At 45.2% G+C, this 72089-nt stretch overlaps 1 protein-coding gene across 1 annotated transcript; it reads right to left on the bottom strand.

Moving 5' to 3' along the window:
• Positions 1–35568: 35568 nt before the first annotated feature.
• Positions 35569–43972, bottom strand: LOC123151578 (type II inositol polyphosphate 5-phosphatase 15). The gene is made up of 11 exons (XM_044571260.1): positions 42857–43972; positions 41577–41829; positions 40679–41483; positions 39178–39302; positions 38982–39066; positions 38196–38349; positions 38066–38103; positions 37700–37967; positions 37445–37568; positions 36969–37329; positions 35569–36257 (listed from the first exon to the last, which is right to left on the bottom strand). The coding sequence occupies exons 1-11, from the start codon at positions 43704–43706 to the stop codon at positions 35856–35858; spliced, it is 3465 nt and encodes a 1154-aa protein (XP_044427195.1). The 5' UTR covers positions 43707–43972; the 3' UTR covers positions 35569–35855.
• Positions 43973–72089: the final 28117 nt, after the last annotated feature.

The raw sequence follows: 72089 nt of genomic DNA, 5'->3' as shown, positions 1-72089 counted from the left end.
AAGAATTCGATCTGGGGTTCCTATTCTTCACAGGTGGCATCATGATGACATTCACCTGAAGATTGTCAAGACATCTTTTGGGAACCCAGATTTTCTTCATAGGGGAGCGGTTCCTGCAGTTAGTGCCAACATATCTAGCAAATACTTCACCATTCTGATTTTTGAATAGCTTATAGTTGGAGTCAATTGACTCATCATCAGAATGAGGAGATTCACATGCAAATCCAGATAAGTTAGATGGATCAACTGGAGGTCCCTTTGCAGCAACCCATGTAGTTTTGGGGTACTGCTTAGGCTTCCAATATGTACCATCAGCATTGAGTTTCCTCTCAAAGGCGATACCCTCTTTCCTAGGGTTCCTGTTGAGGATCTGCTTTTTAAGCACATCACAAAGAGCTTGATGCCCTTTGAGGCTTTTGTACATACCTGTCGTGTACAATTCCTTCAACCTTGCATCATCAGTGATACTAGCAATGTCCTCAGATGAGGAATTAGTGATAGCAGAGGCATGTGAAGAATTTAAAACATTAGCAGCATTTGAACATTTAGGTGAAGAATTAGCAGATTCACGTTCAATGCACTTCAAGCATGGTGGAACAAATTCTTTCTGAGAAGCGCTAATTTGTTGAGCAAGTAATGAATCGCGCTCCTTCTGAAGATCTTCATAACTCACTCTTAGCTTCTCAAGGTCTTGCTTTCTTTGAAGAAATTCATAAGAAAGCTTCTCATGATCCGATAAGAGAGTGTTATGATGACTTTGAAGTTTGTCAAGCTTGGACTGAAGTCTCTGAAGATTTTCAGTCAAAGTTTCAGTGCGATCCATTTCTTCACCCAACATATCATCACTTTTATTTAGCATGTTTTGAACCTTTTCTAAAGCCCTTTGTTGTTTTATAGCAATCTTAGCAAGTTTAGAATAGCTGGGTTTAAGGTTTTCATCAGATTCATTCTCACTTGATTCAGAGGAGGTATATTTGAGTACCTTGGCACCCTTTGCCATGAAGCAATAGGTGGGAGCGTAGTCATCATCGCCTTCATCAGCCTTGTTGGTGAGGTCATTTTCTTCAGTGTTGAAGATAGACTTGCTGACAAATGCAGTAGCGAGAGCAAGGCTCGCCACTCCGGATTCGGACTCCTCAGATGACTCCTCTTCCTCATTTTCTTCAGATTCAGCCTCAGAGTCCATTTCCTTGCCAATGAATGCCCTGGCCTTCTTGGAGATGCTCTTCTTGTGATATGAAGGCTTGGAGGATTTTGATGATGAGGATTTTGTGGATTTCTTCTTTTTCTTCACATCATCAGAACTATAATCCTTGTATTTCTTCTTCTTTGATTTCTTTTTCCACTGAGGACAATCTTGAATGAAATGTCCAGGTTTCTTGCATTTGTGACAGAGCCTCTTCTTGTAGTCACTGGATGAGAAATCATTGCTCCTTGAGGATCTTCCAAGGCGACCATGTCTTGAGAACTTTTGGAACTTCTTCACGAGTAGAGCCAGATCATGGCTCAGTTCTTCAGGATCACCAAGGCTGCTACCAGAGTCTTCATCTTCGGACTCAGATACTGCCTTGGCCTTCAGTGCACGTGTTCTGCCATAGCTTGAACCATAGAGATCTCTCTTTTCAGTAAGTTGGAACTCATGAGTATTTAGCCTCTCGAGAATATCAGCGGGATCAAGTGACTTGTAATCATCGCATTCTTGTATCATCAATGCCAGAGTGTCAAATGAGGAATCAAGCGATCTCAGCAATTTCTTCACCACCTCATGGTCAGTGATGTCAGTGGCACCAAGTGCTTGAAGCTCATTTGAGATGTCAGTGAGGCGTTGTTGAACATTTTCATTGTCGAGTCTTTTGAAGTGGTTGAAGAGATTGCAAAGAACATTAACTCGAGAGTCACGCTGAGTTGAGACTCCTTCATTCACTTTGGACAACCTGTCCCAGATAAGCTTCGCTGTTTCCAAAGCACTCACTCTGCCATACTGTCCTTTGCTCAGATGGCCACATATGATATTCTTCGCTTGAGAGTCGAGTTGCTTGAATCTCTTCATATCGGCAGCATTCAGAGAAGGTGTGATTGAGGGAATACCATTTTCCACAACATACCAGAGATCGTTATCAATTGCTTCAAGATGCATTCGCATCTTATTCTTCCAGTAGGGGTAGTCTGTCCCATCGAACGTAGGACACCCAGCAGAGACCTTGATCATACCTGCGGCCGACGTAACTAAAACTCCAGGCGGTTAAACCAAAATCACACAGAACAAGGGAGTACCTTGCTCTGATACCAATTGAAAGTGCGTTATATCGACTAGAGGGGGGTGAATAGGCGATTTTTATGAAATTCTTCACTGAGGAATTTGCCGGTGAGAAAATTCCTTAGCGAAGAACTACTAGCAGCGAAATAAGTACTCAAAAGTAAACATAACAGAATACAAGCATAGTCATCATGATGAAATGAAGACAGGCACAGAGTACAGGAAGCGTAATCACGGGATAACACAGGATGAAAACAAACAAACTAAAGAAATTAAACTGAGGAAATTGAGAAAGTCTTTAGTCAAAGTCTTCAAACACAAATATGAACAAGCACACAACACAGTTATGAGGAAATGAAAGAGTTGAGGAAATAGAACCAGTAAGCTTGGTGAAGACAATGATTTGGTAGACCAGTTCCAACTGCTGTCTCAGTTGTACGTCTGGTTGGAGCGGCTGAGTAATTAAACTCGAGGACACACAATCCCGGACACCCAGTCAAGGACACTTAGTCCAAGACACCCAGTCCTCACCGTATTCTCCTTGAACTAAGGTCACACAGACCTCGTCCAATCACTTGTGGTAAGTCTTCAGGCGACTTCCAAACCTTCACAAACTTGGTCACTCGGCGATCCACAATTCCTCTTGCATGCTCTAGACCATGACGCCTAACCGTCTGGAAGAAGCATAGTCTTCAAAGGTAACAAGCGTTGGATCCACTCAGGATCAATCTCTTCAGTGATGCTCGATCACTTGGGGTTTGTAGGTGTTTGGGTTTTGGGTTTTGATTTTTCCTCACTTGATGATTTTCTGTAACGCCCTTGATGCGGCTATAGCTCCTACGTGTCGAGGCACGACTTAGAGGCATAACCGCATTAAAAGCAATGTCACAAGTTAGGCAATCTTCACAACATCCCATGTAATATAGATAATAAAAGGGGAGATACATAGTTGGCTTACACTCGCCACGTCAATCAAAGTACATAAATAGCATTACAACATTCAAACACTCATGGCCCGACTACGGCGCCAAAATAAAAGATAACCCAACATGCGACACCGTCCCGATCACCCCAACTGGGCACCACTACTGATCATCAGGGAAAGACACGTAGTATCGGCGTGAGTCCTCGTCGAACTCCCACTTGAGCTCAAGCGCGTCATCTGGAACGGAATCATCAGGCCCTGCATCTGGTTTAATAGGAATTTGTGAGCCACAGGGACTCAGCAATCTCGCACCCTCGCGATCAAGACTATTTAAGCTTAATAAGTAAGGCAAGGAAAATATGTGGAGCTGCAGCAAGCGACTAGCATATATGGTGGCTATCATGTTCGCAAAAGAGAGCGAGAAGAGGAGGCAAAGCGCGAGCGAGTAACTAGAGGGCATCCTGCGGCAAGCATTACTCCAACACCGTGTTCACTTCCCGGACTCCGCCGAGAAGAGACCATCATGGTAACACACTTAGTTGATTCATTTTAATTAAGTTAAGGTTCAAGTTATCTACAACCGGACATTAAAAATTCCCATCTGCCCATAACCGCGGGCATGACTTTTGAAAGTTCGAAACCCTGCAGGGGAGTCCCAACTTAGCCCATGACAAGCTCTCACGGTCAACAAAGGAATAGACCTCCTCCCGAGACGATCCGATCAGACTCGGTATCCCGGTTCTTCAAGACACTTCGATAAGTTAAATCAAATCCAGCAACACCGCCCAAATGTGCCGACAAATCCCGATAGGAGCTGCACATATCTCGTTCTCAGGGCACACTCAGATAGGTCAAGCTACGAGTAAAACCAACCCTCAAGTTTCCCCGAGGTGGCCCCGTAGGCTGCCTGGTTCGGACCAACACTCAGAGGAGCACTGGCCCGGGGGGGGTTAAAATAAGATGACCCTCGGGCTCCGGAAACCCAAGGGAAAAGAGGCTAGGTGGAAAATGGTAAAACCAAGGTTGGGCATTGCTGGAAAAGCTTTAATCAAGACGAACTATCAAGGGGTTCCCATTATAACCCAACCGCGTAAGGAACGCAAAATCCGGAAACATAACACCGATATGACGGAAACTAGGGCGGCAAGAGTGGAACAAAACACTAGCCGAGAGGCCGAGCCTTCCGCCCTTTACCAAGTATATAGATGCATTAAGATAACATGGCAATATAATGATATCCCAACAAGTAAATAATGTTCCAACAAGGAACGGTCTCCAATCTTCATCTGCAACTAGCAACGCTACAAAAGGGGCTGAGCAAAGCGGTAACATAGCCAATCAACGGTTTGTTAGGACATGGTGGGTTAGAGGTTTGACATGGCAATTTGGGAGGCATGATAAGCAAGTGGTAGGCATCGTAGCATAGGCATAGCAAAAGAGCGAGCATCTAGCATAGCAAAATAGTAGTGATTTCGAGGGTATGATCATCTTGCCTTCAAAGTTGTCAGAGTTGACTGGATCCTCGAAAGCAAACTCAACGGGATCCACGTTAGCGAACTCGTCTCCCGGCTCTACCCAAACAAGACAAACAAGCAACAAGGACACAATCAACCACGTGCAAAGCTCAAACAATATGATGCAAAGATGGTATGCTATGCGGGATGCGATATGTGATGCATATGCAAGATTTGAAAAGGAATGAATGAACCTGGCCTCAACATGGAAATCCAAGTGTTCCACTGGAAAGATGAGATGAAATCGCTTGAAAACGATATAAAGATCACCCGATTCAGAGTTACAGTTTGGAAATGGCAAGCAATTCAAATATGGCCACGTTCTGCGATTAACAGCAAGTAGCCAACTAAATGCAACAAGATGAACATGCTACAGCACCCAAACATGACAACAAAATACATGGCAGGGATCCACTCATGATGCTTAACAAAAGATGAACACTGAGCTACGGCCAATTCATCCATTAACAGGTTCAAACAAGCATGGCAAAAATGCATTTGGTAAACAGAACTCAGACTTAGTGAAATTAACACTTGTCTGGAATTTCAGATCAGATAGCACTCTTTGGAGCATGAAAACAATATGCGACAGGACCTGAACATGGCAAAGTAAAGCATGGCATGGAGCTACTCAAAGAGCTTAACAAAAGTCCCTTAGTGACCTTGAGCCAAAAAAGATAAGAAAATACATTTGCAAGCATGTGAACATGGCAAAAACATAATCAGTTCTCACACTTAGTGAAAACTGGAGCATGCAAAATCAGATATCAAGTAGGCATGTTTACAAACTCGATGCACTCACTACAGAGCAAGTCATGACAATCTAAGCATACACCCATCAAGAATACACAAAATGCAAACTAGACATGGCAAGAACAATAACATAGCACGCACGGATCAACTACAACATCCTCGGCAAAATCGCTAACAAGTAGATAATCTGCCCAGATTCACGAAATGACAAAAGTAGAGCTCGATTGACTCAAGCTTAACAAAACATCCTTACTGATCATCCTCAAAAGAGGCACGGATCATTAGGAAACAACATGAACATATGGCATATTAAGATAAATAGATCAAGGACTTAGTGGAAATGCTAAGTCCCTGAAATCAGCATTAACAAATGCTCCACTTCACAAGCTTGTGCTAGTCACCATACACATCACAAAAATACATGGATTGCACCTCTGGATAGATGGCAAAACATATAACAAAACTCATGAAGAGCTCAGGGGCATATCATGCACACAATAATCATGGCAAAAATGACAAATATCTAATTGGAGCAGCAGATCTGACAATTATCTCAAATAGCATTCTTCTAATAGCATTTCGGGCCTCAAGATGAACTCAAATGAAAATGATGCAATGAGATGAAATGATGTGCTCTCTGAGACGAACATTTTGTTTTGCTATATGCCCAAAACGGAGCTACGAATGGAAAGTTACGACACGATGAACAGGGCAAAATATTTAGGGTTTCGGGCAAAAAAGTCAACCGAGCAATTTTTCCAGATCTGGATCCGGTTCAGCGCGCTTCCTGACGTTCACCGGCAACTATTCACCGGCGATGGGGCAGGGGCGGCCGGAGATGGAGGAGTGCTAGCCGGAGAGGTGGCCGGCCGGAGTGGCGCGGGAGGAGGACGGCGGTGGTGAGGGACGCCGGCGACGGGGCGTCGGGCGGCGGAGCGGTGGCCGCTTTGGGTGGCGGAGCCTCGCTGGCGCGGCGGCGCCGAGCAAAGGAGCCTGCCGGCTCGGGCGGGGACGAGGCAGGCTCGGCGGCGCGGAGGGAGTGGGCTCGGGGGCCTGCGGCGGGCTTCGCGGGCCGAGCGCGATTTGCAGCGAAGTGGGGCTCGAGGGAGCTGACGTGGCGGCGACGGCGCGGGTCGGACAATGTCCAGACCGGCGTATTTTGTCTGGCGGCGGCGGGTGGAGATGGATCTAGGGATTTCGGGGGGAAGGAGAAGGAGATTTTCGGGGGTGCCTTTATATAGGCATAGAGGGACCTAGGAGAGTCCAAATGAGGTGCGGTTTTCGGCCACGGGATCGTGATCGAACGCTCTAGATGATGGAGAGGGATTTGGTGGGTTTTGGACCAAAATGGAGGGGTGTTGGGCTGCAATACACACGAGGCCTTTTCGGTCCCTCGGTTAACCATTGGAGCATCAAACGAAGTCCAAAGGGTACGAAACTTGACAAGTGGTCTACCGGTAGTAAACCAAGGCCGCTTGGCAAGTCTCGGTCCAATCCGGAAATGTTTAATCCCCACACACGAAAGAAAGGTAGAAATGACCACCGGAGGAGAATGAAGCGCTGGAATGCAAAACGGACAATGGGGAAAATGCTCGAATGCAAGAGATGAACACGTATGCAAATGCAATGCGCATGATGACATGATATGAGATGCACGACAATGATAACAACACACGGAGACAAAAACCCGAACCCGAGAAAATAAAATAACTTAAGGCCGGAAACGGCAAGAGTTGGATTACATATTGGGTAAATCATATCCGGGGTGTTACAACACTCCACCACTACGAAAGGATCTCGTCCCGAGATCTAGGACTGAAAGAACGTCGGGTACTCAGAACGGAGGTGATCCTCGCGTTCCCAGGTAGCTTCACGGTCGGAATGGTGTGACCACTTGACTTTGAGGAATTTGATTGACTTGTTGCGAGTCTTGCGTTCAGTCTCTTCAAGAATAGCAACGGGGTGCTCGCGATATGAGAGATCTTCTTGGAGCTCAATGTCCTCGAAGTTGACGGTGCGGTCAGGAGTCTTGAAGCACTTTCGGAGCTGAGAGACATGGAACACGTCATGAACATTGCAAAGTTTGAAGGAAGCTCGAGTTGATAGGCGAGATCGCCTCTCTTGCTGACGATCTTGATAGGTCCCACGTATCTAGGGGCAAGCTTCCCTTTGATACCGAAGCGACGAGTACCTTTCATTGGAGAGACACGGAGGTAAACATGATCTCTGATCTCGAAAGCCAAATCACGGTGCTTACTATCATAGTAGCTCTTCTGGCGTGATTGGGCTGGTTTGAGGTTATCTCGAATGACTTTGCACATTTCCTCTGCCTCTGTGATTAAGTCATTACCCAAAAGCTGACGTTCACCGGTTTCAGACCAGTTGAGAGGGGTACGGCACTTCCTGCCATACAGAATTTCAAAGGGGGCCTTGCCCGAACTTGCTTGAAAACTGTTGTTGTAGGAGAATTCAGCACATGGAAGACAATCCTCCCACTTCATGCCGAAGGAGATCACACAAGCCCTGAGCATATCTTCAAGAATCTGGTAGACATGCTCGACTTGACCGCTAGTTTGAGGATGGAAAGCTGTGCTGAAGCGGATGTTGGTGCCCATGGCCTTCTGAAAAGAATCCCAAAACTTGGAGGTAAAGATGTTGCCACGGTCTGAAGAGATCACTTGTGGAATACCATGCAGAGAGACAATCCAGAGGTATAGAGTTCCGCCAATTGAGCTGCAGTGATTGACTCTTTGATAGGCAGAAAGTGAGCCACTTTAGTGAGTTTGTCGATGACAACGAATATAACATCATTGCCACATTTGGACTTTGGAAACCCAGTCACGAAGTCCATCTCAATGTGGTGAAACTTCCATTCTGGAATGGCAAGAGGTTGGAGGAGACCAGCTGGCCTTTGGTGTTCTGCCTTCACTCTTCTGCAGACATCACATTCCTTCACGAACTGAGCAATCTCGGGCTTCATTCGAGTCCACCAATAAGCCTGGTTGAGGTCCTGATACATCTTCGTGCTCCCAGGGTGGATGGAGAGGAGAGAATTGTGAGCCTCGTTCATGATAACCTTACGAAGATCACCTTTGGGCACAACAATACGATCCTCGAAGAAGAGAGTATCCTTGTGATCAAGGCGGTAGCACTTGTACTTGGGTTGACTCTTGGCAATCCCAATCTTCACCTTCTTCACCATAGCATCAAGAAGCTGAGCTTGGTGAATCTGGTCTTCCAAGGTAGGAGATACTTGAAGGTTGGCGAGGAAACCTTGAGGAACAACTTGCAGATTAAGTTTGCGGAAAGCTTCACAGAGCTCGGGTTGATAAGCCTTGAGAATAAGACTGTTGCAATAAGTCTTCCTGCTCAAAGCGTCAGCAATCATATTGGCCTTGCCTGGAGTATACTCAATACTCGGATTATACTCTTGAATCATTTCGACCCATCGAGTTTGCCTGAGGTTGAGATTAGGCTGAGTGAAGATGTACTTGAGACTCTTGTGGTCAGTGAAGATGTCCACTTTTCTTCCCAATAAGAGATGTCTCCAAGTCAAAAGAGCATGCACAACGGCCGCCAACTCGAGGTCATGAGTGGGGTAGTTCTTCTCATTGGGCTTCAACTGGCGAGAGGTATAAGCCAAAACTTTCTTCTCTTGCATCAACACTCGCCAAGACCTTGGAGAGAGGCATCGCAAAAGACCTCGTACGGCTTGGATTCATCAGGCGGAGTCAGAACTGGAGCGGTGACCAATTTCTCTTTCAAAGTGTTGAAAGCAATGTCACACTCCGGAGACCAAACGTACTTGACGTGCTTCTGGAGAAGATTTGAGAGAGGCTTCGCGATCTTAGAAAAGTTTTCAACGAATCTTCGATAGTAGCTTGCGAGAACGAGGAAGCTACGGAGTTGCTTCACGTTCTGAGGTGGTTCCCAATTCACAATTGCAGACACGTTCTCAGGATTCACCGCAATGCCCTTGGCAGAGATGATATGACCAAGATAAAGAACCTCATCGAGCCAAAATTCGCACTTGGAGAACTTGGCGTAGAACTGGTGTTCCCTGAGCTTATCGAGTACCAAACGCAAGTGCTTGGCATGATCTTCCTTGTTCTTCGAAAAGACCAGAATGTCGTCGAGATAGACCGAAACGAAGTCATTGGTGTAGGCGTTGAAGATGAAGTTCATCATGCGAGAGAAAGTCGGAGGAGCGTTGACGAGGCCAAAAGACATGACAGTATATTCATATAAACCATAGCTTGTCCTGAAAGCCGTCTTGGGAATATCTTGCTCACGGATTCGAATCTGATGATAACCCATATGGAGATCAAGCTTGGAGAATACTTGGGCACCTTTGAGTTGTTCGAACAGCTCGTTGATGTTGGGAAGTGGGTATTTTTTCTTGATGGTCTTCTTGTTCAATGGACGGTAATCAACACAAAGTCCGTCCGTTTCATCCTTCTTCTTCACAAAAAGAACACCACAACCCCACGGAGAAGAACTAGGCCGGATGAGACCCATTCTCTCTTGAATATCGAGTTGCTTCTTCAGCTCCTTCAACTCTTCGGGTCCGAGCTTGTAAGGACGCTTGCACACAGGTTCCGTGCCAGGCTCAAGATCAATGATGAATTCAACTGGCCGGTGCGGAGGCATTCCTGGAAGCTCTTCTGGAAAGACGTCTTGATATTCGCAAACGACTGGAATCTGCGAGATAGCATCCAGTTCACCCTTCTCATTGAGAGAAAACAGACGGATGGTATCATCACGAGCGGCAAAGACAATTACATCCTCAGACGAATGAGTCAATTGAATTTGCCTGGCTGCACAATCAAGATGCGCCTTGTGCTTGGAAAGCCAATCCATTTCGAGAATAAGATCAATATCCAAGTTACCAAGAACCATTGGGGAAGAAAGGAACTTGTAGTCACCCAAGGTGATAGTAACATCTGGCACCTCCAGACTTGCACTCAAACGTTTGCCAGGAGAAACGATATCCATTTGTTTACCCAAATGAGAAGAAACGAACTCATGCTTGGTAAAAAATGGCTTTGACATGAAACAATGCGATGCACCAGTGTCAAAAAGAACTCTTGCGGGAATATCGTTAACAGGAAGGTTACCCATGATGACATCTGACGAGTCCTCTGCCTGAGCTGCGTTCATCAAGTTGACCTTGGCGTGCTTGGGGTTATGCTTGACCACAGCTGTACTTGCCGATCTCACAGGAGGAGGAGGGAGACGCCTCTGGTTGAAGCACTTGTTGGCATAGTGACCCTTTTGTTGGCACTTGTTGCACGTGACCTCTGAAAGCGGACGGTGATACGGAGCACTCGATCTTGGAGCTTGAGACGAAGTCTTGTTCTGAAAGCCAGGGTTGGGTGGGTGGGAAGATCCACTGCCACCTTTGCTCTTCTGATACGGCTGACAAAACAGAGGAGGAGGAAGCCAATACTTCTGCTGCTTGGCCACTTGAGTAGAGGAAGAAGGAGTAGTGTCTCTGACTCGCTTCTTGGAAGCATCACACCTCAGTTGAGCAGCCTCTTGCTTCAATGCCATGTTGTAGAACTCATCGTACCTCAAGGGCTCAAAGAGAACAAGAGCTAGCTGGATTTCTTCTCTGAGACCACCCCTGAACTGGTATATCATGCTCTTCTCATCAGGGACGTCCTGCTTAGCTATGCGGGCGAGCTTCTGAAACAACTTGTAGTCATAGACAGACAAAGAGCCTTGCTTCAGGTTGCGGAATTCCTCACGCTTGCTTTCAACCACGCTCTGAGGAATATGATGAGCTTTGAAATATTGACGGAATTCATCCCAGGTAATCACACGGCCTCCTCTGGAATCCTTGTACTGCTGGAACCATTCTGCAGCTTGGTCTTTGAGTTGGAAGGAAGCGAACTTGACAAAGTCCTCAGGCCTGACGTTACTGCACTCGAAATGCTTGCATAAGTCCACGAGCCAATCGTCAGCATCAGTTGCCTCCACACAATTGCTGAAAGTCTTTGGCCCGTTATCAAGGAACTGGTTGAGTGTAGCAAAGTGATTCTGATTGTTGCCTTGGTTCCCTTGGTTGCCTTGGTTCGCTTGATTGCGCTCTTGAAGAATTTGCATGATCAACTGCGTGTTTGCATTGGTTGCGGCCATCACAGCTTGCCATGCCTCCGGAGGAGGTGGAGGTGGTGGCGGATCCTGATTCTGATTCTGATTGGTGCTCTTAGCGGGAGCCATCCTGAAGAGGGTGACAACAGTTAGCACATTGATAGACAAATATTGAAGCTGAATCCAACGGGATGAAAATTGCAACATATAGTCTTCACATCCGAACAAAATGAACGAATGCATTCCAATAGAAATGGTCACATATCCATAAATTGAGAAGCCACTTAGAATTTAGGTAAAGGAATAAATCAACAATGTACGGATCAAGAACGAATACTCGGTAAGAAATCCCAATGTCAAACCAAATATCCGTGGAAGAAGAACTAGAGCTACAAGAATTCCCACCTATGAAACTCCCGAACCTTTCCGGTTATGCAATCAGGTGTTGGGGATACAGGGGAAGCATAATATCTCACCCAAATCTAGCAAATCCTACAACCAGCTGTATCCATCCTTCAACACATAACCGAGAAAAAACTTTGGAAACCATCTACCTCAACCTTCGAAAAGCATCTGTTATACAAGTTATGGCGATACTCCCGAACTCCCGCCCCAGTACTGGGTGGCGTCGTGGTTATCTCACCAATGAACTGCATAAAAGAGATTTTTGATGTCGGCGTACTAAACTCAGGCATTCTAGAACTGCAACGATAAAATTGTGACGACAACACCTCGGAGCTCAACTCCACGGGACACTGCCACAACCCCTAAAGACAGGAGGCACCAAGAACAATGTTCTCGTCACAAAACCATCAGAACGATTCCAAGATACCCGCGTGACTCTCAAAAAATTTTAGTGAAATTTGAGAAGAGAATAGTCAAAACTCTACGTCAGGATGCCTTACCAGAGCGATGAGGAGACTGCGGAGTAAAAAGAATTCCTAAACTCTCCGATATATAATTCCTAAATGACTCAAAACATTTTTCTAGACTCAACAACGGTTGCTAAAAAATCATCAAGCAATGCGGCTCCTAAGGTCGGGCAAGGCTCTGATTACCAACTTGTAACGCCCTCGATGCGGCTATAGCTCCTACGTGTCGAGGCACGACTTAGAGGCATAACCGCATTGAAAGCAATGTCGCAAGTTAGGCAATCTTCACAACATCCCATGTAATATAGATAATAAAAGGGGAGATACATAGTTGGCTTACACTCGCCACGTCAATCAAAGTACATAAATAGCATTACAACATTCAAACACTCATGGCCCGACTACGGCGCCAAAATAAAAGATAACCCAACATGCGACACGGTCCCGATCACCCGAACTGGGCACCACTACTGATCATTAGGGAAAGACACGTAGTATCGGCGTGATTCCTTGTCGAACTCCCACTTGAGCTCAAGTGCGTCATCTGGAACGGAATCATCAGGCCCTGCATCTGGTTTAATAGTAATCTGTGAGCCACAGGGACTCAACAATCTCGCACCCTCGCGATCAAGACTATTTAAGCTTAATAGATAAGGCAAGGAAAATATGTGGAACTGCAGCAAGCGACTAGCATATATGGTGGCTATCATGTTCGCAAAAGAGAGCGAGAAGAGGAGGCAAAGTGCGAGCGAGTAACTAGAGGGCATCCTGCGGCAAGCATTAATCCAACACCGTGTTCACTTCCCGGACTCCGCCGAGAAGAGATCATCACGGTAACGCACTCAGTTGATTCATTTTAATTAAGTTAAGGTTCAAGTTATCTACAACCGGACATTAACAAATTCCCATCTGCCCATAACCGCGGGCACGGCTTTCGAAAGTTCAAAACCCTACAGGGGAGTCCCAACTTAGCCCATGACAAGCTCTCATGGTCAACAAAGGAATAGACCTCCTCCCGAGACGATCCGACCAGACTCGGTATCCCGGTTCTTCAAGACACTTCGACAAGTTAAAACAAATCCAGCAACACCGCCCGAATGTGTCGACAAATCCCGATAGGAGCTGCACATATCTCGTTCTCAGGGCACACTCAGATAGGTCAAGCTACGAGTAAAACCAACCCTCGAGTTTCCCCGAGGTGGCCCCGCAGGCTGCCTGGTTCGGACCAACACTCAGAGGAGCACTGGCCCGGGGTGGTTTAAAATAAGATGACCCTCGGGCTCCGGAAACCCAAGGGAAAAGAGGCTCAGTGGCAAATGGTAAAACCAAGGTTGGGCATTGCTGGAAAAGTTTTAATCAAGACGAACTATCAAGGGGTTCCCATTATAACCCAACCACGTAAGGAACGCAAAATCTGGAACATAACACCGATATGACGGAAACTAGGGCGGTAAGAGTGGAACAAAATACTAGGCGAGAGGCCGAGCCTTCCACCCTTTACCAAGTATATAGATGCATTAAGATAACATGGCAATATAATGATATCCCAACAAGTAAATAATGTTCCAACAAGGAACGGTCTCCAATTTTCACCTGCAACTAGCAACGCTACAAGAGGGGCTGAGCAAAGCGGTAACATAGCCAATCAATGGTTTGCTAGGACATGGTGGGTTAGAGGTTTGACATGGCAATTTGGGAGGCATGATAAGCAAGTGGTAGGCATCATAGCATAGGCATAGCAAAAGAGCGAGCATCTAGCATAGCAAAGATAGTAGTGATTTCGAGGGTATGATCATCTTGCCTTCAAAGTTGTCAGAGTTGACTGGATCCTCGAAAGCAAACTCAACGGGCTCCTCATTAGCGAACTCGTCTCCCGGCTCTACCCAAACAAGACAAACAAGAAACAAGGACACAATCAACCACGTGCAAAGCTCAAACAATATGATGCAAAGATGGTATGCTATGCGGGATGCGATATGTGATGCATATGCAAGATTGACAAGGAATGAATGAACCTGGCCTCAACTTGGAAATCCAAGTGTTCCACTGGAAAGATGAGATGAAATCGCTTGAAAACGATATAAAGATCACCGGATTCGGAGTTACGGTTTGGAAATGGCAAGTAATTCAAATCTGGCCACGTTCTGCGATTAACAGCAAGTAGCCAACTAAATATAACAAGATGAACATGCTACAACACCCAAACATGACAACAAAAGACATGGCAGGGATCCACTGATGATGCTTAACAAAAGATTAACACTGAGATACGGCCAATTCATCCATTAACAGGTTCAAACAAGCATGGCAAAAATGCATTTGGTAAATAGAACTCAGACTTAGTGAAATTAACACTTGTCTGGAATTTCAGATCAGATAGCACTCTTTGGAGCATGAAAACAATATGCTACAGGACCTGAACATGGCAAAGTAAAGCATGGCATGGCGCTACTCAAAGAGCTTAACAAAAGTCCCTTAGTGACCTTGAGACAAAAAGGATCAGAAAATAAATTTGCAAGCATATGAACATGGCAAAAACATAATCAGTTCTCAGACTTAGTGAAAACTGGAGCATGCAAAATCAGATATCAAGTAGGCATGTTTACGAGCTCGATGCACTCACTACAGAGCAAGTCATGACAATCTAAGCATACACCCATCAAGAATACACAAAATGCAAGCTAGACATGGCAAGAACAATAACATAGCACGCACGGATCAACTACAACATCCTCGGCAAAATCGCTAACAAGTAGACAATCTGCCCAGATTCACGAAATGACAAAAGTAGAGCTCGATTGACTCAAGCTAGGATGCTCCATAATTGCAAACAAAGACATGGATGGATAGAGCACTACAAGATTAACAAAACATCCTTACTGATCATCCTCAAAAGAGGCATGGATCACTAGGAAACAACATGAACATGTGGCATATTGAGATAAACAGATCAAGGAATTAGCGGAAATGCTAAGTCCCTGAAATCAGCATTAACAAATGCTCCACTTTACAAGCTTGTGCTAGTCACCATACACATCACAAAAATACATAGATTGCACCTCTGGATAGATGGCAAAACATATAACAAAACTCATGAAGAGCTCAGGGGCATATCATGCACACAATAATCATGGCAAAAATGACAAATATCTAATTGGAGCAGCAGATCTGACAATTATCTCAAATAGCATTCTTCTAACAGCATTTCGGGCCTCAAGATGAACTCAAATGAAAATGATGCAATGAGATGAAATGATGTGCTCTCTGGGGCGAACATTTTTACATGCTATATGCCCAAAACGGAGCTATGGATGCAAAGTTACGGCACGATGAACAGGGCAAAATATTTAGGGTTTCGGGCAAAAAAGTCAACCGAGCAATTTTTCCAGATCTGGATCCGGTTCGGCGCGCTTCCCGAGGTTCACCGGCAACTGTTCACCGGCGACGGGACAGGGGAGGCCGGAGATGGAGGAGTGGTAGCCGGAGAGGTGGCCGGCCGGAGTGGCGCGGGAGGAGGACGGCGGCGGTGAGGGACGCCGGCCACGGGGCGTCGGGCGGCAGAGCGGTGGCTGCTTCGGGCGGCGGAGCCTCGTCGGCGCGGTGGGGCCAGCAATGGCGCGCGGCGGCACCGAGCAAAGGAGCCTACCGGCTCGGGCGACGACGAGGCAGGCTCGGCGGCGCGGAGGGAGTGGGCTCGGGGGCCCGCGGCGGGCTTCGCGGGCCGGGCGCGATTCGCGGCGAAGTGGGGCTCGCGGGAGCTGACGTGGCGGTGGCGTCGCGGGTCGGACAATGTCCAGCCCGGCGGATTTTGTCCGGCGGCGGGTGGAGATGGATCTAGGGATTTTGGGGGGAAGGAGAAGGAGATTTTCGGGGGTGCCTTTATATAGGCATAGAGGGAGCTAGGAGAGTCCAAATGAGGTGCGGTTTTTGGCCATGCGACCGTGATCGAACGCTCTAGATGATGGAGAGGGCTTTGGTGGGTTTTGGACCAAAATGGAGGGGTGTTGGGCTGCAACGCACACGAGGCCTTTTTGGTCCCTCAGTTAACCGTTGGAGCATCAAACGAAGTCCAAAGGGTACGAACCTTGACAGGCGGTCTACCGGTAGTAAACCAAGGATGCTTGGCAAGTCTCGGTCCAATCCGGAAATGTTTAATCCCCACACACGAAAGAAAGGTAGAAATGACCACCGGAGGAGAATGAAGCGCTGGAATGCAAAACGGACAACGGGGAAAATGCTCGAATGCAAGAGATGAACACGTATGCAAATGCAATGCGCATGATGACATGATATGAGATGCATGACAACGATAACAACACACAGAGACAAAAACCCGAACCCGAGAAAATAAAATAACTTAAGGCCGGAAACACCAAGAGTTGGATTACATATTGGGTAAATCATATCCGGGGTGTTACATTTTTGCTCAAAGTCCACGAAGGATGGGTTGCTCTCAAATGACAAGTGTCAGTTTCTCTCGGAGCAGCCAACCAGCTAGTGGTTGTAGGGGGTGGCTATTTATAGCCTAGGGAGCAGCCCGACATGATAAGACATAAATGCCCTTCAATGATATGACCGTTAGGTGGATAGATATTTTGGGACAGCTGGCGCATAGCACAGCAACGGTCGGAATTTTGAGTAGTAAAATCCTCAGGGCTATCATGTTCCTCACTGTGTAGGCAATCCGCACTGGCGAATTCCTAACTCCTCAGTCAGGACAAATTCCTTAGAGACCAGAAGAACTTCGTCTCTGTCACTGAAGAAATTGTCTGAACTGTATGAGATTTCCAATGGCTTCACTCGAAGGGATTGGTAGATGTAGGATTTTGAGTTGAGCATCACATGGAAATTTTTCCTTAGTATTTTCTCGACCCCCTTTAACAGTACGGTGTTTCCTATGACTCAAGAAAGAGAAAAACAAAACTACGAAAACGAAATTCTTCAAGCTTCATATTCCTCACATGAATATCAAGTCTTCACGGACACACCAATTTCTTCACTTTCAAAGTCTTCATGAAAGTCTTCAGAAATACCAAAATCTTCAGTCGAAGATATTCATTTTTAGGGGCCGACTTTTCCTGTAAATATCAAACTCCTCATAGACTTATAGACTTGTGTACACTCACAAACGCATTAGTCCCTTAACCTATAAGTCTTCAATACACCAAAATCACTAAGAGGCACTAGATGCACTTACACGATGGATGGGAGAATTGGCCATGCTACTACTAGCTATTCGGCTAGTTACTCTCAACCATCATATGCTACACCTCATGTTAGTAATTTTTCAGCACCGTATGCAACTGTAGATGTTCATAATTCGGCCCCACATCTTCATGGTCATAGCCGAATAAGTGAAATTTTTACAGGAACACATGTGCCTTCATCAAATACTGTAGCATATAATGCATACTCTATGCAATTTGAGAATTTCGGCAAGACTCGCAAATCATTTGCCGAAAGAATCTGGAAGTATTACGGAGCAATCTCTTCCAGAAGAGGTTGTGGCTGCATTAAAAAAGAGCTTGGCACAAAACAAGAGGATTAGTGCTCTTTGCCTTGAACAATATGAAAAGGGGTTGTTTCCTGATTATGCTGCAATAAAGGCTAGAGTTTTGCAAGATGAAACTTCATCAGTCGATAGAATTGGCGAGAGAGCATATCGTTATATAGAAGTGCATACACCTCCACCTAGTACCGCAACATATTATACAACCCCTACATAGTTGCAAAATTTCGGCAACACTAACAGTTCATTGCCGAAAGATCCTAAAAGCATTAGGGGGCAAACTACACTAGAGCGGGCTGAAATTGAGAGGGGAGTTAAAGCTTTGCGTGACAGGGTGCAAGTACTTCGCCAAGATAGAATTGATAGGGAATTAGCTCAAAGAAAAGAAGCATTGCCAATTGATATAATCGGTGAAAAGAATGATGATTCGGAAACTAAAAGTGCTTCGGTTGAAAAAGCCGAACCAAGTTATATATATTCTGAATCCATCAATTCCAAAGAGGCAAATATTGTTGAGAAAGGGCATGGAACGTATAGCAAGACAGCCATACTTGATTTTTCTGAAGTTAATGGAACCTACTTCCTGCCCTATGAGTTTCGTGCCATAGAAATTGATGAGCTTTAAGAACAAGAACAAGTAGCCGAAGAAAGTTTGGTGGGCGAAGATCTTGAAACTAATGATGCACGAAATCAAGAAAAAGATGATGACAAGGTGTTGGGGAGCTATCCGAAGGCGGAGCAATATATTCTTCAAGTCATGCCACCATCATGCTCTTGTTGGAAATATGCCCTAGAGGCAATAATAAAAGCATTATTATTATATTTCCTTGTTCATGATAATTGTCTTTATTCATGCTATAATTGTGTTATCCGGAAATCGTAATACATGTGTGAATAATAGACACCAACATGTCCCTAGTAAGCCTCTAGTTGACTAGCTTGTTGATCAACAGATAGTCATGGTTTCCTGACTATGGACATTGGATGTCATTGATAACAAGATCACATCATTAGGAGAATGATGTGATGGACAAGACCCAATCCTAAACATAGCACAAGATCGTATAGTTCGTTTGCTAGAGTTTTCCAATGTCAAGTATCTTTTCCTTAGACCATGAGATCGTGTAACTCCCGGATACCATAGGAGTGCTTTGGGTGTACCAAACGTCACAACGTAACTGGGTGACTATAAAGGTATACTACGGGTATCTCCGGAAGTGTCTGTTGGGTTGACACGGATCAAGACTGGGATTTGTCACTCCGTATGACGGAGAGGTATCACTGGGCCCACTCGGTAATGCATCATCATAATGAGCTCAAAGTGACCAAGTGTCTGGCCACGGGATCATGCATTATGGTACGAGTAAAGTGACTTGCCGGTAACGAGATTGAACGAGGTATTGGGATACCGACGATCGAATCTCGGGCAAGTAACATACCGATTGACGAAGGGAATTGTGTACGGGGTTTCTTGAATCCTCGACATCGTGGTTCATCCGATGAGATCATCGAGGATCATGTGGGAGCCAACATGGGTATCCAGATCCCGCTGTTGGTTATTGACCGGAGAGCAATCTCGGTCATGTCTACGTGTCTCCCGAACCCGTAGGGTCTACACACTTAAGGTTCGGTGACGCTAGGGTTGTAGGGATATGTATATGCAGTAACCCGAATGTTGTCGGAGTCCCGAATGAGATCCCGGACGTCACGAGGAGTTTCGGAATGGTCCGGAGGTAAAGAATTATATATGGGAAGTCTTGTTTTGGTCGCCGGAAAAGTTTCGCGCATTATCGGTATTGTACCGGGAGTGCCGAAAGGGGTCCAGGGGTCCACCAAGGGGGTCCACCTGCCCCGGGGGCCACATGGGCTGTAGGGGTGTGCGCCTTGGCCTATATGGGCCAAGGGCACCAGCCCCAAGAGGCCCATGCGCCAAGAGATAAGGGAAAGGAAGAGTCCTAAAGGGGGAAGGCACCTCCTAGGTGCCTTGGGGAGGATGGACTCCTCCCTGGCCGCACCCTTCCTTGGAGGAAGGGCCAAGGCTGCGCCCCCCCCCCTCTCCCTTGACCCTATATATAGTGGGGGGAAGGGAGGGCCTCTTACCTTTGCCTTTGGTGCCTCCCTCTCCCTCTCCAACACATCCTCCTCCTCCATAGAGCTTGGTGAAGCCCTGTCGGAGTACTGCAGCTCCATCACCACCACGCCGTCGTGCTGCTGCTGGAGCCATCTTCCTCAACCTATCTTTCCCCTTGTTGGATCAAGAAGGAGGAGACGTTACGCTGACCGTACGTGTGTTGAACGCGGAGGTGCCGTCCGTTCGGCGCTAGGATCTCCGGTGATTTGGATCACGTCGAGTACAACTTCCTCATCCCCGTTCTTTGAACGCTTTCGCGCGTGATCTACAAAGGTATGTAGATGCAATCCAATAACTCGTTGCTAGATGAACTCCTAGATGGATGTTGGTGAAACCTGTAGGATCGAAAGTATGTCTAGAGGGGGGGTGATTAGACTACTTGACCAAATAAAAACTTAACCTTTTCCCAATTTTAGTTCTTGGCAGATTTTAGCTATTGTAGGACAAGTCAAGCAATCATCACACAATTCAAGCAAGCATGCAAATAGTATATTGGCAGCGGAAATTAAAGCATGCAACTTGCAAGAATGTAAAGGGAAGGGTTTGGAGAATTCAAACGCAATTGGAGACACGGATGTTTTTCCCGTGGTTCGAATAGGTGGTGCTATCCTACATCCACGTTGATGGAGACTTCAACCCACGAAGGGTAACGGTCACGCGAGTCCACAGAGGACTCCACCCACGAAGGGTCCACGAAGTAGCAACCTTGTCTATCCCACCATGGCCATCGCCCACGAAGGACTTGCCTCACTAGCGGTAGATCTTCACGAAGTAGGCGATCTCCTTGCCCTTACAAACTCCTTGGTTCAACTCCACAATCTTGTCGGAGGCTCCCAAGTGACACCTAGCCAATCTAGGAGACACCACTCTCCAAGAAGTAACAAATGGTGTGTTGATGATGAACTCCTTGCTCTTGTGCTTCAAATGATAGTCTCCCCAACACTCAACTCTCTCTCATAGGATTTGGATTTTGTGGAAAGAAGATTTGAGTGGAAAGCAACATGGGGAAGGCTAGAGATCAAGATTCATATGGTAGGAATGGAATATCTTGGTCTCAACACATGAGTAGGTGGTTCTCTCTCAGAACATATGAGTTGGAATTGTGTATGTGTTCTGATGGCTCTCTCCACGAATGAAGAGGAGGTGGAGGGGTATATATAGCCTCCACACAAAATCCAACCGTTACACACAGTTTTCCAATCTCGGTGGGACCGAATCAACAAACTCGGTCGGACCGAAAAGGTAAACCTAGTGACCGTTAGAGATTTTCGGTGGGACTGACATGCAACTCGGTAGGACCGATATGGTTAGGGTTTGGGCATAACGTAATCTCGGTGAGACCGAGTTTGGTAATAAGCTAACCAGAGAGTTGGTCAGGTAAACTCGGTGGGACCGATTTGCTCTTTCGGTGAGACCGAAAAGTTACAAAAAGGAAACAAAGAGTTTACACTGCAATCTCGGTGGGACCGATTCGCTCTTTCGGTGAGACCGAAAAGTTACGAAAGGGAAACAGAGAGTTTGCAATCCCATCTCGGTGAGACCGAGATCCCTATCGGTAGAACCGAATTGCTAGGGTTTGGCAGTGGCTTATGACAAGTGAAACTCGGTGGCGCCGGATAGAAAGAATCGGTAGGACCGAGTTTGGCTTAGGGTTTAGGTCATATGTGGATATGGGAAAGTAGTTGTGGGTTTTGGAGCATATCACTAAGCACATGAAGCAAGAGGCTCATTAAGCAACACCTCATCCCTCCTTGATAGTATTTGCTTTTCCTAAAGACTCAATGTGATCTTGGATCACTAAAAGATAAAATGAAGAGTCTTGAGCTTTTGAGCTTGAGCCAATCCTTTGTCCTTAGCATTTTGAGGGTTCCACTTTCACATCCATGCCATGCCAATCATTGAGCTTTCCTGAAATAGTCATCTTGGAATAGCATTAGCTCAATGAGCTATATGTTGTTATGAATTACCAAAACCACCTAGGGATAGTTGCACTTTCAAAACCGTAGGAAAATTTTTGTTTTCTGCAACGTTCCCCAAGAGTGGCATCATGAGCTAGGTCTATGTGTAGTTCTCTTGCACGAGTAGAACACAATTTGTTGTGGGCGTTGATGTTGTCAACTTTCTTGCCGCTACTAGTCTTATCTTGCTTCAACGGTATTGTGGGATGAAGTGGCCCGGACCAACCTTACACGTACGCTTACGTGAGACCGGTTCCACCGACTAACATGCACAAGTTGCATAAGGTGGCTGGCGGGTGTCTGTCTCTCCCACTTTAGTTGGAGCGGATTCGATGAAAAGGGTCCTTATGAAGGGTAAATAGAAGTTGACAAATCACGTTGTGGCTTTCACGTAGGTAAGAAAATGTTCTTGCTAGAACCCTATTTCAGCCACGTAAAACTTGCAACAACAATTAGAGGACGTCTAACTTGTTTTTGCAGCAAGTGCTTTGTGATATGATATGGCCAAAGTTGTGATGAATGATGAATGATATATATGTGATGTATGAGATGTTCATGCTATTGTAATAGGAATCACGACTTGCATGTCGATGAGTATGACAACCGGTAGGAGCCATAGGAGTTGTCTTTATTTTTTGTATGACCTGCGTGTCGTTGAGAAACGCCATGTAAATTACTTTACTTTATTGCTAAACGTGTTAGCCATAGTAGTAGAAGTAATAGTTGGCGAGCAACTTCATGGAGACACGATGATGGAGATCATGGTGTCATGCCGGTGACAATATGATCATGGAGCCCCAAGATGGAGATCAAAGGAGCTATGTGATATTGGCCATATCATGTCACTATTATTATTTGATTGCATGTGATGTTTATCATGTTTCTGCATCTTTTTTACTTAGAACGACGGTAGTAAATAAGATGATCCCTCATAATAATTTCAAGAAAGTGTTCCCCCTAACTATGCACCGTTGCGACAGTTTGTTGTTTCGAAGCACCACGTGATGATCGGGTGTTAGATTCCAACGTTCACATACAACGGGTGTAAGAAAGATTTACACATGCAAACACTTAGGTTGACTTGACGAGCCTAGCATGTACATACATGGCCTCGGAATACAGAAGACCGAAAGGTCGAGCATGAGTCATATAGAAGATACGATCAACATGAAGATGTTCACCGATGTTGACTAGTCCGTCTCACGTGATGATCGGACACGACCTAGTTAACTCGGATCATGTTATACTTAGATTACTGGAGGGATGCCTATCTAAGTGGGAGTTCATTGAATAATTTGATTAGATGAACTTAATTATCATGAACTCAGTCTAAATTTTTTACAATATGTCTTGTAGATCAAATGGCCAACGTAGTCCTCAACTTCAACGCGTTCCTAGAGAAAACCAAGCTGAAAGACGATGGCAGCAACTATACGGACTGGGTCCGGAACCTGAGGATCATCCTCATAGCTGCCAAGAAAGATTATGTCCTACAAGCACCGCTAGGTGACGCACCTGTTCTCCCTGCAGAACAAGATGTTATGAATGCTTGGCAGGCACGTACCGATGACTACTCCCTCGTTCAGTGCGGCATGCTTTACAGCTTAGAGCTGGGGCTCCAAAAGCGTTTTGAGAGACACGGAGCATATGAGATGTTCGAAGAGCTGAAAATGGTTTTCCAAGCTCATGCCCGGGTCGAGAGATATCAAGTCTCCGACAAGTTCTTCAGCTGTAAGATGGAGGAAAACAGTTCTGTCAGTGAGCACATACTCACTATGTCTAGGTTGCATAACCGCTTGACTCCGCTAGGAGTAAATCTCCCGGATGACGCGGTCATTGACAGAATCCTTCAGTCGCTTCCACCGAGCTACAAGAGCTTTGTGATGAACTTCAATATGCAGGGGATGGAAAAGACCATTCCTGAAGTATTTGCAATGCTGAAATCAGCAGAGGTAGAAGTCAAAAAGGAACATCAAGTGTTGATGGTGAATAAAACCACTAAGTTCAAGAAGGGCAAGGGTAAGAAAGCTTTCAAGAAGGACGGCAAGGGAGTTGCCGCGCCCGGCAAGCAAGCTGCCGGGAAGAAGCCAAAGAATGGACCCAAGCCCGAGACTGAGTGCTTTTATTGCAAGGGAAGTGGTCACTGGAAGCGAAACTGCCCCAAATACTTAGCAGACAAGAAGGCCGGCATCACGAAAGGTATATGTGATATACATGTAATTGATGTGTACCTTACCAGTACTCGTAGTAGCTCCTGGGTATTTGATACCGGTGCGGTTGCTCACATTTGTAACTCAAAACAGGAGCTGCGGAATAAGCGGAGGCTGGCGAAGGACGAGGTGACGATGCACGTCAGGAATGGTTCCAAGGTCAATGTGATCGCTGTCGGCACGCTACCTCTACATTTACCTTCGGGGTTAGTTTTAAACCTTAATAATTGTTATTTAGTGCCAGCTTTGAGCATGAACATTGTATCAGGATCTCGTTTAATTCGAGATGGCTACTCATTTAAATCCGAGAATAATGGTTGTTCTATTTATATGAGAGATATGTTTTATGGTCATGCTCCGATGGTGAATGGTTTATTCTTAATGAATCTCGAGCGTAATGCTACACATGTTCATAGTGTGAGTACCAAAAAATGTAAGATTGATAATGATAGTCCCACATACTTGTGGCACTGCCGCCTTGGTCACATAGGTGTCAAACGCATGAAGAAGCTCCATGCTGATGGACTTTTAGAGTCTCTTGATTACGAATCATTTGACACGTGCGAACCATGCCTCATGGGTAAAATGACCAAGACTCCGTTCTCAGGAACAATGGAGCGAGCAACCAACTTATTGGAAATCATACATACTGATGTGTGCGGTCCAATGAGTGTTGAGGCTCGCGGTGGCTATCGTTACGTTCTCACCCTCACTGATGACTTGAGTAGATATGTGTATCTCTACTTAATGAAACACAAGTCTGAGACCAATGAAAAGTTCAAGGAATTTCAGAGTGAGGTTGAGAATCAACGTGACAGGAAAATCAAGTTCCTGCGATCAGATCGTGGGGGAGAATACTTGAGTCACGAATTTGGCACACACTTAAGAAAATGTGGAATAGTTTCACAACTCACGCCGCCTGGAACACCTCAACGTAATGGTGTGTTCGAACGTCGTAATCGCACTCTATTAGATATGGTGCGATCTATGATGTCTCTTACCGATTTACCTCTATCATTTTGGGGCTATGCTTTAGAGACTGCCGCATTCACTTTAAATAGGTCTCCGTCGAAATCCGTTGAGATGACACCATATGAATTATGGTTTGGGAAGAAACCTAAGCTATCGTTTCTAAAAGTTTGGGGATGCGATGCTTATGTCAAGAAACTTCAACTTGAAAAGCTCAAACCCAAGTCGGAAAAATGCGTCTTCATAGGATACCCTAAAGAAACTGTTGGGTATACCTTCTACCTCAGATCCGAAGGCAAGATCTTTGTTGCCAAGAATGGGTCCTTTCTAGAGAAAGAGTTTCTTTCGAAAGAAATAAGTGGGAGGAAGGTAGAACTTGATGAAGTATTACCTCTTGAACCGGTACGTGGCGCAGCTCAAGAAAATGTTCCTGAGGTGCCTGCACCGACTAGAGAGCAAGTTGATGATGATGATCATGAAACTTCAGATCAAGTTGCTACTGAACTTCGTAGGTCCACAAGGACACGTTCCGCACCAGAGTGGTACGGCAACCCTGTCTTGGAAATCATGTTGTTAGACAACGGCGAACCTTCGAACTATGAAGAAGCGATGGCGGGCCCGGATTCCGACAAATGGCTGGAAGCCATGAAATCCGAGATAGGATCCATGTATGAAAACGAAGTATGGACTTTGACTGACTTGCCCGTTGATCGGCGAGCCATAGAAAATAAATGGATCTTTAAGAAGAAGACAGACGCGGATGGTAATGTGACCATCTATAAAGCTCAGCTTGTCGCTAAGGGTTATCGACAAGTTCAAGGGGTTGACTATGATGAGACTTTCTCACCCGTAGCGAAGCTGAAGTCCGTCCGAATCATGTTAGCAATTGCCGCATTCTATGATTATGAGATATGGCAAATGGACGTCAAAATGACATTCCTTAATGGTTTCCTTAAGGAAGAATTGTATATGATGCAGCCGGAAGGTTTTGTCGATCCTAAGATTGCTGACAAGGTGTGCAAGCTCCAACGCTCGATTTATGGGCTAGTGCAAGCATCTCGGAGTTGGAACATTCGCTTTGATGAGATGATCAAAGTGTTTGGGTTTATGCAGACTTATGGAGAAGCCTGTGTTTACAAGAAAGTGAGTGGGAGCTCTGTAGCATTTCTCATATTATATGTAGATGACATACTTTTGATGGGAAATGATATAGAACTCTTGGACAGCATTAAGGCCTACTTGAATAAGAGTTTTTCAATGAAGGACCTTGGAGAAGCTGCATATATATTAGTCATCAAGATCTATAGAGATAGATCAAGACGCCTCATAGGTCTTTGACAAAGCACATACCTTGATAAGATATTGAAGAAGTTCAATATGGACCAGTCTAAGAAGGGGTTCTTGCCTGTGTTGCAAGGTGTGAAATTGAGCTCCGCTCAATGTCCAACCACGGCAGAAGATATAGAAGAGATGAGTGTCATCCCCTATGCCTCAGCCATAGGTTCTATTATGTATGCCATGCTGTGTACCAGACCTGATGTAAACCTTGCCGTAAGTTTGGTAGGAAGGTACCAAAGTAATCCCGGTAAGGAACACTAGACAGCGGTCAAGAATATCCTGAAGTACCTGAAAAGGACTAAGGAAATGTTTCTCGTCTATGAAGGTGACGAAGAGCTCGTCGTAAAGGGTTACGTCAATGCTAGCTTCGACACAGATCTGGATGACTCCAAGTCACAAATCGGATACGTGTATATTTTGAATGGTGGGGCAGTAAGCTGGTGCAGTTGCAAGCAGAGCGTCGTGGCGGGATCTACATGTGAAGCAGAGTACATGGCAGCCTCGGAGGCAGCGCATGAAGCAATTTGGGTGAAGGAGTTCATCACCGACCTAGGAGTCATACCCAATGCGTCGGGGCCGATCAAGCTCTTCTGTGACAACACTGGAGCTATTGCACTTGCCAAGGAGCCCAAGTTTCACAAGAAGACCAGGCACATCAAGCGTCGCTTCAACTCCATTCGTGAAAATGTTCAAGATAGAGACATAGATATTTGTAAAGTACATACGGACCTGAATGTAGCAGATCCGTTGACTAAACCTCTCCCTAGAGCAAAACATGATCAACACTAGAATTCCATGGGTGTTCGATTCATCACAATGTAACTAGATTATTGACTCTAGTGCAAGTGGGAGACTGTTGGAAATATGCCCTAGAGGCAATAATAAAAGCATTATTATTATATTTCCTTGTTCATGATAATTGTCTTTATTCATGCTATAATTGTGTTATCCGGAAATCGTAATACATGTGTGAATAATAGACACCAACATGTCCCTGGTAAGCCTCTAGTTGACTAGCTTGTTGATCAACAGATAGTCATGGTTTCCTGACTATGGACATTGGATGTCATTGATAACGAGATCACATCATTAGGAGAATGATGTGATGGACAAGACCCAATCCTAAACATAGCACAAGATCATATAGTTCGTTTGCTAGAGTTTTCCAATGTCAAGTATCTTTTCCTTAGACCATGAGATCGTGTAACTCCCGGATACCGTAGGAGTGCTTTGGGTGTACCAAACGTCACAACGTAACTGGGTGACTATAAAGGTATACTACGGGTATCTCCGAAAGTGTCTGTTGGGTTGACACGGATCAAGACTGGGATTTGTCACTCCGTATGACGGAGAGGTATCACTGGGCCCACTCGGTAATGCATCATCATAATGAGCTCAAAGTGACCAAGTGTCTGTCACGGGATTATGCATTATGGTACGAGTAAAGTGACTTGCCGGTAACGAGATTGAACGAGGTATTGGGATACCGACGATCGAATCTCGGGCAAGTAACATACCGATTGACGAAGGGAATTGTGTACGGGGTTGCTTGAATCCTCGACATCGTGGTTCATCCAATGAGATCATCGAGGAGCATGTGGGAGCCAACATGGGTATCCAGATCCCGTTGTTGGTTATTGACCGGAGAGCGATCTTGGTCATGTCTACGTGTCTCCCGAACCCGTAGGGTCTACACACTTAAGGTTCAGTGACGCTAGGGTTGTAGGGATATGTATATGCAGTAACCCGAATGTTGTTCGGAGTCCCGGATGAGATCTCAGACGTCACGAGGAGTTTCGGAATGGTCCGGAGGTAAAGAATTATATATGGGAAGTCTTGTTTTGGTCACCGAAAAAGTTTTGCGCATTATCAGTATTGTACCGAGAGTGCCGAAAGGGGTTCGGGGGTCCACCAAGGGGTCCACCTGCCTCGGGGGGCACATGGGCTGTAGGGGTGTGTGCCTTGGCCTATATGGGCCAAGGGCACCATCCCCAAGAGGCCCATGCGCCAAGAGATAAGGGAAAGGAAGAGTCCTAAAGGGGGAAGGCACCTCCTAGGTGCCTTGGGGAGGATGGACTCCTCCCTGGCCGCACCCTTCCTTGGAGGAAGGGCCAAGGCTACGCCCCCCCTCCCCTCTCCCTTGACCCTATATATAGTGGGGAGAAGGGAGGGCCTCTTACCTTTCCCTTTGGTGCCTCCCTCTCCCTCTCCAACACATCCTCCTCCTCCATAGAGCTTGGCGAAGCCCTGCCGGAGTACTGCAGCTCCATCACCACCACGCCGTCGTGCTGCTGCTAGAGCCATATTCCTCAACCTCTCTTTCCCCTTGCTGGATCAAGAAGGAGGAGACGTTACGCTGATCGTACGTGTGTTGAACGCGGAGGTGCCGTCCGTTCGGCGCTAGGATCTCCGGTGATTTGGATCACGTCGAGTACGACTTCGTCATCCTCGTTCTTTGAACGCTTCCGCGCGTGATCTACAAAGGTATGTAGATGCAATCCAATCACTCGTTGCTAGATGAACTCCTAGATGGATCTTGGTGAAACCGTAGGAAAATTTTTGTTTTCTGCAACGTTCCCCAACAACTCTCCCAACATATTTGAAGAGGTATGTCTAGCAATTAATTAACCTGTTTTCAGATTTGGTCATGACTTAGTTGTTGATGCATATATTAGAAAAATCTTCATAAGAAATATTGAGAGGCCAATCAAGAAGGGTAATTTATTTGTTAGCAATCAGATTGTCACAAAGCATATCGATCGACATATTGCACCATTCAGAAAGACCGATAGTGAAAAATTATTGCAGCCAAGGCTTTCCCCATTGCTTTATCTAAAGCTCATATCTAATTGGGTAGCTTTGCTTATTTCTTACTTGGCTTACACTTGGTCTCAACTGAGACATCTATGTTCTAAATATCTTCGTTTCAAAATTTTAAAGCCAAGGTTAAATTCTATTGAGAAAGCCGATGCTAATATAATATCTTATCCAAAGACATCAGAGATAGAGTGGAAAACACAATGCATAGCCGAATGGGCAGATTCCAAATCTGAACCATTTGTTTGCTTATCTCCAAAGCCGTCAACACAGCAAGATCGGCTAAAAAACAAGAAGTATACCTTCAATTCCAGCATGTGTGATCAAATATTTGATTTGTTGTTGAGAAATAATTATATTAGAATTCTTGATCACCATGTTGAGCCATTTGTCCAGGGACGAATGTATTGTAAGTTGCATGATTCGTCCAAGATTTTGAGGATTGCAACATGTTCCGTCAAATAGTTAAATCGGCCATTGATAAAGGACAATTAACATTTGTTGAGACACCAACAGATGACGAGTCTATTCCAATTGGTCCTGATGGCAAAAGGTTTTTGCATCGACTACTTCGAGCCGATCCATTCAAAGATAAGGTAAAAACTGCAGGTGATGGGATCAAGCTTTCAAGTAAAGAAGTTGTTGAAGAGCATAATGAACATAATCTTGAGGGAGAAAATTCCATCGAAGCTACAATGAAGACGCCAAGGAATGGGGGCAGCAAGCAAATTCAATGGTCGATGAAAGCAAACCAAAAGAAAACAAAGGCCGAAATAAGCACAAGTGTAAGAGATCAAAGATCACCTTCGCTGAACTATTGGATAAATATCAAAAGAAGAGTGAAGAGAAGAATGCTTATCGGCCAAATCATGCAAAGAAACCAAGATCACCCCCAAGGCGGAAATATGAGGATCGGTATTGGCAAAGTGAGAATTTTAATGCAACATATTCATATCCTTATTTTGGGCCGCCAATGCCAATGCCGTGGATGCCTCCATATGCTCATATAGATCTATATTCATCATGGGACAGGTATGATACAAGGGCACATTCTCCATCTTATTTTAGACCATCCCACCAATACTATGCAGCTCCAAGAAGATCAACATTTGAAAAATCACGCGTCAAAGATCGTTTCAATCATAAGGAATCGGTCCAGAGCTCAAGGAAGAAGAAAGAGGTGGTCAAGCAAGTTTACCGTGTTAAAAGAGATGGTCGTAAGAGTGCAACTTCAGATTTGATCTCAAATGCAAAAGAGCCAATTAATGTGTTGGCATTGGCTACTAAAGACAATGAGACAAAGCAACCAACTATTGAGAGTCCAAGTGCCAAATCTGAAGAAAAGAAGTTGAGAGTGCACAAGGCCAAAAAGGAATTGCCATTGGTCAAAACAGAATCACAGCCAAGATGCCCACTCGGCTCATCCTATTGGCAAAATAGGGAATTTCAAAAACTTAGTGCACAAGAACTTGAAGAAAGGAACATGGCATGGGTTCCCAAAGGAAGTGCTGAAAATAAGAATTATGTGAAAGCATCCATTACACGACGTGCGGCAAAGATGAAGAAGGAAAAGAGTGAAAACTATGAAGCACCAAGCCGAATGTTTCAACATCTTCGGTCCACACATTATCCATATTCTTCAACTATGCCGTTGATGCCTATGCCATGGAACTCGTCATCAGGTATGATTGGTTACCCTCAATGGGCTTATTATAATCCATGGATGCAATATAATTTCTTACATCATGAAAGGGTATTGCCAAATCACTATACATTTGATTAGCTACAAGTTTGTTGCTGATCCGAAGGGCCAAAATACTTGATTTGTCATTTCATTTGTTTATTTTGGCTATATGTGCTTTGAATGAAGTTTACATGGTAATGGCCGATATTTATCTATCGTCCTAAGAGTATGTCAATGCATGGCCGGTGTAGTATTCTAACATCGTCCTTAGTTCGATTGGAGAACGAGACAAGGTACGTGCTCATGGAAATTTATATGTATGCATATATTATGATTGAATGGAGTTGGGACATAGTGACCGATATCATTGAATATATGCTGCATAGGCCAATTCACAGTTGCAGAATTGGCTAGTGGGTTTATACTTTGTTTGGATATGATTTGGCTTATGCATCTCTGAGATCTATAAGAGGCCAAATCATAAGTGATTTTATTACTAAACATCGGATTAATGACATGCATAATGTTGATATTAGCCTTATCTTTCTAGTACTATGGAGATTATGTTTTGATGGTTCAATTCGTAGCAATGGCCAAAGTGTTGGTGTTGTTTATATATTTCTTTATGATACTGTTTTTTAAGCCCCATGCCTCTTAGAATATTTTTATGCATGATTAATGAAAGTCGAATATGCATTGTTATTCGGATTGAGTCTTTTACTTGCTATAGGTGCTATACATACTGAGGCTTTCGGTGATTCCTTATGAGTAGTGCAACAAATATTCAGGGTTTATCAATGTTTTGACGAATCACTCATAGTTTATCTTGGGGTATGTCTAGATGCAAAATTTACCTTGGTTTGCTTTAAAATTGTTCATATATTTAGACATGACAATTCGAAAGAATTGGCACAGCAAACATCCGGCTACTATGTTAATCATGTTGTATTGCATTTCTCTCAATAGCCGATGCTTAGTCTTGTCAATATAGGTAAGGCCGAACCGAAGTCCATAGCTTCGGCCACTAATGAAATTTTTAAGGAGGCAAAAGTAAGGATTGGAGAAAGTATTGTTGATTATCTACAAAATCCTAGCAAAAGGGTGAACAATATGGTTCGGAGGATGACCTTGAGATACATATCTATGGTACTTTACCACCGGATTGTTAATGAAGCTGAGAAGGTGTCATCCAAGTTTGCATCAGAAAGTTCACATAAGACATGGTCGATATATACTTATCGTCCTAAGGACATATAAATGACCGATGGAGTGTTGACATCGTCTTTAGAACAAACTTGGTACAAGTTATTTTTCGGCACGCTAGCTTTGCCGAAAAACAGGGGGGCATGTGTTGATGCTCAGAAGTGGCACGTTTATAAAGAGTGGCTTGAAGCTATGTCAAGAGTAATTTAAACTTACTATTGAAAGTCACTATGAGATGGCTCTCTTCGAGAAAATCAAGATGAATATGAAGATGGTCTAAAATGTAGTTTGGATGCAAAAGTTATGACAACTTCAGAGATGCTCATGTTGACATCGGATTAAAGAATGGCTTGAAACTCAATTAAGATGTCCTCATATGGAAAAATGATCAACACAAATTGTCTTCGTCTCGTTGAAATGGTTGATTTTGGTATAAAAATCGTCCCAATCCGAGCTCGTATGCAAAATTTAGAGCTATCGGAGTGCAGCCCTGTCTCGAGGCGAGATGTGGCGCGCCCCATCAGACATAGGTCTGATGGGTAACGCGAGCGAACAGGTGTTCTGCGTGACCGTTTTGGCTCAGAAGATGATCTCAAATCGAAAAACGTTCAACATGAAAGTTGTTCGTCTCGTCGAAACGTTCAAGATTGCTTTTGGGCTTGTTTCCATCCGAGATCGTTTACCACCACAAAAAGGATCCGCATGGTGTAGCCAGTTTAAACCGAACAGTTTTGGAAAGTTCGGACAAAACCAATCTGAATTTGACTAGGGTTTTGGACGTGAATCCAAGCCTTTTCCTTGCACGGGAAGTCCAGCCGCCTCTTATATACCTAAGGGGTGACGGCCGATTGAACAACATACAATCGATCAAATCTTCTACCACTTTTTATTTTTTATCTTTTCTCCCTAACCCTAGTTCTTCTTCTTCCTCGTTCTTCGTCTGTTCTTCTTGTTGCAGGGTGGCGAACCTCGAGGCCCTAGGGGCGATCAGGTCGACCTAGGGCAGCCCATAGCTATCGCGCGCCCTGACGGGGTCCCTCCCGGGCGTGTGGGGTTTCGGGTCCTCAAAAGCACCCGCCGGATTGCTTGCGTACCGAGCTTCTGGACGGGTCTCCTTCGACGTGAGCTGCGGTGCATCACCCCCGGCGTCGAGGATACACGGTGACGTGTTCGTGTGCGAACACTTCCTTTAACCAAAAGTTTTGAGCGGTAGTGAGGGATAGTAGACCACAACATACTAAACGCTTAATCATTGGAGTGAGTTGAGTTGAGTGAGATTAGCCAAACCCAAGTTAGCCACAAGTGCTCTTTATCCTCTAGATTCATACAACTTGGCTACAACATACTATCCTGGCGCAAAGGATCATCCGCAGGCTGCAGCAGCCCATCATGGAGACGTATTCATGTCATCGCGCTGTCCTCTTTGTCCATTGGCGGCTAATGCTACACTACACTATTTTCATGCAAGAGGAACACTGCTGCATCTCTGCGTGTGGAACGGAAAATACGCCGGCACGGCAACAAGGGCGTGTGCGGTGCTAGATTTAGTGCAGGTCGGTTCGTATGGCCTTTCTCGTCGCAGAATTAGCTTGTGGCAGCCGCGACGAAAGAATCCAGTCTGACGAAACAAGGAAACGTGCGCCTAGTGCAAAGGATCACTTGTAGGCCGCAGCGACACATCGGGACATTGATATCGCTGTACGGTGACGCTGCGTTGTCCTTTTTCCATTGGCGGCTTCGATGCTAAAAGCCACTGTGAGATGTGCTTATGCTATGTTTTCATACAAGAGGAACATTGTTGCATCTCCGCGTGTTGAACGGAAGATACGCCGGCATGGCATGGCCCAGCCCCCCGAGACGCCACCGCGTGTCAGGCGGAAGCCGCCGAGCAGAGCACCACGCACGCGGCGCATGCTGCTGCCGAGCACCAGATTCCATCGGCATCTCGGCTTTCTCCCGCCAGTCAGCCTCAGCCTCAGGCCCTCAGCGCGGCGGTGGGAGAGCCCGGAGGCCGTGGCTGGCGCGGCGCGCACGCGTGGATCGATCGCGCCGCGATCCGAGGCCCGTCCACGCCGGCCGCGTACGTCGACATACCGTGAACGTGAAAGATTCTTCCCCATCGGAAGGGGGAGGATGATTATGCAGAGATGCATGATTTAGACCGCCCTGAATCCCTGCCTGTTCGTTCTGGCTGCAGCTTTGGCGGCCATGTTTCTTATAGACGGTTCGGTTACGCGCGGCACGGTTGGATGTTAACATCGGTCTAGACCAACCAATAAGGCCTTGTACAATTATAGGTGCTTAGAGAAATAAACCAGGCTTTTTTTAAGCACCAGTGTCTATTTGTACAGAATGGATGCTTAGCTAAGCGTCTCTCATGTAAAAATAAACACTGATGCTTCAGAAAAATTCGGTTTATTTTTTAAGCATCTCCCTAAACATCTATCATTGTACAAGGCCTAAATAGCACAGTACGTACGTTCCTTCAAAAGAAGACATGAATTTTCAAATACGTACTCCAGGAGTAGTACATTATCTGGACATGCGGACTACTCCGACAGGTCTCACTTTGCAGTTGGTAGGAACGTCTGGACTCAAGTTCCAACTCAATCTTTTTTTTGCTAGTGCTAGTGGATAGCACTAGTCCACAACATAAACGATTGATCATTGGAGCGAGTTCAGTGAGATTAGCCAAACCCAACATAGCCATAACTGCTCTTTATCCTCTACACCAGACTAGATGCATCTAAACTAATCCGCACCAAAGTTTGACCAAATCTGTCCGTCGCTAGGTAGGCAGTCCACCAGATTTGACCTAGCCTAACTGCTCATGCGGCGCCCCTCTCCAATCTTCCGCAACTTGCCAAATCACAAACCCAAGTTAGTTTTCTGTACGAACGCCAAATCTCCTAGACTTTTTAGCTTGCCAAGTTGGTTCCGCTTGCACTTGTGAGGCAGGCACTTGTGACTTGTCTCACCACAGCTTTCAGTTCGGTCGGTGGGTGCAGAGACTTCAGCGAGAGAGTTGAGCTGTGTTTCCTGAAAACATTCAGAGCTGAGGCCTGCAGCCTGAAGTGACCACCAAGCGTCAAGCGACTCTCATGGTCATATATCATGATCCATGGCATGCCATCGCAGAAGCTTTCAAGGCTTTGTGAAAGGTAGAAGCTGTCGCTGAGCCAGTACTACGTACGTAGAAGCAAAGTATCTGGCTTTCGGCAACTTGATACGTCCCGACTTCTCAACAGCAGGCAGCTTAGGTGGAGGGCGCTATCGAGTTCAGTATAGTCAACTCATTCTCGCAAATAAACAGGCTATTCACCAGTAGCAACTCACGCAATCTGCCTTTGCACTCTTTTATGTATATATAGAAAGTCCTTCCACATCACACGCACTCCTCCACACACACAAAAAAACAAGTAAAAAAAAAACTAACTACAGATTATTTTCTGTACCTACGCATTTCTTCTTTGGTTACATGAAGAATGGTGAGAGGCTGCATATGTACAGCGTTAACAGTGGAGCAGCTTCTCCCTGATTTCTGGTAAGCACACTATTACCTCACCCCTATACAAAACTGCTACATCAATCAAACAAGCAAGAGAAAATAGACTCAGTCTTACATGTTCCGCAGGCGGTGCAAGTCATGCACCTCTGAGGCGCCGAAATGCGCGTCGGAACGTTGCAGATGATTCGACTGGCTCTTTCTGGAAGAACGTTCCGTGGGGCCTTCGCTCGACGGAGCATCACCGGGCGGGGCGGCGATGGACAGTAGTCTGGCCGGCGGGGGTGGTGTGCTTGCTGCGCAGCAGTGCCGGACATTGATCCTGTGCGTAACGGTTTCGGTTGAGGTGCTGCCTGTCACATTGACCAGCAGAACAGCCTCCTTGTCTCTGGTCAGTTCGCACCATCCGCCTTGCACGACTCCGTCCACGAATTCTTCTTGCGTGTAGTAGTTCTCGTGATGCACGTTAACTTCCATTGTTTCTCCAGGCTCGATGAGACCGATGGACGGTTGGACCTGTATGGCATGGCACATAGGAGAGGGTTAGTGGTATGGCTGAAGCATGATGGAAGTAAAAATGAAATGAGATGGCAGAACAGCAGCAAAAGTTGGAGGATCAACGGTAGATTAGAGAACAGCCAGGCTAGCAGATGCCCATGCATGCACACATTGACAAAACTTGTCTCGCATTTTCAGAAAAGAGCCACCGAATGGAATTCTAAAGATGCAACCAAACTTGAACCTACCGCCATGCTTATTTTGGTACAATCTGATATAAGTTGTGTTTCATCTAATTTTTCGTTCCTGGAACTGAGAAACATCTGGTATAGTTCTCAGATAAGTTATCCATAGAGAAGGGTCCATCATACAAGTAAAGGAGAGGTTCCTTGATTCTCTTAATTTTGTTTTCTCTAGAATGAAAAAGAACATTATAGTATATTATGAACAACAGATGGAAAACAGTCAGTAACAACCAAAAGAATGACCAGTGATTGATCTTAGGACTCTAGGTGGAAATATGATAAGTACTTTTGTTTGTGACAGGAGAGTCACACTAAAGTAAGCTGATAGCAAAATACTAGTACGATGCAACCGATGCGGCAAAAGAAAGAAGCTTGTACGACTAAACAAAATCAAAACCAGGTAAATGCAAGAAAGCAACAACATAAATGTATTAACTATATCTTTATTCAAAACCGAAAGACACAAACTATAACCCATCAATACCTCAAGCCAATGTGGAAGGCCAAAGGATGCCCTTGGAATAAAATCAGTTTTTGTTCCGTCCTGCTTGCTTGTCGACTGCCCTTCACACAAGATTTCAAAAGTAGACTTTTTTGATCCACAGTTATTTGTTATTCGAAGAACAACAGTTTCTTCGTTTTCCAATATAATGTTGTTTGTGCTGATTATAGTGTCTGGAACATGATGGGATTCTTGAAGCAAACAATGTAGCTTTTCATTCGATTTGATTATTTTTCCATACTCCTGCCTTCTTATCAGCTCGTTCACTCTTGCAAGATCAACACTGAACGTACAGTTCACTGGTTTATGATCGCTATCTGTCACATCCATGCATGCTTCATATCTATCAAAATGTACAAGAAAAGCATGTTATATTGGAGCATGATTATAACTGAGAAGGGATAAGATGATGTAGATTCTCTCTATAAAAAGCATGATTATGTGTTGTAGAATCTTACGATGTAATTGCAGCAACAACAGGACACTCTAATGAGCATTCACGTATTGTTTCGGAGCGGCTATCTCGATACACTATTCTATCGCACCAAGCAGGTATTCTCTTCTTCTCACCCGAATCATACCCTACATCAGAATTGACAGAAATATTTTCAGTTGTAAAGCATTATCTGAATTTGATGTCAAGAAAAACTGAACTTTATTGCGGCGGAACATTTTAACCGAGCAAGAACTTTAAGTATGAGAAGAGGCAGTACCTGCAAGACCTGGTTGGTGTCTTTGGAATTTGTAAGTTGGAGGAAATCTGATAAAACCTTCACGCATTCCTTGAAACACGTTTCCTGCCTTCATTTCTGCTCGAAGTTGATCCCTTTCTCTAAGCCAATCGAAGCTCCTTTGCGAGACCATATCCCTTGCCTCGTCATAGGTGATACCGTAAAGTCGGTAGTTGAAATCACCAAGAAAAACAACCATATCAGCTTCTGCCAGCTCAGGTCTATCTTCATCAGGCTGATTCCCATTGGCCTGCCAGTAAGTCAATATCTATGCATAAGTATGCATCGTTGCAACTGAAGTAATCAAGGCTGGATATTATTCTACAAAACAGTTTAATGATTACATACATTCACTGCTTTATGCAATTGGACAGACGTATCAGAAGCTGTAGCAGAAACGGAAAAAAGTTATAGGCATCATATGCAGTAAAGTAATGCAAAAGAATACTTGAAAAGAGAAGGTGTGAGAATGGAAAACCTGCAGATCCATGAGATTTGTTAAAATTCATTGTCCGATAAATATGATCAAAGTCAGCATTGCGGCGAGTAACATTTTCTAGATGTGCGGCAAAATGATTGTTCACAAAACATATCCTGCGATCATAAACTCTCATTTTTAACCCAACACCACCCTGCAAGAACAATCAGCTGTCAATATGACAATATCACTAAAAATTGAACAGAAATATGGAGCGTTACTTTGACATAAGAATCACTAGATGATAAGCAACTAATGTTACTTGTTTTCTATCATTGACCAGTTGAGATAGTTTTTCTCTACAGATTTTTTTTAAGGAGGGTTGCCCTCCGGCCTCTGCATCAGTTGATGCACACAGCTGAATTTATTAAAACTGTGAGATGTAATCAATCTCCACACAAAATGACAAGCAATAGAACCCCGCGATAAAAGCCATGCAGTACCAAGTCTATTACTAGCTCAGGAGAATGCTGAGGTTATTTCTCGTCCAAGTATAACCGCCATCTGAACTCTTTGAACCTTATCACTCACTATAAAATTGTTTCTCCTTAGAACTTAGAAGAGCATATAACGAAAAAAATTGTATTTTGTGATCATATATTAGAGCATCCAAATAGTCCTGTCTAGATTGTCAGTTTATTAAAAAAAATCCAGCAGAAATATCCCAGTTATTCTATAGTAGATCCAAGGAGAAATCTTAGGATATTCAAGTGGTAATGCAAACATAAATTGATGGCTAAGCGATACCGAATGGAAGAGTTAATACACATTGTCAAGGTCATGTACCTTGTTGCCAATAGCACGTCCAAAGCCACATGGCACCGCAGCAGCATCAACATCACCAATATGTGGCTTAAGGTCTGTCCTTGCCCTTCAAATAAGCATAGATAACACAGAAGTGTGAATGCTCAAAACATAAAAATAAGTGGTAACAGAAATGTATTAGGCAGTATTAATAGACAATTTCATGACAAGCCAGTACCATGCAGCAATAAGTAATCCAGCCAACTGCCTCGAGCCAACTCGGTGGAAGGATATTCCTTCATCAAGTGTCTTGCCAATATTGTCTATCCACCACTGCCCATTGGCACTGCCCTCAAGCCCTACCTAAGGCCATAAGCAAGACAACTTGCATCAAACAGCCGCCTTACAGAACTTACACGTAAGAGCATTAGCAATGTAGCTGCCGTTGGGCAGATTTGCAAAATGGAACAGAAACAGAATAACAAGTAAATATATATTCACAAATAATGTCCAAAAGGAAAATTGTACTTAAGTTCTATTCCCTCTCAGTTCTCACACGTAATTTCTATAAGTTCTCCGTGGTAGCGTCATTGCATCAGAATACCGATGTAAAATTAAAAGCGAATCAAGTAAACTAAAATATACTGTTGTGACAACTGTGATAGAAAAGTATGCCAAGAAGAGTCACGCAGAAATGCAATATTCATCCCTAGTGGCTAAAAGAGAGTAAACAACAAGAAGAATAAGAATACGAACATAACGTAACACAAAAGGAGGACGTTTATGATACAATGTGGATGGTACAAAACAAATCCACCTAATGCTTGGATAATACAGAATCACAAATATGACAAAGAAATACTACCTCCCCCACCGTGCATTCCATAATAAGTTTGGTTCCGCATTTTAAGCAACTTACAAAACTGTAATCAATAATTGCTCAGTGCCATTTCTCTATATTATACTCCCATGGATTTTTGCAAGTGCAGTTGAGTTAGCATGGACTCTAAAGCCGAGCTTTGACCATTAATTTGTCTTACGATATGAAGCTGTTTTCAAGTTTGATCTATTAGTGACACTTTAGTGTGATTGGTACATAGTTGGACTGATGGGTAGTCAAGAAGTACAAAAATCAAATCTCAAAATATGTGGGTCACCTTATAAATATTATCAAGAGGCTTACTATTTATATTTTGGAACAAAGCAAGAGTCAAACAGTTCTATTTTGAAACAGAGGAATAATAGTTCCTAAGTATACCATCAGTAAAGGAACATATTGGCAGTTTTAACTATACAATGCAAATGTAAAATACTAATGCAGAAACATAATTTTTTGTAGGTTATCTTCCGTGCTACAGGATGGATCCGTACATGGTTGTTACTACACCATGCGGAAGTGCGGGCGCTTATGGGAGATGGCAGCACAGGATACATACAACCGGTTTGGATGGCGGTCCAATAGTAGGCTATGTGTGTGTGTGTGTGTGTGTGTGTGTGTGTATTTCTGTTGGTTTTAGCTTTATTTTTATTTTGGCAATTTTATACTTCACCACTGGAGCTTCTTACAAGGATTTTAATAAATTTATGGCTGTGTGCATTGCAATGATGTAGAAGCTGGGCGATATCCTCCTTTTTAAAAAACCCATTTGCATGCATTAACAGTATAACTTTACCTCTACTTGATCTTTGAGGAACAAAACAAGAAAAGGTGAAGTGAATGGTTTGGTCAACTATCTTACACTTTCTTTAGCCGCAGCCATGGCAAGAACTCCAGCACCCATCTCAACCTCTTGCAGGCCAACCACCACCAATCCAACATCAGATGATGCAGTATCCAACCATGACCAAAGCGATTCAGGTGATGCTTTCTCCTGCGCAACATTCCAAGTTCCAACCAGCATCTTAATGTTCTCTACCCTTGTATAGGACAACTCCCTCTTCGCCAATTCCGTCCGCAGAATATCATCCAGAGGCCCAGGAGAAGTTAGAGGCCATCCTCGAATACCACCATGATGGGCTAGAGTAAAGATGTAAGAACCACCAATGGCCATCTGAATGACTGGACGGCTATGTCCGGTCCATCCTCCCAGAGGGTTACCTTCAACATCCATGACTTGAACAGTACCACTGGCATAGCCCACCCACACCCTTTCTCCGAGTGCCTTTATGCATTGAACAGAAGAATTATGATAACTGAACTCTTTTAGCCAATTCCCATTTCCATCCCACATAATAATCGAGCCATCTGTGCAACCTGACCAAATTGCTCCATCCATTGCTTGAGCCACTGTTTCTGTTCGACGGTTATCTTCAACGAACGTTCCTTTAGTTGCAACTCTGCGTACAGCACCGCCAGCCCCAATCAAGGCATTCCAAGATTTCTGTAAAAAGGTGACAGAGCCTTGGTTTTTCTCTTTCTTTGTGGGTTTTACCTTGATTTCTTCCTCTATAAATTGTTCTGGCATCACTAGTGGCTCTAGACGAGCTGACTCCACTTGGCCGTCCATGCCAAATACTTTTAACAACTCCCTTGTCCGAGCATCCCTACACAAAGCATATCAAACAATTAGTTCCAATCGGCCATGAGTTAATGAAGTTGAGAAACTGATGTGATGGCATTTATATTTAGAATCGTACCAAAGAGCAAACGTCATGCTAGTTAGACTCCAAACTTTCGCTCGACAATGGTCCGCAAGCATGTGTTTCACATCAGTAGTGGGCAAAGAGAACATGTTACCAACTGTGACATAGTTCTTAAGGTCAATATACGCATTTTCGACCAGACAAGAAGCCATATATTTTTCTTCTGGTGTTAGTGAGAGGGACTTAGCAATGACATCCCAGGGCCATGCCTTTATAACACCTCCTTCGGTGCCTGACCATATTTCACCTGTTTCCAAGAGATTGAAATGAAACATATCAATTTGGGATAAATTTTCACTCCTTTTTAGTTCAAATTTGGATTATCAACTCTTATCTGCAACAAGAGAGGTGCATGAATGCCAAAACTTGTAACGCAGCCTAGTGATTCAGATATCAATGCCTCGACAATGCTTGATTCAAGTCGGAAGAGGCCAGAAAGGAAAACTGATAATTTAGTTTTGATGTGAAATAAACTGCATAACTGAACTAATAATACTAAAATATTCCCTATATATATATATATATATATATATATATAGGTTTCAGAGTAGTCAATCAAGATTCAAGAGTCATATCCGGCACAACAAAAATCAAGAAACATATGAATCTACAGTTAACGAATACTTGACTTAGCTTATTGGAATCAGTTATTTAGGAGAGAGCTGAACATTCACAAGCTAGTTCTTTTCAGAAGATGGAAGAGGAACTGGAGGATAAATGAGTGAGTGACTGGGTGAAATTCTTCGCTTTTCAGTTGTAATAAAGGCTTACTTTCGTCAGCTTAATTCTGTTATCTATTCACTGTTATTACACTGGTTTTCTCAGGTTGTAGCAAGAGCGAGGCACTAGGTGCGCCTTAACCAGGCTGTGATATCATGCTTGCTTTAATTTTCTGTAAATAACCTGATTGATGATTAACATCAACGTGGTTGTACATGCTTGTTCCATTATTATGACAAAAAAATATAGAACCAGGATGTCCATCAGTATGGGAAAAAGCTAATTTTATTCTTTAGAAAGGCCAACTCTACCGTCCAAAACTTCTCCAGCCTAAAGTAAAAAAGGTGTAAATGTGCCAAAAGTGATATTGCCAAGATATCACTCGGTAGTGATGTAAAATTAGCTAATCTGACCATTTCGAATCGGCTAAATTGAACATTCCAGTTATCTTCGTGCCTTTCAGCATCGTGCCATTGTCGGATTGTGCTCATTTGCTCAAAGCTGTCAATGAAAACCAAAATTGCTAGGGGTGAACAAGGAAGCGAGCTTCTCACCGTATGATGTGACAACCATGGAGAGCACCGGGGTGCGGCTGTGCGCCTGCCACGACAGGCCCTCCTTGAACATGGGCGCATTCTCGCCACCGTCTGATGCAGCTGCCGGCGCCGTGGCGAGGTCCATGCGCCACGACCGGATCCTCCCGTCCTTGTGACCCGTCCACACGAGCTTGTTCGCGCTGTCCACCGCGACGCAGAGCGCCGGCGGCGTGGGCACGGACTCCGTGAACGGCGCGGTCTCCTCGTCTCCCCGGCGCGCTCCCGCGACGCTCCCGGCGAACAGCTCGTCGAGGCCCCAAACCCGAACCCCGGACTCGGCTCCTGCCCAGAGCTGGCGAAGCTGCGGCTCGCACGCGAGCGTCCGCAGGAAGGAGCACACCTGCGTCTCCCGCGGCGGGTGGGGCCGCACCTCGAGCGCCGGCGGGCGGCCAGGGTGCATGGCCGCGCGCAGCGGCACGCGGAAGATGCCCTCGGCCCCGCCCGCGCCGACGAACTCCGGCAGCGCGCCCCTGCCGCCCGCGCCCCCGTGCTCCGACGTCGCCACGGCCCGCTCCAGCGTCACCGCGCCGCCGGCACCGCCGCTGAAGGAGGCCGCGTGCAAGTAGATGGACTCGCCGCCGCGGCTGTGGTGGTGGTGAGGCGGGAGCTGGTGGGGGTACGACACGCTGCGCGCGGGGTCGTGGCGGTGCGCCGAGGCGGAGGCGATGGGGTCATCATCGAGGCTGTGCGAGCTGAGCGCGGCGTGGCACGCGTGCGCCGCCTGCGCCACCGCGTCCCGCGCCAGCGGCTGGCTGTAGGATATCCCCTTGCGCTGCGGCGCCCGCCCCCGCTCGTCGTCGGGCTCCATGACCTCGCGTCCGCGCGCGCGCTCCTGGTCCGGCGGCGATTCGAGCTCGGGCGCGCCCGTGAGGCGGAGACGGCGGGAGAGGAGGCCTGGACGGAGACAGGAGCGGAAGGGGGAGCGCCGCGCCGCGCCGTGGAGGCAAGGGAAGTCCGGAGGGGAGCTGGTGTGACAGTGTGCGGGAAGGCTGTTTGTTTCTGGTTATATGGGTGGATGCCTCGTGGACCGGGACCATGGGGAGGCACCGGCCGTGGCAGTGGGAAAGTGGGGGGCGTGGGGAAGCTCCTCCTCGCCGTGATGTTGGAAGCGGCCCGAAGAGGGAGGTTGGTGCTGCCCTGAAAGCTACGGCTTTCCCAAATGGATCAGGGTCAACTGTGTTGGGAAACGAGAATTCTTGCAGGGGATTGACAAATTGTTTTGGTGTGCAACTGACGACAGCCGTTCGTTTAGCTCTATTCGCTACTCCTACTCGGGCTGCTGATTTTCTTCCCCATCTGTCCGCATACAGGGGCATCAATCCGCGAACACGAATGTGAAAGGCCGTCATCTGGTGTTAGCCGCATACATTTCAAATTCTTTTTTAACAAAGCGGATGAAATTCATGCAAATTCGGTCGGATATCATATAAACATGAAGGATTTCATACAAATCATGCAGAAACGGTTATGTTTTAAGCATATTTTCAACTAAAAACAAAACCGGACTAGTCTACGACCGACGCGACGGGATTCCAAAGACATCTCCATAACCCGTAGCGGTGAGCCTCGGAGGTATATGCTTCAGCGCAAAGGACAGCTTGTTTCCCCACCGCTCATCGGAATGGAACCTGTTGAATATATGAGCAAATTACTACGAGATTTAATCCGAATAAACAAAAGATAAATCATGACAGCACTAGCAGAGATTGAACTAATCATGCGAAGTAGCGTACTAGATGAACAGATCACATATAGGGCACATACTAGAAACATGAATTCTACCACAATCTCGAACAAGAAGGATAGAATTACATACGATGCAACGGGAGCAGCACCGCCGGTGTTGATGTTGTCGCCCATGTCATTGAGGATGAGATTGCCGAGGTCGGGGAAGAAGTCGTCGTTAGCGAAGTTGTCGCTGCCAGCAGTCGCGCAAGTGCGCTTCCCAAAAATCTGATCGCCCCTCTCTCGTACAGGATTACGAGAGGCGGGGTTTCGGAGGCCTGTTGCCCCTTGTCGCGGTGCACGCCGACTATATAGTGCGGGCCGGGTAGGTCGTGGGAGTAAACCCCACGTCCGAGTCGCGATCCAAAAGAATCGGAAACGGTTCAGTAATTAAGGCGTCCGTTAATTATTAATTAATGACTCATTATTTTTTCCCGAGCAACAAAAATATAGACAACATGCATAGCTCTGCCCTCGGCTCGGCTCAATCCCGCAATTCGCGGCGCGGCGCGGCACGTCGTGACGAGGCGTGGCGTGGCGAGCGAGGAGGAGGAGCACGCGTGCAGGTCTCATCTTCTCATGCTCATACAAGTGGTAGAAGAGCTCGCCTTATAAAGAGGTGCAAATCTCACTCATCTTCCGGGATGGGACTAAATTTTAATCTCACTCACACCACTCACATGTGTGCATGAATGGGCCAAGAGAATTTCAGAATTTTAGTTGGGCTTTGGGCCAAAAGCCCACTAGCAAATTCGAACAATTCTCCACAAACTCTCATTATCACATCTCATCATTTAGTTTCAAAATATTGTTTATATACCGATGCTTAGTGGAGACTGTGAAGTTGAACTTTCACTTAGAGTTTTATGCTACACTAGATCACAACTTGAATAGTGGACTATGCCTTGAACTACAAGTTTTCTACGAGACTAGTTTCACACATTCTTGATCGATACCGGGCTGCCGCAAGATTTCCTCACGGGTGGAGCGTATACGTCATACTCCAGGGCCTTTCATGAATTTATTAAAGAACACCCAATTCTCACATACTGCGACGTTAATAGTCAAATTCATATAGGTGTGTTCCTCAGGAGATGCTCTGCACGACAACATCTTTGCTTATTCAAATAAGCCACTTGGAACACATTAAGATAAATATCAACATGTCATGCAGATCACGAGAGTATTGCATCTTCACGGAGTGGGATAATTAAAATAGGGATATCTCCTCTCAACTGACCAACAACTTGTCTCCCAGTTCTACTTCACGGGATCTCCGATCACATAGAGTGGGTTACCACTATGCACAACTCATGCGGTGGGTCTCAAACCCATCTCCATCGATACATTATCTATCACATTACGTGATAGACCCTTTGTGAAGGGATCTGCCAAATTTTTCGATATTTGGATATAATCCAACGTAATAACTCCAGAATTCCTCAATTTTCTGACAGATTTTAGTCTCCTCTTCACATGCCTTGAGGACTTCACATTGTTCTTAGAACTGTTTTTCTTGACGATCACAGTTTAATTATCACAGTTCATCAGGATAGGGGTATTGGTTTTTCAACCATAGGTAAGTCCATCAAGAGCTCATGAAGCCACTCTGCTTCAACAGTGGCAGTGTCTAATGTTGTGAGTTCTGCTTCCATAGTTGACCTCGTTAAGATGGTCTGCTTGCAAGACTTTCAGGAAACAGCGCCACCACCAAGTGTAAAAACATAACCACTTGTGGCCTTAATCTCATCAGCATCGGATATCCAGTTTGAGTCACTATAACCCTCCAGTACCCTTGGATACCCGGTGTAGTGAATCCCATAGCTCGTAGTGCCTTTCAAGTAGCGCATAACTCTCTCAAGCGCATGCCAATGATCATCTCCCGGTTTTGACACAAACCGACTCAGCTTGCTCACAACAAAAAAGATGTCAGGCCTTGAGGCACTCGCCAAATATATAAGCGAGCCAATAATCTAAGAATAACTTAGTTGATCTCTAGCAATCCATCGATTCTTCGAAGCAACACACTAGCATCATATGGAGTTGGAGAAGGCGTGCAGTCGATATACCCAAAACGATTGAACATCTTTTCCACATAGTGACACTAAAGCGGTGTGATCCCACCATTATCATCTCTCAACAGCTTGATGTTTAAGATAACATCAGCTACTCCTAGATCCTTCATCTCAAAACGGCGAGATAAGAAATCCTTAACCTCCTTGATTAGATCAAGTTTGGTTCCAAAGATCAGCATGTCATCGACATACAGACAAAGAATAACTCCTTCGCTCCCACCATGGCAATAGTACACACACTTGTCACCATCGTTTACTACAAAGCCGACATCAGTTAATGTTCTTCCGAATTTCTCATGCCACTCCTTAGGAGCTTGTTTAAGGCCATATAAAGACTTTAATAACTTGCACACCTTTCCTTCCTGACTAGGTACTACAAAACCATCTGGCTGATCCATGTAAATTTCCTCCTTCAACTCTCCATCGAGGAAAGCCGTCTTAACGTCCATTTGATGAACGAGAAAACCATGTGAGGCAGCCAGTGATAGTAGCACCCAAATTGTGGCCAGTCTAGCCACGGGTGAGTAAGTATCAAAGAAGTCTTCACCTTCTTTCTGGGTATAACCCTTAGCCACAAGTTGTGCCTTGTACTTTTCAATCATAACATCAGGTCTAAACTTCTTCTTGAACACCCACTTACATCCTATAGGTTTGCACCCATAAGGACGATCAGTGATCTCCCAGGTTTCATTAGCTAAGATGGAATCCATCTCGCTACGAATAGCTTCCTTCCAGTAGTCAGCATCAGGAGATGCATAGGCTTCTGAAATAGTCTTGGGTGTGTCATCCACGAGGTACACAATGAAATCATCACCAAAGGACTTTGCAATCCTTTGTCTCTTACTCCTCACAGGATTTCCATTGTCACCCTCAACAGGATTCTCAATGTGTTCCATCGCAATGGTGGGTTCAGGAATTACAGCGAATTCCTCACTAGATGAAGTAGGTATCTCCTGATTTGATGAACTCGACATATCATTCATAGGAAATATGTCCTCAAAGAAAGTTGCATCATTTGACTCCATAATTGTACCAACATGCATGTCGGATACCTCAGATATTATTATCAAAAATCTATAACCAATGCTATGAAAAGCATAGCCCAGAAGAACACAATCCATGGTTTTTGGTCCAAGCTTGTGCTTCTTGGGAATTGGTATATTGAGTTTTGCCAAACAACCCCAAGTACGTAGGTAAGAGAGTTTCAACCTTTTCCTTTCACATTCCTCAAATGGAGTCATGGTCTTATGCTTTGTGGGAACTCGATTTAGTACATGACACGCAGTCATTAGCGCCTCCCCCCACTATTCCTTGGAGAGACCCGATGTGTCTAACATGATGTTAACCATATCAGTTAGAGTTCGATTCTTTCTTTCGGCTACTCCATTTGACTGAGGTGAGTAGGGAGGCGTCCTCTCATGGATTATACCATGTTCCACACAAAACAAATCAAATTCATTGGAAAAATACTCTCCACCACAATCAGACCTAAGCCGTTTAATTTTTTGATCAAGTTGGTTCTCTGCCTCAGCTTTATAGTTTTTGAAGAAAGTTAAAGCCTCATCTTTTGATTTCAGAAGATACACATAATAATATCTAGTGGAGTTATCAATCAACATCATGAAATATCTCTTTCCACCTTTTGCCAACACGCCATTCATCTCACAGAGATCCGAATGTATAAGCTCTAGTGGCGCCAAGTCTCTTGCCTCTGCAGCCTTATGGGACTTGCGAGGTTGCTTAGCTTGCACACATACTTGGCACTTGGAGCCTTTGACAGTAGATATTTTCATAATTAAATACATATTGGCTAGCCGCGTCATGCAACCAAAGTTACTGTGACAAAGTCATGAATGCCAAATGTCAGACTCATTATTGTGGCAAACATTATTAATAACTTTAGTGCAAATATCTGACGAAGACAGGCGAAACAAGCCTCCGTTCTCATAGCCTTTTCCAACAAATTGTCCATACTTAGAAATTACAACTTCATTGGACTCGAAAACCAACTTAAAAAACCATGTCGACATAAATGGGAACCCCTAACGAGATTTTTATTGATGGACGACACATGATGAACATTCTTCAGATGCACGGTCTTCCCCGAAGTAAACTTCAGATCGACCGTACCGACACCTCGAACGGTGGCATGTGACTCGTTCCCCATCAGCACGAGAGAAAGTCCATGTGACCTGGTAAGAAGAAAACATGGAGGCGTCACCACAAACATGTACATTGGGGCACCGGTGTCAATTAACCAATCAGGAGATTGAAATACTGAAAGGATGGTAGGAAGAATACTGTACCCATATTCCTTCATATCAGTATCACCGATGACAACATTAGCGTACTTTCCGCTCTTCTCATGTTCGCGCTCCTCAAAGCGATTAGGACACTTCGGAGCCCAGTGATTAGGATCACCGCAGACATGGCAAAGTCCCCCCTTCTTATGAGAATTCTTCTTGAAGTTGGTAGAATGTGACGGCTTGTTCTTTGTATCAAACTTGCCTTTGCCCTGAGTTTTGTTCTTGTTGTTTTTGAACTTGTTGGGCTGGAAGTTCTTCTTCTGTACCATGTGGGCACTAGAAGCTCCCTCGGCAACTCGAGCACGTGTGTCCTTTTCTCTCGCCTTCTCTTCAACATCAAGAGTACCAATGAGATCCGCAACGGAAAACTCCTGTCTCTTGTGTTTTAGGGAAGTAGCAAAATTGTTCCACAAAGGTGGAAGCTTGGCAATGATGCCTCCAGCAGCACACACTTGAAGTACTCGAGTTCCTTTGTGAGCGATTGTATCTCATGAGCCTACTGGACAACAGAACGCTCATCCGTCATCTTGTAGTCATAGAATTGCTCCATGACATACAACTCGCTGCCAGCGTCCGAGGCCCCAAACTCGGCCTCGAGCGCAGCCCACATGTCCTTGCTGTTGTCAAACGACATATACAAATCCATAATGGAAATGTTAAGAACACTCAGAAGGGCGCCTTTAAAGAGAGTATCAATCTTCTCAAAAGCTTCCTATTGTGCAGGATTAAGATCGCCCTCGGGCTTGCCCTTGGTGGCATCATAGCAGTACATGGTCTGGAACCAGTAAGAAGGTCTCGTGCGCCACCTCTTTTATTGCACCCCTTTAAAGGTAGGCAGCTTCAGATGCGCAGCAAAACCACTCGGAGTAAATTGACTACGATCAGGTTTTTGGATTGTTGAATATATGAGCAAATTACTACGAGATTTAATCTGAATAAACAGAAGATAAATCATGATAGCACTAGCAGAGATTAAACTAATCATGCGAACTAGCATGGTAGATGAACATATCACATCTAGGGCACATACTAGAAACATGAATTCTACCACGATCTCGAACAAGAAGGATAAAATCACATACGGTGCAGCGGGAGCAGCACCGCCGGCGTTGATGTTGTCGCCCATGTCGTTGAGGATGAGATTGCCGAGGTCATGGAAGAAGTCATCGTTGGCGAAGTCTTTGCTGCCAGCAGCCGCACGAGTGCGCTCCCCAAAAACCTGATCGCCCCTCTTCCGTACAGGATCGCGAGAGGCGGGGTTCCGGGGGCCTACTGTCCCTTCTCGCGGTGCACGTCGAAAGGAGGGATGAAGAAGACTTGCGTGGCCACACAATGATCTGGAATGGTGGTGCGAAATAATACGATGCAACGACGGCTAGGGTAGACGTCTGCCTGACTATATAGTGCGGGCCGGGTAGGTCGTGGGTGTAAACCCCACGTTCGAGTCGCGATCCAAAAGAATCGAAAACGGTTCAGTAATTAACGCGTCCGTTAATTATTAATTAATGACTCGTTATTTTTTCCGAGCAGCAAAAATATAGACAATGTGCATAGCTTTGTCCTCGGCTCGGCTCAATCCCGCAACCCGCGGCGCGTTGTGACGAGGCATGGCGTTGCGAGGCGAGCGAGGAGAAGCGCGCGTGTAGGTCTCCTCTTCTCATACTTATACAAGTGGTAGAAGAGCTCACCTTATAAAGTGATGCAAGTCTCATTCATCTTCCGGGGTGGGACTAAACTTTAGTCTCACTCACACCACTCACATGTGTGCATGAATGGGCCAAGGGAATTTCATAATTGTAGTTGGGCTTTGGGCCAAAAGCCCACTAGCAAATTCGAACAGAACCGCCGCCTGATGCTTCAGCCAGAGAGGAAGGGTTCCTATGCTACACGGACCAAAGTTGATTCTTGGGTAAGGAGACGACGGTGGCCGGCGAGAAGGAAAGACACTGTCTGTGTACACCGGTGGTGCCTCGACGGTGGCCTTCCTAGGACCCAAGCGGCGGTGCCTCGGCAGTGGCCTTCCTCTACTCACCAACACCTCATGTTTTTCACCGGTGACGACAGCCTCACACCGCAGGCCGAACCAGTGAACTCTCGTACTCCCCTCCGCGTGGGCATCCACTATTGTGTCTTCACCAGCTCCGGGTCATTCCCTTCATAATACTCATCATCGTTCACTGCGTTGGTTCTCTCGGCGCGGCAGGGTCAACTTTATCAACAAACGACAGCCATCGGATGAGGCATGTACGTGGATTGGCTGACAGTAGGGACCCACATGGCCCATGGCCGCATGCAACAAGTGCCCCGTGTATTATGCGAAAACAAATAATTTCTCCCCCTGACAGGTTTGACCCACCAGCTACATCTTCGCACGCAAGGAAGTGCTTCCTTTATTACACGAAAATAAAAAGTTTCCTCTCCCTGACAGCTGAGACCCACCAGCTTTATTATGATCCTTTTTATGAAAATATAGATTGTACCCAAGATCCTAAATTGATTTCTTTTTATTCTAACTCAAAAAAGAAGAAATAAAAAAACCAGAAAACATCTTCGCACGCAAGGAAGTGCCACCTTATTATGCGAAAAAAAATCATTCCCCCTGCTAGCTGGGACCCGCCAGATTTGGAGGCTGACTTGTGGGCCTACTAAGTTAACGCATACGCAGGGCTTTGTCAACTTAGTCAATAAACGATTCTAGATGCACTGACCGTTCGATGTTAATCCAATGGCCAAGTTGCATCTTCAACCTCTGATCTTGTTGCTCCAGCCGCCCAAACCTGCGCCCGCCGTACCGCCTGCTCCAGCCTCCCATGGCCGGGTGTGCTGCCGTGCAGGCCTCACCGCCCGACCATACTACTACTGGTCAGGCCTTCCCTCTACTCACCCATGCCCCATGTTATTCTCCAAAGATGGCAGCGTCAAACCGCAGCCGAAGTGGTCAACCCTCATACTCCCCTCCGCGTGGGCATCCACTGTTGTGTATTCCCCGGCTCCGGGTCGTTCCCTTCCTAGGTCGCGCCGTAGTCCACCACCTTGGTTCTCTCGGGTGGTATGACGTCGTCAACGTGGTCAACAAATGACATCCATCAGAAGAGGACTGTAAGTGGAGAGGCTGACAGCTGGGTCCATGGCCGCACGCAAGGAAGTGCTTCCTATTACGCGCAAAATAATGATTCCTCCACCGGACACCTCGGACCTATCACAGCCCTAGAGTATTGCTTGTAATTAGTTGCATTCACATCGATGCATCATGTTTGAGTTTATATGAATTTGAAATGGGGATGCTCAAACCCTAGCACCAGATGAAATTCAACTAGGTTCAAATTCAAATCTTTTCAATGAACCAAAATGCCCTCCAGAAAAGTTCATGATTTTTTTATTAAGGTGAAAACCTCTGCCAAAAAATGATGAACATATTTCTAGGACATTCTGGATTTTTGAATTAACTCATATTGTATTTGAATTGGGGCATTTAAATTCTATAAATATTTTAAATGCTCTAATAATTCTGAAAAATAGTTGAGGGCTATTGGGAATAATCCAGTATGTGCCCACAATTTATTTCAGGATTTTATAAAGTGGTTTAGTATTTTAATAAATCCAAAAAAACAAAGACAGAAAATAGAAAACACAAATAAAAGGAGAGAGAGAGGTTACCTGTGGCTTACCTGGCGCCCACTTGGCCCAGCGCTGGCGGCCCAGCCCACCTCCCCTTTGCCAGTCGTCATCAACCTCTGCCTACTGGCAGAGGCGAGACAGCGCGGTGTGCGCCCGCATGCCACGCCACCTCCCTGCCTCCCTATAGTGCTGGCGAGCAGGAAAACTCACGAGAGACGTCCGGATCGAGCAGACGCCCCCCACGCCTCCCCCTCGCTCCTCCTCGTTCGATCCCCACCATGGCCGAGACCACCATGACCGCAGCATCATCGTTGTCGCAGCCACCGCCTTCCCATCGTCCCCTCGACATGCCCAAGAGCTTTGCCTCGACGCCCCCGTCCTCTACGTCGAGCCACGCACCACCGGGCGCCCCATAACGCCCTCTCTGCCGTTGTCTTCAAGCTCGAGTGCCGGAGATCGCGACCGTCGACCCGTCGACTTCGGAGCCTCCCCCGAGCCGCTGACCTTCTCTTCGACTTCGCAGTGAGCCTCTCTGTCGTTCCCCTCTACTTCCCGTGTCGATTTCTCCCTCTAGCTAGCTTCGCCGTCGCGGCGAGAGCCTTGCTCCGCCGGCCACATAGCCGACGCATCCACAGCTGCTGCCGCCTACGTTTGAGGGCGTGGCTGTGCTCAGCGTGGTCCCATTAGCCCAGAACAAGCATCTGTTCGTCCTCCCGTCCACCGTAGCATCATTCCCGTCGAGGTTCGAGCTCCGGCTACCGCACCGGCCATTCCCGCCGTCGTTCTGGTCCACCCCGGCTCGCGCTAGCCGCACCGTTGGACGCGAACAAGCCTCAGCTGCACGTAGATCCCCACTGCCGTCCATTTGGTCGCTGGAGGGCAAAACCCGAGCATCACCGCCGACTCTGCACGCCGCCGGCGGCTAACCGCCGACGTAACCGGCCATTAGGGCCTAAGCACCCTACTAACTACCCCCTGGGATCAATGACAGCCAGACCCCACCGCCTAAATAACCGGCTAACTAAAATAGATTAAGATTAATCTAATTCTACTGGACCCACGCGTCAACATTGACTTTGCTGACGTGGCCATTGACCGGACCCACCTGTCTGTGACTCGAGCCAGCACGGTGAGGCTGACCAGTGGGACCCACTGGTCAGGTTTGACCTGGACCGGCCCGGTTGACCCGCTGACATCATAGTGTCATCATGCTGATGCAGTAATCACTTTTCTAGATTTTAAATAAATCTAAACGATTTAATTATTTTCAAAAAATATCCTCAACTTCTAAAAATCATAGAAATTCAACCGTAACTCCAAATGAAATAATTTATATATGAAAAATTATCAGAAAAATCCAATCTATTCATCTGTACCTTTTTCATGCATGTTAGAACAACTTTTATCTATTGTTTAGGACAAATCAAATGAATGGCATTTATATAACCACATGTGGAGTTTGAATTTGAACCTTTGGTTCAAACCAACTTCATTTAATCTGGTTGCTAGTTGCATTAGCTCAAATCATAGCATATTGCCATGTCATGATCATGCATCATACCATTGCATTGCATTGATTGTGCTCTCTCTTGTTTGCCGGTGTTTGTCCCCTCTCAATAGACGTTGTTTCAATGATGTGATCGATGACACTGATGAAGAGCTATACTATCTTCAGAAGTGCAAGGCAAGCAAAAAACCCTTGTTCATTCCGATACAATCCCACTCTCTCTCTCTTCTGCTCTCTTTTACTGCATTAGGACAACAACGCTTCAACTGTTACATGCTGCGGTAGTTGAACCCCTTTCCTCTGCATGACCTGTCATTGCCACAGTAAATAGATGAACCCCACTAGCATGAGTAGGAGTTGTTTGAGCCCTGATGTGCCTACTCATTCATGCTTGTTGTCATGCCTGCTACTGCTTAGAGTTGAGTCAGGTCTGATTCATCGGGGATGAATTGGAATGTGATGAACATGTCTTACTATTGAGATCTAAGTGTGTGAACATGATTTGGTAAAGGTAGCGGTGAGAGGCCATGTAGGAGTACATGGTGGGTTGTCTCATTGAAGCCGTCCTCAGGAACTGAGTTCTGTGTTTGTGGTCCATGAACAATTACTACCACACATTGGGTTCCGGTAACTCGACCCATCTCGGCTTATTAATCGCCTTGATCTCTGTCCAGGAGTTGCAACTAGTTTCTGGTGTTTGTAGGATATGTGTTGGGGGCCGTGCGTAGCGCAGACCCTAGGGGTGGGCTATGATGCGGTAGAGACATGAGGCACAGTGTACCGAGATGCCCTTTTGGTGCCTCGGGAACCCTGCTCTCATCGTTTGGGGCCGTGAGCGAAACCCCGACCGGATCTCCTTGTGAATGGAACCCGAATAGGCGATAAACCTGGACTAGAGACTTGTGTGGTTAGTCAGGTCGTGGCCGACTCCCTCGCCAGCGTTCCGCTTGAAGGTTGTCGAGATACACGACGTGTACATGGTGGTAAGTGGTGAGAGCGTGTGTGAAGAAGTACACCCCTGCAGGGTTAACATCATCTATTTGAATAGCCGTGTCCACGGTAAAGGACATCTGGGTTGCCTATATAGTTCATAGACAAGTGAAAGTGGATACTCTAAAATGCACAAGATAAGCGTGAGTGCTATGGATGGTGTTCTCGTAGGGAGCCAGGAGCGGATCCATAGTGGTGTATTGATTGGTGAATATGTTGACTCATGTGCGCCACCTCAAAAGAGTTACTTGCAGTAGTAGTTCAGGTTAACCACTGAGTCAAAGCTGGCTTGCTGCAGTTAAACCCCACCATCTCTTTTGTTGATAATGACGAATATGTAGTTAGTTCTGATGTAAGTCTTGCTGGGTACATTTGTACTCACGTTTGCTTAATTTATGTTTTTGCAGAGAGACTTCAGTCTCGCTAGTAGTTCCGAGTGGACTTCGATGTTTAGCTTGTTACCGCAGCTACGATCTTGTGGCCTCAGCATGGTCTTGTAGATAGTCAGGCTTCTCAGCCTTTTCATTTGTAGTTGTCTATACTCAGACAAGTCAAGCTTCCGCTTGTGCTTGTTGCTTGTATGCTCCGTATGTTGGGTCATGAGACCCATGTTTGTAATACTTGGTTCCTCGGAGCCTAATGAATAAATACTTTGAGTCATAGAGTTTTGTTGTGATGCCATGTTGTATTTACACGTATCGAGCATATTATGTGTATGATTGAAATGCTTGGTATGTGTGGGATCCGACAACCTAGTTGTCTATCCTTGGTAGCCTCTCTTATGGGGGAAATGTAGTCTAGTGCTTCCACTGAGCCATGGTAGTCTCCTACAGCCCGGTTTACCGGAGTCCTGTTAGCCCAGTTGCTACTGCTCCGGAACACTTAGACTGGCCGGCATGTGTCCTTTGATCCTGTGTCTGTCCCTTCGGGGAAATGTCACGCGGTGTCTTTCGGAGTCCTGTTAGCCTGCTACAGCCCGAATTCACTCGCTGATGACCAACACGTTCGTTGCTGGGTCATGTATGCCTGTCCCTGTACGTTAGTGCCACTTTGGGTTCACGACTAGTCATGTCGGCCCAGGTCTCTGTCATATGGATGCTAGCGACACTATCATATACGTGGGCCAAAAGGCACAAATGGTCCCGGGTCAGGTAAGGTGGCACCCGTGAGGATACCGTGTGTGAGGCCGCAAAGTGATATGATGTGTTATATGCTAGATCAATGTGGCTTATGATCGGGGTCCCGATAATCACCGGCTTCATCTTCGCACAGAAGGAACTGCCTTCTTACCCCCTGACAGCTAGAACCCACCAGGTTGAAGCAAAGGTAGCATTATCTGTCCGACCGCGAACGTGTACATACATAGCGGTCGATCGGTGTCTCTGTAGCGACGTACCGTGGCCGAGTAAGGAGCGGCACGTGTTGAAGTAGATGCGCCGACGTAGCATGTCACACAGTCCCGTCTATATCGTGTACCCGTACGTACGGCCATGCTGCAAGATAGTAAATACGGCTACATATGTACATACGGGTGGGGTCTCTAACGCGTACAACGACTAATCCTGTTCATCAGAAGCCAACCAGCTGGGTCGGAATGGAGAAACTGCGTCATGTTCATGGGGAGGCAACGGATTGCGTCGTGTTCATCGGGAGGTAACAGAATACATCGTGTTCATCGGGAGCCAACCGGCTTGGACAGAACAGCCGAAACAAGGTCTGGCGTACCACAGAACAAAGGAAACGTGCCTTTTGTTCGACCGCGTATGGTCGAAATGGGGTCCTGTTCATCAGGAAGGGTCTGGCGTACCGCAAAACGGAGGAAACAGACTTGTGTTCGACCGTGTACGATCGAAACGAGGTCTTGTTGATTGGGAGGGGTGTGGCGTACCGCAAAATAGAGGAAACAGACTTGTGTTGGAGCGCTACGGTCGAAACGGGGGTCTTGTTCATCGGGAGGGGTGTGACGTACCGCAAAACGGGACTCCACGGGCTACTGTTCATCTCCACCGTCGACCTCCTCCACCCTCCATGGGCTCCTGTCCATCCACCGCCGACCTCCTCCAGCCTCCACCTGCGACTGCTCATCCAGCCTCCACCGCTCCTCCACCGGCTACTGTTCAACCAACCCTCTCCATGGGGTCCTGTTCAACCACCCCTCCACGGGCCACTGTTCATCCAGCCCTCCACCGGCTACCGTTCAACCAGCCCTCCACGGGGTCGTCCTGTTCATCCAGCCCTCCACGGGGTCCTGTTCATCCACCCCCAAAACCGTCTCGATCGATCGGGGTCCTGTTCATCCAACCCCCACCGAGAACTGTTCATCAAGAGGTCGCTTCGATCGGCTTTAGTTAGCAGCAGTAGCGAAGGAATCACTCGGGTTCATTTGATAACAAGGGAGCGATCGAGTTTAGTAACGTAGCTAGTGCAATCGCTCGGGTCCAGTTAGAGTGCAACGCCTCACACACACGCGCGTACGTGTACGAGAGAAACGCACAAACCTCCGCGCATCGCTCGGCCCCGACCACCCACCGTAACTGGGAACTCCACTATATTTTCCTCGCCCACGCTTCTACCACGGTTTTTTCTGTCATGGCGACGACCCAAAGAATGTCATGCAGCTGCGGCTCCGGCCCGCCCAGGACGAAAAGCCCATTTTCTGTCATGATTTTTTGTCATAGAAGTAGGAGCCCACCACATCTATGATGATACCAGGTTTTGTCACAATTATCATCATAGAAGTGTCATAAGCATGACAAAAAAATTCGTTCAGCCCAAAATGTCACGGATGTGTCTTTTTTTTGTAGTGGAGGCTTAGCTACAAAAGCTAAGCACCAATGCATAGTGGAGAGTAGTTGCTAGGCTTTTTAATGCATTTAGCACTCCACCTTAGCACCAATGCATTGGAGGAGGTCTTAAGGATTGAGCGGCCACTCGCCGCCTCTATCGATTGGGAGGAGATGAGGGGTGGGAGCAGGGCGACGAGGGGTTAATGCAAACCCTACATGGGCAAATATACATCCTCGGAAAAATATGAGGATGGTTTCTGGACCAATATAAAGCCACATGACTTGGACTTGGGCAAGGAGGGACCAACGCCTAAACCCCTGAGGCGTATGGGGCAGGCGTCCGGTGATTCGAGAGCCCCCGAAGCTCTTCATTTATGGCAGGCTTGACCACCAAGTTTTAGGATAGTCATAGTGGGGAGTAACTTAGACTAGTAACATGCATATGTTACTAGACTATGATACTACATTCATAGTAGGGAGTAACATATAGTTTGTATCATGCAAGCCATCATTTATTAAGATGTAGACTCATTTTGCCTTGGTATGTGTTATGTTACAGTAACATATTATGTTACTCCAAACCTCTCTCCCCTCATTAACTACATGCCACGTAAGCAAATTTTTCTTGGGATGTGTTATGTTACTTGCTAAGTTACTCCTACTATGACCAGCCTTAGGGGATTGGCAAATGGTTGAGTATGGCATTTTGGGGCCTGGGCTCCATTGACCCCTTTTAAACATTCGAAAATCACATTTCATATTTCATAAAATTCTGGAAAAGAACATCCATATTGACATCTGGATGTATTGTACATATGTCTCTTCATGAGAAAACACATTGATTCGTGAGCTACACAAAACAGTGAAAATCATTAGTTTTACATAGTGAACAATGAACACATTGTTCGCTGTTTTCAAAATCGTCAATTTGTAAAAAAGAAATGTAGCTCGCCTATCGATGTATTTCATCATGAAGAATTGCACAAATGTTGTATACATGTTTGATAATATGGATTCTTTTAAAATTATTTCGAAACATTTGTTTTGATATTTTACATAAAAAGAGCTCCATGGAGCCCGAGCACCAAAAGGCATTTATGCAAATTGTTTGGGTATGTAGCTGATGACAACAATTTATTTAGCTATATTTGCTACTCGGTATGCTAATATAATGCTCTATTTTTCCTTTGAACTTTATAATGCTCCCATTTGCTCAAACAGAATGTGTATTGCACGGGGAAACTAAAATTATGGGTTTTTAATCAATGCAAAAGCTTTGCTAGTTCGTTGACTAAGGAGAAAAGACCAACTAATTAGGAAAAGCAAGATGAAAATAAAGTTTGCATGAAGGAAAAATCTATCAAGAAATGTCGGGTTACTAGTCTTAAGGCCCGAGAGCTCGCCTTTTGCCTTTGACAATTTGGAGGAGATGAGCGGTGTGAGGAGGACGAGGAAGAAGATGACCCAGAGGAAGGAGGAGGGGTGCCTAGAATGGAGATGAGGGGTTAATGCAATCCCTACATGGGCAACTGCTTGACCAAGGCATGATGATGTCTCTGCTTGAGGCTGATGATGTCGGTGGCTACTACAGATTGATGAGTATCAGGAGGAAGAGATGGTGGTGTGTGGCAATATGTGTCAATCTATTGCTAGAAAGGGTATTGAATAGGGAAAGTTTGATGTGAGGTCGGTGCGGGGACACCACCCTCTAATCATATCCTTAGATGAAAGTCCAAATGAAGAGGTTTAAGAATTGTTCACTAGTCCTCTGTTAGACTAAAAAAACTTTTCACTAGTCATCATTTGAGGCTTCCAAACTCTAAATTCTCTCATGTTAGAACATTATGTGGAATAGTCTTCACATTTTAATAGCACACATTTTGTGTTATGTAAGATTGCAGATGAAAGGTTATATGCATGAAAAATCATACTTTTGATCCATCACCCTCTTTGAGAGTAGTTTGGACCCCCTCAACTTTAGTGATAGGTATTCCTGATCCTAAAATTGTTAAATTGTTTTTTTGAAATGGTCACCAGGGGGAAAGACTCCCCACCTGAATATATTTCAAAAGTGGTAGAACTCAGAGTTACAAGTTGCGGGAAGGGAGGAAATCACGCCACATACCGGCATGTCCTCTTAGTGTCTCAGTCTTAAGACGATGAGACCAAGTAATTAAATCATCTAGAATAGCAACTAGAGTTTGGGATGCATCAAGTTCAAGGTTCTAGAACACCTTTTTGTTCCTAGCATCCCAAATCTTCCACAAAATGAGAAGCAACATAAAGGGTCGAACGGTGTCAGGAGCGTTGGCGGGAGCGTGGTGGAGAAGAGATCAGCAATGGGCGTGGCAAGCGGCCGGAGACCAAGTCGTTGCCAGATCCTGCGAGCAGCTGGGCACGAGAAGAAGAGATGTTCGCGATCCTCCACCGAGTTGTTACACCGAGGAGAGACATCTGAGTCCAGGATGGTTTTCTTGTGCATGTTCTTCCTAGTGTTCAACCAGTCAAGGTAAAACAACCAGCCAAATATCATTACTTTCTTTGGGACTCTTGAGTCCCAAATAGCCGAGAGCATCGGGTTAGCATGCTGGGCAGAAAGTGTGGCATAAGCTCCCCAGGTAGAGAAGGCATCTCCATTAAGTAGCCGCCTAGAGTCCGGTACCTGAGAGGGGAAAACATCCTGCAACAAAGAGTTTAGAGAGGCAAGCTCTACGATCGCAGTAGAGGTTAAACGATAATGAAGGGCAAGTTCGATCATGTCCTATAAAATAGTGGCTACTAGTGCACTGTTGGTATGGTGGGAGAGAAGAGCTGGGAAGACTATAGCTAGAGGTTCTGGCTGTAGCCAACGATCTATCCAAATGAAGGTGGATCGTCCATCGCCAACAGTGCAATGGGAAATCTCTCTCAAACTTTGTAGGTGTTTAAAAATGTTCTTAGCAAGGAAGGATCTGTTCTTGCCAAGGCCTATGTGGAGAGGTGAGTGGTGGAGGATCCAGTCCTTCCAAGGTAAGTTGTTGGCATGAAGGAATTTGTAAGCAAATTTCAGCAGTAGACAAAAGTTTTGTGCATGCAAGTTCTTAACACCTAGACCACCTGTCGCTTGAGGAGTACAGACCTTGTCCCAAGCAACCAAGCATTTCGCTCCAGAGCAAGTCTCATCATTAGACCAGAAAAAAGGTGTGTCTACGCTTATCGATAGCCTCTATAACCTGGGAGGGAGAGAAAAACAGAGCATAAAGTATGTGGGCAAACTATCTAGGATGGCAAAAAGAAGGACAAGTTTGCCTCCGCGAGAAAGAAGCAGAGCACACCAGCCGGAGAGGTAAGTGTCGCAGCGGTCTATCACAGGTTGGAAAGCCGATGGGGGTAGCTTATGCGGGAAGAGAGGAAGGCCGAGGTAGGTTTGCGGGAAGGAGGCGATGTCGGTGGCTAGGTCAGCAGCAAGGGTTGCGGCCTCAACAGGGCCAATGTTTAGTGGAATGAGGTCGTCTTTGTGAAGTTGATTTGGAGTCCAGTGGCTGCAGCAAAATCGTCTAGGATAGCCTTTAAGTGTTTCGCGGCATCGGGAGTAGCCTTGACTATGATGAGGGTATCGTCGGCGTATTGCAAGACGGGGCAGGGTAGATGCGGGCAGAGGGGGTGAAATAAGAGGCCATCATTGTTAGCTTTTATGATCAATGGTTGTAGGATGTCTGCAATGATGATAAAGAGGTAGGGGGAGCGGGTCACCTTGGCGAAGACCATTTTTGCACTAAATCCATCTACCAGGAACTCCGGTAAGCATAACGGCAGTGGAGCCGGTGCCAAGGAGTGCTTCGATCCAATCACACCAACGATCGGGGAAACCCCTAATCTTTAAAGTGTGCAGGAGCGACGTCCAACAAATAGAGTCGAAGGCCTTTTAGAAATCGAGTTTGATCACAAGAGTGGGAGCTTTGCGTTTGGCATAGCAGTGAAGAATATCAACAGAATAGAGGAAGTTTTCGGAGATATTACACCCAGAGATAAACCCTGTTTGATCAGCGTGGACCAGGAGAGGGATTAGCCGGTTGGTCAAGAGTTTAGCGATACCCTTAATAGGGTAGTTCTGCAGGGAGATGGGTCGGAAGTCTGCAAGGGATCGTGCCTCGTTACTCTTAGGGAGCAGAATGATCAGGGCCCGATTCATGCAAGAGATGTCATAGTTAAGCGAGTGGAAATCCGAGAACAAATCCTTCATCTTGGCTTCTAGAATGTGCCAAAATTTCTAATAGAAGCCCGGGTCGAAACCATCTGGGCCCGGGTTAGCATGTTGGTTCATGGATAGGAAGGCGTGCGCGATTTCATCGTCCGTAAAGGGGGCATCCAAGTATTGAAGCTGGGGAGTGGGAGAGGGGTAGAGATCATGAAGGGAGAAACACCAAGCTGGTTGAAAGGCGGTACCTAGAAGCAAAGCATAGAAGCCCGATAAAATGTTAGATTTAGCGTCATGCGAGAAGAACTCGGAGCCATTTGATACCATGACATTGATTTTGTTATTACGGAGGCGAGCGGAGGAGAGGCATGGAAGTAACGAGAGTTTTCATTGCCTTCCAAAGCCAAACGAACTTTTCCTCTCTGCATCCAAAAAGGCGCTTTCTCTCGCAGAGAGCGTTCGAGAACTCGAATGACAACCCTACGAAGGGCAAGCTCAGGCGAGGACAGGAAGCGATCTTCTTCGATTAGGTCTAGGATGGCAATAACGGTTTTACAGTTACGCTAAAGAGTGAGGAGGGGAACCACAAGGCGTCTCCATTTTTTCAAAACATAGCGCGACTGTTTTAGGGCGGCAACCAGAGATAGCGTGTGGTTCGAGCGAATTTGGGGCTCGGCCCAAGCCTGAGCGATAACCCCCTGACAACCGGGCCTAAGGGCCCACCTGGCTTGAAAATGAAAAGCGCGGGACGCGGGATATTAGTATCAATCGTGACGATGTGAGGGGCGTGATCAGAGACGAAGCGAGTGAGAGAGGTAATATTAGTGTTAGGTAAGAGGAGAACCCAATCGACACTAACGAAAACTCTATCAATTTTTTCGAGAGTGGGCTGGTCTCTCTTACCAGACCACGTGAAATGATGATCCAGTAGGGGCAAATCAATGAGAGCATGGGAGTGAATGAAGGCGTTAAACATATCAGTTTTGGCTTCATGAAAGTGAGGAGTGTTTTTGTCGGACGCATGGCGAAGGAGGTTGAAATCACCTAAAATAAGCCAAGGTGTGGTTTGCGAGGGAGCGAAGCTAGCAAGCTCCTGGAGGAAGAGGTTCTTAAGGCCATGGTCAGTGGGGGCGTAGATGTTTCTGATTGCAAGATGCTGAGGGGAGGCTATGCAGGAGATTATGGACGTTTGAGTGTAGGCACCTGAGTTTGTAGAAAGAATAGTGAAGTGGGAGGAGGAGAAGGGTGAGGGCATACCACCTGTCGAGCCAATGGCAGGTGAAGTATGTAGCAGGTTTAGGTGATGTGGAAGAAACGATTTTTGTTTGAAGGCATCAAAGGCACTGAGCTTGGTTTCTTGCAGAAAACATGCATGGGGGTGAATGGAGATGAGCTCCGAAAGCACATCAGAACACTTTTTCGGCTGGTCGAGGCCTCACACATTCCAACAACAAAAGTTAAATTTGAGCTTGTTCATGACATACAACAAAGGCACTAGTGACAAACTAAGGAGGCGAGAGCGGGGAAAGTAAACAACGTGTGCCTTACAAAAGGATCGAAGGAGTTGCAACCTAAACAGCGATGAAATCTATCATAGGACGAAAGTGACACATGATCGAAATCATTTCCATAAGGGCAGGTGAGGCCTAGACATAACGATACGGTGCGGCCGTGGTGAGCGGCCAACATTGAGGGGCAGCAAATGTCGGTCAAGGAGCAGGCGAGGACACCTCCGCAACCTCTTCAGGCTCGGCACCACAGAGGGCTGCGATCTTGGCAAGAGCAGCATCATCGTGCACCGGCTCCTCCAGCACGCTCGTGAGGCCCGAGACCTCAAGAGCATCAACAAGGGCAGCGGAGGCTAGCTGCAGATCAAAGCGTCGGGCTTTTTCACGGATGGCTTTGGTGTTCATGTCAACTAAGTTGTTTCCCTCCTTCTCAGCCAGGCGGCGGCTGATGTCTACTACACAACCTTCTTCTTGTAGACGTTGTTGGGCCTCCAAGTGCAGAGGTTTGTAGAACAGTAGCAAATTTCCCTCAAGTTGATGACCTAAGGTTTATCAATCCGTAGGAGGCATAGGATGAAGATGGTCTCTCTCAAGCAACCCTGCAACCAAATAATAAAGAGTCTCTTGTGTCCCCAACACACCCAAAACAATGGTAAATTGTATAGGTGCACTAGTTCGGCGAAGAGATGGTGATACAAGTGGTATATGGATAGTAGATAATAGTTTTTGTAATCTGAAAATATAAAAACAGCAAGGTAGCAAGTGATAAAAGTGAGCATAAACGGTATTGCAATGATAGGAAACAAGGCCTAGGGTTCATACTTTCTCTAGTGTAAGTTCCCTCAACAATGATAACATAATTGGATCACATAAACATCCCTCAACATGCAACAAAGAGTCACTCCAAAGTCACTAATAGCGGAGAACGAACGAAGAGATTATGGTAGGGTACGAAACCACCTCAAAGTTATTCATTCCAATCAATCCGTTGGGCTATTCCTATAAGTGTCACAAACAACCCTAGAGTTCGTACTAGAATAACACCTTAAGACACAAATCAACCAAAACCCTAATGTCACCTAGATACTCCAATGTCACCTCAAGTATCTGTGGGTATGATTATACGATAAGCGTCACACAATCTCAGATTCATCTATTCAACCAACACATAGGACCTCAAAGAGTGCCCCAAAGTTTCTACCGGAGAATCACGACGGAAACGTGTGCCAACCCCTATGCATAGGTTCATGGGCGGAACCCGCAAGTTGATCACCAAAACATACACCAAGTGAATCACGTGGTATCCCATTGTCACCAGAGATACGCACGACAAGACATACATCAAGTGTTCTCAAATCTATAAAGACTCAATCCGATAAGATTACTTCAAAGGGGAAACTCAATTCATTACAAGAGAGTAGAGGGGGAAAGAAACATCATAGGATCCAAATATAATAGCAAAGCTCGCGATACATCAAGATCGTAACACCTCAAGAACACGAGAGAGAGAGAGAGAGAGATCAAACACATAACTACTGGTACATACCCTCAGCCCGAGGGAGAACTACTCCCTCCTCGTCATGGAGAGCACCGGGATGATGAAGATGGCCACCGGAGAGGGATTGCCCCCTCCGGCAGGGTGCCAGAACGGGTCTAGATTGGCTTTCGATGGCTACAGAGGCTTCTGGCGGCGGAACTCCCGATCTATTGTGCTCCGGGATGTTTTAGGGTATATGGAGATATATAGGCAGAAGAAGTACGTCAGGGGGGCCACGAGGGGCCCACGAGGGTGGAGGGCGCGCCCCCTGCCTCGTGGCCTCCTCGTAGATCCCCTGACGTGCACTCCAAGTCTTCTGGGCTTCTTTCCTTCCAAAAATGAGTTCCATGAAGTTTCAGGTCAATTGGACTCCGTTTGATTTTCCTTTTCTTCGAAACCCTAAAACAAGGTAAAAACAGAAACTGGCACTGGGCTCTGGGTTAATAGGTTAGTCCCAAAAAATGATATAAAAGTGTATAATAAAGCCCATAAACATCCAAAACAGTAGATAATATAGCATGGAGCAATCAAAAATTATAGATACGTTGGAGACGTATCAGCATCCCCAAGCTTAATTCCTGCTCGTCCTGGAGTAGGTAAATGACAAAAACAGAATTTTTGATGCGGAGTGCTACTTGGCATAATTTCAATGTAATTCTTCTTAATTGTGGCATGAATATTCAGATCCAAAAGATTCAAGACAAAAGTTCATATTGACATAAAAATAATAATACTTCAAGCATACTAACTAAGCAATCATGTCTTCTCAAAATAACATGGCCAAACAAAGTTCATCCCTACAAAATTATATAGTTTAGTCATGCTCCATTTTCGTCACACAAGAATGCTCTCATCATGCACAACCCCGATGACAAGCCAAGCAATTGTTTCATACTTTAGTAATCTCAAACCTATAAACTTTCACGCAATACATGAGCGCGAGACAGGGACATAGCACTACGGGTGGAATAGAATATGATGATGGGGGTTATGTGGAGAAGACAAAAAGGAGAAAGTCTCACATTAACGAGGCAAGTCAATGAGCTATGGAGATGCCAATCGATTGATGTTAATGCAAGGAGTACGGATTTCCATGCAACGGATGCACTAGAGCTATAAATGTATGAAAGCTCAACAAAAGAAACTAGTGGGTGTGCATCCAACTTGCTTGCTCACGAAGACCTAGGGCACTTGAGGAGGCCCATTGTTGGAATATACAAGCCAAGTTCTATAATGAAAATACCCTACTAGTATATGAAAGTGACAAAACAAGAGACTCCCTATCATGAAGATCGTGGTGCTACTTTGAAGCACAAGTGTGGCAAAGGATAGTAGCATTGTCCCTTCTCTCTTTTTTCTCTCTTTTTTTGGGGGCCTTCTCTTTTTTATGGCCTTTCTCTCTTTTTTTGGGCCTTCTCTCTTTTTTATGGCCTTTCTCTTTTTTTGTTATTCCTCACTTGGGACAATGCTCTAGAAAATGATGATCATCACACTTCTATTTATTTACAACTCAATGGTTACAACTCGATACTAGAACAAAGTATGACTCTATATGAATGCCTCCGACGGTGTACCGGGATTGCGATGAATCAAGAGTGACATGTATGAAAAATTATGAACGTTGGCTTTGCCACAAATACGATGTCAACTACATGATCATGCAAAGCAATATGACAATGATGATGCGTGTCAGAATAAACGGAACGGTGGAAAGTTGCATGGCAGTATATCTCGGAATGGCTATGGAAATGCCATAATAGGTAGGTATGGTGGCTGTTTTGAGGAAGATATAAGGAGGTTTATGTGTGAAAGAGCGTATCATATCACGGGGTTTGGATGCACCGACGAAGTTTGCACCAACTCTAAATGTGAGAAGGGGCAATGCACAGTATCGAAGAGGCTAGCAATGATGGAAGGGTGAGAGTGCGTATAATCCATGGACTCAACATTAGTCATAAAGAACCCACATACTTATTGCAAAAATCTACGAGTCATCAAAAACCTCGGCACTACGCGCATGCTCCTAGGGGGATAGATTGGTAGGAAAAGACCATCGCTCGTCCCCGGCCGCCACTCATAAGGAAGACAATCAAATAACACCTCATGTTTCAAATTTGTTACACAATGTTTGCCATACGTGCATGCTACAGGACTTGCAAACTTCAACACAAGTATTTCTCAAATTCACAACTACTCAACTAGCACGACTTTGATATTATTACCTCCATATCTCAAAACAATCATCAAGCATCAAACTTCTCTTAGTATTCAATGCACTTCATATGAAAGTTTTTACTAATCTTGAATACCTAGCATATTAGGATTATTTAAGCAAATTACCATGCTATTTAAGACTCTCAAAATAATCTAAGTGAAGCATGAGAGATCAATAGTTTCTATAAAACAAAACCACCATCGTGCTCTAAAAATATATAAGTGAAGCACTAGAGCAAATGACAAACTACTCCGAAAGATATAAGTGAAGATCAATGAGTAGTCGAATAATTATGCAACTATGTGAAGACTCTCTAACATTTAATAATTTCAGATCTTGGTATTTTATTCAAACATCAAGAAAAACAAAATAAAATGACATTCTAAGAATGGCAAACATCATGTGAAGAAGCAAAAACTTAGGATCAACCGAAACTAACCGATAGTTGTTGAAGAAGAAAGGTGGGATGCCAACCGGGGCATACCCAAGCTTAGATGCTTGAGACTTATTGAAATATTATCTTGGGGTGCCTTGGGCATCCCCAAGCTTGAGCTTTTGTGTCTCCTTAATTCCTCTCATATCAAGGTCTCCCTAAATCTCAAAAGCTTCATCCACATAAATCTCAACAAGGACTCGTGAAATAAGTTAGTATAGACCATTGCAAAAACCTTATCATACTCTACTGTATAAAATCACTAAAATCATTATTCAACATTTCATACTAAATGCCTCTGCATATTTAATAGTCCTATCCTCAAATAGAATCATTAAAGAAGCAAACATATGCAAACATAACAGCAATCTGCCTAAACAGGACAGTCTGTAAAGAGTGCAGCAAGATCCATACTTACCTAGCTCCAAAAATTATGAAAGAAAATTCCCACTGTAGTAAATTTATCATAGCTTAATATGCAAAAGGTTTCAACATTTTATCACATTCTGACTTTTCTAGGGAATTATTGCAACAGCGGTAAACTTTCTGTTTTCAAACAGCGACATGTGGACTTCTAAAATAGGCATAGTAAAGGCTATCAATGCCACTTTTATTGAAATAAAATAAGCAAAACATTGTTATAAATAACATCAAGCAAATCCTAGCAAAATAAATTGAAGCTCCAAGCAAAACACATATCATGTGGCAAATAAAAATATAGCTCCAAGTAAAGTTACCGATGAACGAAGACGAAAGAGGGGATGCCTTCCGGGGCATCCCCAAGCTTAGGCTCTTGGCTATCCTTGAATATTACCTTGGGGTGCCTTGGGAATCCCCAAGATTAGGCTCTTTCCACTCCTTATTCCATAGTCCATCGAATCCTTACCCAAAACTTGAAAACTTCACAACACAAAACTTAACAGAAAACTCGTAAGCTCCGTTAGTATAAGAAAATAAATCACCACTTCAAGGTACTGTAATGAACTCATTCTTTATTTATATTGGTGTTAAACCTACTTTATTCCAACTTCTCTATGGTTTATAAACTATTTTACTAGCCATAGATTCATCAAAATAAGTAAACAACACATGAAAAACAGAATCTGTCAAAAACAGAACAGTCTGTAGTAATCTGGATCAAACGTTCCAGATAAAAATAATTAACTAAATATCACCTTCCAGATAAAAATGGCAGCAATTCTCGTGAGTGCTAAAGTTTCTGTTTTTTACAGCATGATCAACAAGACTTTCCCCAAGTCTTCCCAAAGGTTCTACTTGGCACAAACACTAATTAAAACATAAAAACTCAATCATAACAGAGGCTAGATAAATTATTTATTGCTAAACAGTAGCAAAAAGCAAGGAACAAAATAAATGTGGGTTGCCTCCCAACAAGCGCTATCCTTTAACACCCCTAGCTAGGCATGATGATTTCAATGATGCTCACATAAAAGATAAGAATTGTAACATAAAGAGAGCATCATGAAGAATATGACTAGCACATTTAAGTCTAACCCACTTCCTATGCATAGGGATCTTGTGAGCAAACAACTTGTGGGAACAAGAATCAACTTGCATAGGAAGGTAAAACAAGCATAACTTCAAAACTTTAAGCACATAGAGAGGAAACTTGATATTATTGCAATTCCTACAAGCATATATTCCTCCCTTATAATAAATTTCAGTAGCATCATGAATGAATTCAACAATATAGCTATCACATAAAGCATTCTTTTCATGATCTACAAGCATAGAAATTTTATTACTCTCCACACAAGAAAAATTCTTCTCATGAATAATAGTGGGAGTAAACTCAACAAAATAATTATCATGTGAGGCTTAATCCAATTGAAAGATAAAATCATGATGACAAGTTTCATGGATATCATTATTCTTTATATCATACAAGTCATCACAATAATCATCATAGATAGCAACTTTGTTCTCATAATCAATTGGAACCTCTTCCGAAATAGTGGATTCATCACAAAATAAAGTCATGACCTCTCCAAATCCACTTTCATCAATATAATCATCATAAATAGGAGGCATGCTTTCATCATAATAAATTTGCTCATCAAAACTTGGGGGACAAAAAATATCATCTTCATCAAACATAGCTTCCCCAAGCTTGTGGCTTTGCATATCATTAGCACCATGGATATTCAAGGAGTTCATACTAATAACATTGCAATCATGCTCATCATTCAAATATTTAGTGCCAAACATTTTATAGATTTCTTCTTCAAGCACTTGAGCACAATTATCCTTTCCATCATACTCACGAAAGACATTAAAAAGGTGAAGCGTATGAGACAAACTCAATTCCATTTTTTGTAATTTTCTTTTATAGACTAAACTAGTGATAAAACAAGTAACTAAAAGACTAGATTGCAAGATCTAAAGATATACCTTCAAGCGCTAACCTCCCCGGCAACGGCGCCAGAAAAGAGCTTGATGTCTACTACACAACCTTCTTCTTGTAGATGTTGTTGGGCCTCCAAGTGCAGAGGTTTGTAGAACAGTAGCAAATTTCCCTCAAGTTGATGACCTAAGGTTTATCAATCCGTAGGAGGCATAGGATGAAGATGGTCTCTCTCAAGCAACCCTGCAACCAAATAATAAAGAGTCTCTTGTGTCCCCAACACACCCAAAACAATGGTAAATTGTATAGGTGCACTAGTTCGGCGAAGAGATGGTGATACAAGTGGTATATGGATAGTAGATAATAGTTTTTGTAATCTGAAAATATAAAAACAGCAAGGTAGCAAGTGATAAAAGTGAGCATAAACGGTATTGCAATGATAGGAAACAAGGCCTAGGGTTCATACTTTCTCTAGTGTAAGTTCCCTCAACAATGATAACATAATTGGATCACATAAACATCCCTCAACATGCAACAAAGAGTCACTCCAAAGTCACTAATAGCGGAGAACGAACGAAGAGATTATGGTAGGGTACGAAACCACCTCAAAGTTATTCTTTCCAATCAATCCGTTGGGCTATTCCTATAAGTGTCACAAACAACCCTAGAGTTCGTACTAGAATAACACCTTAAGACACAAATCAACCAAAACCCTAATGTCACCTCAAGTATCCGTGGGTATGATTATACGATAAGCGTCACGCAATCTCAGATTCATCTATTCAACCAACACATAGGACCTCAAAGAGTGCCCCAAAGTTTCTACTGGAGAATCACGACGAAAATGTGTGCCAACCCCTATGCATAGGTTCATGGGCGGAACCCGCAAGTTGATCACCAAAACATACATCAAGTGAATCACGTGGTATCCCATTGTCACCACAGATACGCACGGCAAGACATACATCAAGTGTTCTTAAATCTATAAAGACTCAATCCGATAAGATTACTTCAAAGGGGAAACTCAATTCATTACAAGAGAGTAGAGGGGGAAAGAAACACCATAGGATCCAAATATAATAGCAAATCTCGCGATACATCAAGATCGTAACACCTCAAGAACACGAGAGAGAGAGAGATCAAACACATAGCTACTGGTACATACCCTCAGCCCGGAGGGAGAACTACTCCCCCCTCGTCATGGAGAGCACCGGGATGATGAAGATGGCCACCGGAGAGGGATTGCCCCCTCCGGCAGGGTGTCGGAACGGGTCTAGATTGGCTTTCGGTGGCTACGGAGACTTCTGGCGGCGGAACTCCCGATCTATTGTGCTCCCGGATGTTTTTAGGGTATATGGAGATATATAGGCGGACGAAGTACGTCAGGGGGGCACGAGGGGTCCACGAGGGTGGAGGGCATGCCCAGGGGGGTGGGCGCGCCCCCCTGCCTCGTGGCCTCCTTGTAGATCCCTTGACATGCACTCCAAGTCTTCTGGGCTTCTCTCCTTCCAAAAATGAGTTCCGTGAAGTTTCAGGTCAATTGGACTCCGTTTGATTTTCCTTTTCTTCGAAACCCTAAAACAAGGTAAAAACAGAAACTGGCACTGGGCTCTAGGTTATAAAAGTGTATAATAAAGCCCATAAACATCCAAAACAGTAGATAATATAGCATGGAGCAATCAAAAATTATAGATATGTTGGAGACGTATCAGCGGCTGCGGCGGAGCTTTTCTGCATCAGTAGCCCGCTTCTTAGCATCACGCAGCCGGCGCAGGGTAGCCTCATGAGGGACGTCGCTGAGAGAAGACGAGGCAAGAGCTGGGACAACAGAAAGCTGGCTTCATTCATGAAATTACCACATACGATAGAGGGCTTGGTGTTGGAGATAACCAGGGAGGAGAACTGGTTGGAAACCTCCACAGAAGAGGACACGGCTTCGGTACCGGAGT

The sequence above is a fragment of the Triticum aestivum genome, chromosome 7A (assembly GCF_018294505.1).
Source record: "Triticum aestivum cultivar Chinese Spring chromosome 7A, IWGSC CS RefSeq v2.1, whole genome shotgun sequence".
Taxonomy (NCBI): Eukaryota; Viridiplantae; Streptophyta; class Magnoliopsida; order Poales; family Poaceae; genus Triticum; species Triticum aestivum.
The sequence above is the reverse complement of the archived record's forward strand: the minus strand, read 5'-3'. Positions and strand labels throughout refer to the sequence as shown.

Coding starts and splice junctions, on each gene's coding strand:
- LOC123151578 (XM_044571260.1), bottom strand. CDS start 43,706: ATGGAGCCCGACGACGAGCGGGGGCGGGCGCCGCAGCGCAAGGGGATA. Junction 39,303..40,678: donor TGGCTGCGGCTAAAGAAAGT/GTAAGATAGTTG, acceptor TTATGGCCTTAG/GTAGGGCTTGAGGGCAGTGC. Junction 37,569..37,699: donor ACACCAACCAGGTCTTGCAG/GTACTGCCTCTT, acceptor ATTCTGATGTAG/GGTATGATTCGGGTGAGAAG.